At 39.5% G+C, this 60948-nt stretch overlaps 1 protein-coding gene and 1 pseudogene across 1 annotated transcript; both read right to left on the reverse strand.

The window, feature by feature from the left end:
* Nucleotides 1-23174: 23174 nt before the first annotated feature.
* Nucleotides 23175-29310, reverse strand: LOC122144663 (annotated as a pseudogene).
* A 4963-nt stretch (nucleotides 29311-34273) lies between these two features.
* LOC109111952 (histone-lysine N-methyltransferase ASH1L-like) lies at nucleotides 34274-60738 on the reverse strand. Its single transcript, XM_042755793.1, has 26 exons — nucleotides 60698-60738; nucleotides 60271-60367; nucleotides 56086-56883; nucleotides 51037-55366; nucleotides 48679-49402; nucleotides 47021-47194; nucleotides 46835-46929; nucleotides 46390-46463; nucleotides 45908-45953; nucleotides 45590-45698; nucleotides 45304-45510; nucleotides 44255-44401; nucleotides 43099-43207; nucleotides 42519-42680; nucleotides 42343-42413; nucleotides 41963-42135; nucleotides 41699-41851; nucleotides 41161-41215; nucleotides 40795-40927; nucleotides 39935-40204; nucleotides 38677-38763; nucleotides 38385-38475; nucleotides 37743-37881; nucleotides 35306-35481; nucleotides 34992-35164; nucleotides 34274-34690 (listed from the first exon to the last, which is right to left on the reverse strand). The coding sequence occupies exons 3-26, from the start codon at nucleotides 56668-56670 to the stop codon at nucleotides 34274-34276; spliced, it is 8700 nt and encodes a 2899-aa protein (XP_042611727.1). The 5' UTR covers nucleotides 56671-56883; nucleotides 60271-60367; nucleotides 60698-60738.
* Nucleotides 60739-60948: the final 210 nt, after the last annotated feature.

The following is a 60948-nucleotide window of genomic DNA, read 5'->3' on the forward strand; positions in this document are numbered from 1 at the left end:
TGTGTGTTGTTTTAGCTTCTCTGTTTTTCCTCCTTGACAGTTAGGTCTTGAACTGACTAAATGACTGTATATAGATTACGTCTGCTAGGCGTTGATGCTTTGCTGAATGACAAGCTGTGTGTTTGCATGGTTTCAGAGAAAATGTGCTTGTAGAATAGCTTGACTGTGTTGTCTGCTACAGCACTAAGCTGTGCTCGTTAAATCTATTTGGCCATGACTAATAAAAAGAAGGCCAAAAACAAAAACTTCTCTGGATTTTTCTTTCATTCGGTTCACTGTTCATAATATCTATCTTAGCCTTGACATGTTTATGTTGTTATAATCATTGCACGATCTTTTTAGTATCCCTCCCCAATCAGGGTGTACTGTTAGTTTTAAGGAATGATGAACGTTGCTGAAGATTTACCCTCAGGGCTAATCTGAGATGTAGATGATTTACCAGTAGGTTATGTCATAGGAACAGATTTTGGAGAATTTTAGCATTGCAGCACTTGGCTCCCCATTGGATCCTCTGCATTGATTGGGTGCCGTCAGAATGATCTTGAAAAAAAACTGCTACAAGAAACATCAGGATACTCCACAACGCCCTTCATTGTGTGAAGGCAAAACAATCCTTAGGTGTTTTAAAACTTTTTGAACAACATACGAAACCTTTAATCTGCAACGAAGTGACAAAGTGAATTTCCTGTTGTCCTCATCCATACTTCACATCAAAGTCCACCAACATATTTGTACAGAATGTTTTACTGCTTTGTTTAAAATTTTGTAAACAGTTCTTGATCTGTTCAGGTTTATCGCCCTAATTCAGAGAGAATTAGGCTGATGAAACTGTGGCTGTTTCAAACACAGATTCTGATTTCAGTAGACATTAACTTGATGGACTGCAGTCACATGGATTACTGTGATGTTTGGTCAATATCAGCCATTTGGACTCTCATTCTACGGCAACACCATTCAAGTGACGTCTGCTACATTTTTCCCTTAATCTGTTTTCCTCCATGAAAAATAAATAAATCTTTATGTTGGATTGGCTTGAGTAGATTGAAATGCACATTTTCTTTTTGGATAAGACTATTTCCTTTAAATGCATGCCTCATATCCCTCTGAGATATTCAGTACTGTCATGTGAAAACAGTAAGATTAACAATACTCGGCAGGATTCAAACCGATTTCCTGAGGATGTGCTTTTTTCAAAGAACAACAGATGTTTTCTTCTATCATGTCTGAGTTGTAATAACCAAAGTCATATACTCACAGTGCAGAAAGAGTTTCATAGTATTCCAACTCTAGTTAAAGCACTGCACTACATCCAATGAAGTGCCACAAAATTTGAATTTCATTGCAGCAAAGTATAATCATCTTCACTACGTACAGTCCAATAATAGAAACAACCTTACAAGACGATGTGAACTGGTAAAAACATTTGGCCTGGAGAGCTGATGTGAAACCTTCCACAGCAAGCAAACAGACAGCCCTTTATTTCTATCGTCACAACAGATTTCTAATTCGTAGTTTACAAATTTAGACAATCCAATCCAGATCAAGACCCAAAATATGACGTCCCGTTTTCACTAAATCAATACTGTACACTGGTAGTCTGAGGGACAGCATCACCAAGAAACACTGCTGCTGCTCTGTAACTTGGTTTTGAATTGGAACTGAATACAACCAGTGTGTGTGTTGCGATGCTCTTCTGCGATTACCGACTAGGGCTCAAATGCACAAAACAGATTTGCCCCGATGAATACCTATAATGTGAGAGTTGATTCCTGTTTTTGTCCGGTTACTTTCTCAAATGGATTGTTTACGTTAATGCTTTTTTTTCCCCACCCCTCAATAACATTTTCCTCCTGCCTTATGACGGTCCAAAAATATCATTTAGCCACAATTGGCTGGAAGAAACTGAACGTGAAGGGAGTATTTATTCTCTCAAAACCCTGTCAAATGTCCAATCCATCCACACAAGCATGACACTTACTGCTATCTTCATAGGATGTCCCAAGTCCGCACATTCCAGTTAATCGCCCGCTTTGCGCACACGGAGCGGTTTCTCACATTATGGGACGATGATTGAGAAATCATATACTTCATCTTTATTTAACTTCTCGTTGCAATTAGAAAACTTTTTTGCAAAGTCAGTTCAGCCCCTGGTTAATCTCTCTTGGCATGGCGAAGTCCTCAGGGTTGTTTGGCGTAAAGACAGAGATTGCTGGTTTGAAGACCGACATGTCGACTGTCCCACCGACGGAGTCCGCTGAATTGCCCTCCCATGCGCTTGCCGGAGCTCTGGTCATCGCTGCAGATTGTTCTCTTAACGAAAGGATGTCCTCAGGGCCTGCAGCCAGATTGAGACGCTCAATCGTCGGCTCGTACTCGCAGCATGGCCTCGATCAGATCGAACAGCTGTGTGATGCTCTTCAACTTAAGAAAGAAGATAAATCTCTATTTTCGAATAAAAGAAGACGGTTATGAGAACACTGACATCTGAACCACGCCAGATTTATATACACATTAAAGAAACTAATTTTTGGTATTACCTCTGTCAGAAAACTTAAATATGAAGTCCCGAAACTGTCCCTGTTACTGACCCCGTAAAGGTTTGCAGTTTCTCTCTGACGTATCTTGCCTGCTGAAGAGTTTCCTCGTCCCAGTCCAGACGTCCAACGATAAAAAGTATTTCTGTTTCCTATGGGGTGGAGAGATAAATTTAATAAGCTGCGTAATGTACAGCAAGCAAGACAATAGAAGCTAGCCTTTAAAGACAGGCTTTAGAAATTCCAGTCAGTGTCAAAAAGTTACCCTATTCTTAGCGAATCAATACGGAAGGACACAGGGCCCGACATTCTCGCCATCATGGCCTAAATTCTCCCGATGTTTCAAATCATGAGTCTGATAAGCACCAAAAACCAAATTAACATTGAAAGAACAGTACATAGTTTGATGACTCTTCTGACTTGTTTTGTGTCCTTATCCGTTTCACAATACATGTGCCCCACATCTACTGTACAATTGTTCCTATCCATGATATTCGGGTGTGTGCGTGAGAAAGAGAGAGCATTAGTGAGAGACATCTTAGGTCAAAGTTTTGATTTCAGTGGTTTGTGGCTTCAGGTGTGCTTATGTGGGACACCTCTAAGCCTGCGGTCATAATCCTATCTGATCTTAAGCTGCTTAGTGAGGACCATAAACAAGAGTTGTGGTGACTGTGTAGATCTTCTTTCCATGAGGGCATGAAAAACCAGGTAGTAGGAGTTGATTTTGTACCTGGAAGAGAGTGAAACCGAGGTAGTTACTCCAAGAGTAATGCAGCCCTAGACTCCACACGTTCACACGGCTGACGTCCATCCCATTCTGCAAGACAAAACAACTGGTTTAATATGGAGTTATGGAGTCATCTAATGGGGACATCATGTTTACTGCATCATAACCGTATAACCCGGACACTGGACAGTATATGTAGTCCAGGCAGCAAGTGTGCAACCTGTGAAGGGTCGAAAGTTTAAAAAACAAGTGATAAATCAACAATGATGAATCTCTGCAGCTCTGCAGCATTTTTTATTTTTTTTACAAATGCAAATACTTATGGTTCAGCAAAGACCATTAAATGTAAAGTGACTGCAAATAAGATATGTTTTATACAAGAGTTCAAATAAATACAAATAAAAACTTTCTATTCACACACAAAGAATTCTGAAAAAAAAAAGTTGTTTTCCAATAAGAAAAACAATGTTTCTTTCTTATAGCAATGACTCAGCATATTCATACTGCTTTCTGAAGGATCATGTGACACAAGAGACTGAACAATGAGGCGGAAAATTCAGTTTTTCTTTTATTTTTACAATATGAATAAGTAACATCCACCTTGGCAAGCATAAGAGACTTTACAGAAACATTTTAATATCTTCCTGACCGCAACATTTTTATAGGTATGTGACCTTACAAGTATAGTGCCCACTAACTCATTTATATTTATATCAAATCAACATATTTTTTATAAGATAAGATTTTCCGAACCAAGATAAGGTTGGTAATAAGCTTTCATGGCAACCAGTCTTACGTTGGACAATTTTTTGTTTTCCCCTGCAGTCCTGTTGATGAAGTACTACTGCTACCTCTGGCTAGCTCTAATTAAATTCTTTTGGCTGGAAAGGAAGAAGGCTAATCTGTGTTTGCTGCAGCGATTAACTCATTCTTGTCCTGTGTGACTTCAATAGTCAGTTTCATGCTACGACCAGTTCTTTCATATTCAAAGTTACATTCATAGCTTGTGTGCTGCTTAAACATAGTCCTTTTGGTCATGTCCTTACCTAGAATAACTTCAGGTGCTCTATAGTGCGCGGTAGAAACATGGTGCTGGTGGTGCTCGTGGTCAAATGTTGCGCTTGTGCCAAATCCAACCCCCCTCACCGCCGTGTTCTTCACATTACGCTCATCTCGCTTCTACCACAGTAGAGAAAGATGGGGAGCATCAATTATCATGAATTCCCCTCATTTTTTTCTTTGTAATCTAGTTTAGTGGTCAACTAGAGATTTTTTTCAAGCACGCGCATGCTAGAATGATTAACATACACAACAAAATAATGACAAACTCTTTCATTACCTTCTTGCTCCAGTTTGTATGTGATTGTGAATTCAGAGTTGACAAATAAAATGTTTTCCTGGTTTTCAAGGTCTGTGCGGGGTCAATTGTGTTTTCATGCAAAACCTGCAAATAGGAGAAACAGTCACAAATCAGGCATATTTGCATAAATACCAGAAGTAGGACTGGCCGCTTAAATACATAGCAAATGGGAGTCTAACTTCTATTAGCTTTTTTAAAAATATGTTTTACACTTCACTTGACAGCTAGGGCAGATCTGGTAGGCCATTATGACCGCCACTTGACTGGGGGGATGGAGTAGGGCAGGTAATTGTGTTTTCCTTTGAGGAAATCAAAAGTGCTGCGAGCCACAGCTCAAAACTGATACACATAGAATATGGCCATGATAGTCGAGAAGACCAGTCCAAACATCTGGACACACAGACTAAGAGCGAGAAATAGTGGAGAAATCTACAACATTTAGTACGCAAGTTTATCCAACCAATACTGTGGTCTTCGGTATAACCTCAAGGTAAGTTTGCAACCTATATGCTCTAGACTTTAAAGTAACTGCATGTGATTGCCCTCAAAACAGGCAATGTATTTGAATCAAAACTCACTTCGCTTAGTCCTAGGATCTTTCTCATTGATTCGTTCCAGTACGTTGATCTCTAGCCGGGCTGCCGCTTTGTACTTCTCCACATTTTTTATGATCTTTCAGAGCGATGTGGTGCTCCACCCCTTAACCAAGCAGAAGTAGCATTAATTCAAACCTGCGTTTCACTTCTGTCGTTGCTTTCTAAATCTTACAGACCTCAAAATCATGTATAGCGTGAAGCACTGAACCACATTGATGGGACTAGGGTGTAATTATTTTCTTTTTGTGTTGGGGGTGGACACATAAAATCTTATATGGCAATAAAATCCTGCACAAGTTGGAATGGTTCTTATGTTTTCTGAACATTTTGTTAAGAGGAATCAAAGCCTATAAGCCCTTGTTTTTTTTTGCTGTGCCTGTAATAATCACACACTGCATTTCTGGCCCTCAAGAGTCAATATTTCCCACCTAACAACTAGACAGACATTTTTTTAAAACGCCAAGCACACACTTTTTCGTTGAAGTCACACCATGCTGGTTTTGTAATAAAGCAGCTGATTGTTGCCAGTGATGACGCGCACGACTGCGATGATCAATACATTGCATCACCCTCCCGAGGTGCCCTCGCCCAAAGCTGCGGACAATCTAGCTAAGAGACAATAGAGGGAAAAAGATGTAGAGAAAGGGGTAGGGGAGATGTAAAGAGAAACAATTACGACTGGCGTTATTTAAAGAGCCATCTAAACAAGCTTCCCCCCTACTAAAATCCACATTTATAGCCCAAAACTGTGACTATCTATAACGGGTTAGCACAAAAAAAAAAAAAAGTAAAAAATCTGACAAGTGGCAATATGCAACAAACGTGATGAGAAAGGAATAATGTCAACATGGTCAGAAAAAAAACGTGCGTTTTTCCAACAACAAAATAGTCTATACAGTTCTGTTTTTTAAAAAATATTAGATCACAAAAAAAAAAAAAAAAAAAAAAAAAAAAAAAAAAAAAAAAAAATCACTAAACGATTTTTAAACTATGGGACTGCTTTAAGCTAATTCAAAAACGAAACATTATTTTACATTCTATGAAAAATGGAACTTACGCACAGCAACTATGGCAATATTGTGAATGTCCCAGTGCAAATCGTATCCTTAAATCGACATGACTGACAGCATAGGCTCAATGTGAATCTTGACCGGAGTAAGGCGTGCATTACGGTGACGTGCGAAAAGCTAAATCTCTGGGATTTCAGCCGGCACTAATTAAAAAGGATCATAATTCTTCTACACAGCACCACAAACAGCCCAACCCCACTGAGAAGAATAAATAGAAGACTATTAAAGACATGTTGGACATGCCTTCCCCCCTTGCCTGTTCCGGCAAAAGGGGAGAACATTCTACGACAGCATCATCATCACCACCAACATCATGATCATGACCTCCTGCCCTACCCTGTGTGTGTCTGCTGTGTTCTGGTACTGATAGGGAGAAAGGTTACGATATAGGAGTAGAGGAGTAGTAGTAGTGGCAGTGTGTACATCTCTCTTGCAGGACGTCGCCACTCCGACAGATCAGGTGACCCTCCTCGTCGTCCCTCACACACAGTGCCCTCGTCCCGCTGTCACTCCGCTGCTTCGGCCCCGGCCAGGGTCACAGGTCAGAGGTCACGCCACGACCGCAGAAGGGAGGAGGGGAGGTGGGCGGAGCGGGGAAGTGGAGGGGGCAGCCGTAGCCACGGCTGTCGCAGTGAGCCGGTGTTGATTTGTTGTAGGTAGGTTTGGTGTCATTGGGCGATTCTTATGACCCAACTGAGAATATAGTTAACGATAGGGATTAGCAAGGATCAAGTCCAAGATAACATTTTTACAACCCTCCCGTCTTCTTTTCAAACTCCCCTATCCCATCTGGCCTAGCACCCTGACAAAAGTCCCAAAAAGCACCTGCATCAACATTTACCTCATAGAGAGCACATGAGTCAGGCATTGCTAAAATTCACAACTATTACATCCATAACATCTCCAAAAAATGTGCCTAATGGGAGCTGGACATAAGAATGAAAAAGAGCGAAATTATGAACAGCTTAGATGCTTGTTCAGTTTTGACTCCTAAACTGTGTTGAGAAAAAGAGAGTTATATATAAGGACCATTTTGAATACATGAAGACAAGAGGCTGGATGAAAGAAGAGGTTGTGAGGATATTAGAGTACAGAGGCTCTCCCAGCAAAAGCCTATTTACTTGTGAGGGTGTGACTACCAGTCCATTGTTACACTGGATTTGAGGCACCTCTTTATTTAAATAATGTTACGAGATGGGGCTGCTTTGCACTTTGAAAGCCAAGACTTGGACTATCACTACGAAAAAAGACAAAAGTCAACAAAAAGACGAACATAACACAAGAGTTTTCATACTTAAACAACCTGGGGCTGTGGAAAAGAGCAAGCATTAGTAGAAGCAAAACATGAGTGTGTAAATAGTTAGAGAGAGGATAAAGGATTTGGGGAGGAAGAGCAGGCTCGGTAGAGTACTCACCGAGGACGATGGGCTATAGGAACCTGGTTCTATCTACCCCGCCTCGTTTGTGCTTACGCCTGCTGCCTTCCTCCGGTAACGAGTCCATCGCGCTCCGGTCGTTGGCCCCCTGCGGTAGTCGTAGCTGGGCCGAGGCCCTCTCGCCAGAGATGATAGTAAGTTTCCTCGGCTGTCCGTGTTTTTCCCTGTCCCTCCGATCACCGATCCCGGCTGTGGTCCCGGGACTCCATTAGCTCTCGCCGTATGGTCTGTCGAAGCCTGGCGGTCTGAAGAGCGGTTTCGTAGCTGGAGAGCATATGAGCGATTTAACACGAAGGTCTCCAAGTAACACTGCATATTACCTGGTTTTGAAAATTATATTCATAAAAAAGGATAATCAAATATATTGGCCTTACACTCCAGAATGAACCTCTGATTGTCAGATGATCAGAAGTTTAAAAAACATTTAACATTTTATTGTTAAATAAAGTCGAAGTATATTAAAATTGTGGAAATTTATTGTCTTTGCAATTTCAAATGTTATATTTATTTATGTATATATAAATACAACCTTACCATAGTATATTATTGAAAATATTTACATACATTTACATGTATATATTTATATTCATATAATTTAGATGTAAATATTTGATATATAAATGGATTTTTCACATACATACATACATACATACATACATACATATATATAAAGAAAAACATATACACACATTGCATGCATGCATGTGTATTTGTATACACATAATAAATACACAGTACACAGACATTATCTAAAAAACTTATTTTGGATGCGATTAATCGTTTGACAGCACTAAATATTAATAATAATAATAATAATATAATAATAATAATAATAATAATAATGTTACGAATTTATTTTAATTTTATATACATTTTTTGAATGTCTTATGATCAAAACTACAGTTCAAACAAGAATATTTGAAATATTACTACAATGCAATACAACATTTCTATTTGAATATATTTTACAAACTAATTTATTCCTGTGACAAAGCTGAACTTTCAGCAGCCATTACTATAGTCTCTTCAGTGTCACATGATCCTTCAGAAATCATTCTAATATGCTGTTTTGGTGCTAGAAATTTTATTTTTAATTTTCATTTTTTAAATTTTATTAAAAAAAAATTAGTTTATAAAATGCTGAAAACTTTTTTTGCCTTTTAGCACTTTAAAAAAAGATTTTTTAATATTAATACTCGATAAAAAAAAGGAAAGTTTTATTAAGTTATATTTTCGAAAAAAAAAAAAAAAAACAAGAAAAATTAAAATCTTAATTTGCACAACTAAACAAAAAAGTGTAAATTTAAAATTTCCGTGGAAAGGGTTGACAACACCTATTATCCTTGAGGAAGCTCCCCTCATTGCTGCCCTTTTTCTTTTGAGCTGTGAAGGCTCGCACGGTAACTCTGCAATTTGATCTTTTTGGGTCAATGCTTCCATACAAACATACCCCTGGATCTGGCAAACCCGGGCATCCTGTCTGTGTCCCCCCCCCTCTCCCTCACTTTTCACTGCTGGGGAAAAACGCCGGTGAGGGGCGATGTCGGGGTTTTTCCCCCCCTGTCTCTGTCCCGCCACGATAACATCTTGGTATTTGCGGGGCCCCTCCGGGGACGGGTACCGCTGGAGTGGGGGCATCTGCCAAGGTAAAACAAATAATTTAAAATAAAAAAGAAAAAAAAATAAAATCATTTTTTAAAGGGAAATTGGAATCTTTTAAAATATTTTAATATATAACATTAACATACTTTTTTAATATTTTAAGCAAAACGAGAACCCACATACATCTTGAAGATTAAAATCTCTCTGTTTACATTCTAGGGTAGACGGTTAATATCTGCAAAAATAGGGGGAAGTGAGAGCAAACCGTGATTTTTAAAATTTTTTATAGAAAAAGGGATAAAAAAATAAAACTACTAAAAAAACACTTCTAGTAACTTTTCATATGCGGAAAAGGTCTATAAACAGGTTTTAATATAAACAAAAACCAAATCAAAAAAAGTAAAACCAACTGTCTAGTTTTAAAAGCCAAAATTTTCTTTTTATAGAGGCGGGTCAAAACAGATCAAAAACATTTAAAGGGACAAAGAACGTTAACAAAAAAATTAGATTTTTAAATTAAAAATTTGCTCTTTTTTTTATTGTGGGGTTAACACACGTGTTGTTATGTTATCAAACTGGGAAAAGGGCCCACCGGGACCCCGGAAAACCCTTTTTAATTATACTCAAGAAATTAAAAGATTTGTATGCATATCATTATGCATAAACATATTAAGGGAAGTTATACGGGGTAACGGTAAAAAAATAAATGAAAATTAAAGATACTATTTGAAATAAACATGCTTTTAAAACCCCGAGAGAACATCAAAGATCGGGAAAGGGAAAAAAACAAACAGAAAGGAGGGGTTTAATGCATTAAGTCTGCCTCAAACTACATCAAGCCCCATTACCGAAAACCATATTTAGGGGAAAAACCCCAGAACAAGCTCAAGTAACGAAAGGGAAACACCGATAACTTAGCTCAAAATTAAGGGTCGTTAAGTAAACGTAAGAAATGAACAGATGTTTATTATTAAATAAAAAAACGACTTTTTCGCTAAAACAAATGGACGGGCTAGCCCCCTAACGTTAGTCAATTGTTTTTGGTTTAATCGGTTTTTTCTTTACACTTGAAATAACAGGAACCCGTATATTAGTCGTTCTATTTTTTTAAAAAAATTTTGGCGGCAGTGTCGATAAGGCAGGGCCCCCAAAGTTTAAAAACAGCATTAAATACTATATTTTTCGGCAAACTGCTGCTGTGCGCGTCGACGGCCATTTCGAATCTTCCCCTTTTCAAGGGGGCCTTTTCCTCAAACCTCGTTCGTGGGGTCCGCTGGAGGGGGGCAAAAGTGACGACAGTAAAATTATGTTTTAACACCGTTTTAGCGCCACCCGTGCGTTTTCCCAAAGAAAACCGTTTGACCTTCGGCTCCAAAAATTTTTTACTCAACCCAATTAAACATGAAAAAAAAACAACTTCCCGGCCCCTCCTCCAACTTTTCCTTTTATACCGCGCGTCACATCCGCGAAAACGCGCCCTTTTTATTCCAGATGATAATCCGCAAAATGCCTACCAAATGCATATTTTACTACCTCCCCCAAAAGCAAAACTGAAATGAAAAAAAAAGCTAATATATCTGAAACGTTCTTTTTTTTATAATGTAAAAATTGTATTAATTTAGTTTTGTCTGATACTACGAAAGATCACGTACGACATTTTTATATATTATAAAACCCTACTGTCATATAAAACAAGTTTTTTTTTCCCCTCCCCAACTTTGATTTTTACACAAATATTACACAAAACTTTGATTTTTGAAAAATTTTTATTTACTTTTATTAAGTGATTATAACATTTTTGAAGGTAAAAACGTAAAACAAAAAAAAAAAATAAAAGCAAGACCAACCTTTAATATATTTTATATTTTTTTCTATTCAGTGGGTCTGACGGGAACCCTTTCCAGAACATGCCTGTAGCTTCTATGGCTTGGTCAAACTGTTTACAATGTAACCCCCAAGGAGATTTTTGTGTTTTTTCTTGAAACAGTACATAAAGCACCTCCTGTACCGCAGAGACCCACAGCAGCAGAGCAAACCTTCCCCTCCACACTGCCAACCTCATAGTTATAATCCCCCCTCCGCCCCCCTGATGCCCTTGAAGACAGACGAGAGGAAAACAAGTAAACAACTTTCGGGAAAAAACATTAATACATTCAAATTAACTTTAAAAAATAGAAAGAGTTAAAATTTTAACCACTTATTTTTAAGTAAAACTTCCTTTATTAGAAAACCGCTGGATGAATCGAGGCACTGACTTGCGGCAAAAATGCCACCCATGGAAAAACCAAGTTTGTGTGTGTCCCAAAGACGTTTTGAACAAACAAATTTGGCTGCAGCTAGCGTTAGAAAAGCGGGGTTAAAAGTAAAAAAGTAGATAGAAGTGAAAAATATTTTTAGACTTTCATATTACACATCTTTAGTGAGAGGCTAGTCTGGGTTACGTTTTATGAAGCGGGCCCAGGTTGCCCCTTGTCTCGCGCTATAGTAAATCCCCCCGTTGAAAAAGTCTGCGGGTGTTTCGCCTGTTAAGCTGTCCTTGTTTTTTCATTCTTTGCGCCAAGGTTTTTGGAGGTTTTTTTCCCCCAATACTTTTTGGCAAAGCACGCGGACCTGAGGTTTCTTCACCTACAACACAAATTACAACTGAGCAAAATTAAGAAACACTAAAACAGACAACGTTAACAAAAATTAGAATCGAGAGAATAGAAAATACCGCCCCCTCTCATTTGTTTATCCCTTTTTTCTGAGCATCTTTATTTGTTTATTGGCTTATGGGATAGTTTTCTCTCACTAAACATGTGATCACTAAACGGTAAAAAAAAAACAAATCAGGCAAGTTTTCACATGATAGAGCCCTGGATAAAGCAAAAAAAATTCCAATCTCGCCTAGTGCCTCTTTTTCTCTCTTACTCAAAATATTTGTTTATATATAAAATATATTTTATAAATATTAAAAAGTATATAAAATGAATGTTTTTCAAAATATATATTAATAATAAAAAGTAGTACCATTCATATCATTGCAAAAATTTGGGGAAACCCCTTGCAGAAACTTGAAAAGAAATAAATTTTTCAAAATAAGACAGATAATACAAAATGCATGCCATTTTTTATTTTTACTGTCCTAGTAAATATTTTTCTAAAAAATTTACTTTAGTCCACAAGGCAAAAAATGGGGTGAAATTATTAAAATTAAACCCCCTTTTTTTTTAATCTGTATGATTTTGAATCCATCTTTTTTACAAAGAGGACAAAATTTAGGAACTCAAAAACAACTATTAAAAAAGGTTCAAAAATTCCTGAAGCCCGAAGAGAAAAACATTCTTTAAAAGCTTTTAATATTTAGTGCTTTTTAATTTGAAAATCAAGGGAAATTGTACTAATTTGTCTTTCGGGAAAAATCAATTCTTCTGTTCTTTCCCAAAAGGGGAGTACTAAATTTGGACCTTCTCCTTTCAAAAATTTTCACCCCTGGCTCTTTTCTTTTGGGTTTTTGTTCTGAGCATCAGTGAATGTTTGAACCTTTTTTTTAAAAGTTTGTTTGAGTGCCCCAACTGTCCTCATGTGAAAAAATGGTCTCAAAATCATACATCACTGCTGGGAAAGGGGTTTAAAATGCAAAAATGCGAAAACTGAAAAATCTGCAGGACCTGCAGGAATTTTTTTAAAACAGTTCTCAGTTTAACTGTTCAAACAAAAAGAGACTCCTAACAACCATCACAAAACAAAAAAAATCATGGGTCATCCAGGTAAACCCCACACTATTAAGAACCAAGGGTTCACAAACTTTTTAATGGGGTTATTTTTAATTTTCCTTTTTTTTTTTTCTTGTGGACTAAAGTAAACAAAAAAAAAAAAAACTTTTTTGTATGCGAGTAAACATTTTACAAAATAAATGAAAATTAGAAATGGGACCTTTTGCAACTAACAAATAAATTTTGTTGAAACACTAAATTCTAAAAGGGAAACGGGGAAAAAAAAAATCAAAAAATTTTAAAAAACTAAATTGAAAAAAAATTAAACCCAAAAAGTAATGGTTAAATTTTAAAAAAAAAAATAAAAATGACAAAAGCACAAAAAAAATGACAAAAAAATAAAAAAAAAATAAAGACGATTCCAAAAAAGTAATGAAAAAAATAGCAGCAAGAATTACTACATAACGGGGGCATCTTACCTTCTTCCCTCTCGTTTCCGGTCCAGTTCCATAAGTTCTTTTTCTATGGGTAAAGAAAAAGAAAGATTTCATAGTTACAATAGAAATGGCAAACTGCAAAGGGTTTTGGCCCCATGTCTTTATATGGTCGTAAGTTGAATATTTTAACACCCTTTACCACCGCTGGGGTTTCTCGGGGGAGAGTGTTTTTCCAAATGGCCCTGTTTTCATTGTTATGGCTCTTTTTGGTTTTTCCCCCTCTGTGTCCGGCAGTAGCCCCGCTTTCATAACCCCTCTTTCGCCCACACCCTCAAAGAAGTCAAGGTTGGCCAAATTCTTGCCGACACTGTTGTCTTCATTCCTGGCCCTTCGTTTTAAATTTTACCTTTAGTGATAGATGGAGGTGATGAGGGGGGAATTTTTTTGGGGAAAGATTTAAAAAGCTGTTTTACTTACCATGAAACACAACAAAACCCTGGCCACATCTTCTGCGCGGGTGCCCCATCCCTTGTGCTGTGCATGAAGCTCCCCGCACTGCGACCATGCTGAACCAGCCGTTGCGCACATTCTCGGGTCACAAGCAAGAGGGGTTCACTCATACACCCTACAGAGAGAAAACAGAATTCAATCACTTGTTCTGAAATATAAGGGTAACTTGTTTTTGAGGTGAGAAGGCTATACGCTGCTGTTTAAAAGTTTAGGGTAAATGAGATTACTTTTTTGAATAAATGTCATACTTTTATTCAGCAAAGATACATTCAATTCATCAAAACTGACAGTAAAAACCAAAATTATTTACAAATAAATGTTGTTCTTTTGAACACATCCATCAAAAGAACCCTGGGGAAAATCATCCACGGTTGCCATAAAAATATTAAAACGCTTGCTCAGTTTGGCTTATACTACTAATAAATGTTTTCTTGAGCACAAATCAGCATATTGAGAATGATTTCTGGAGGATCATGTGACGCAGATACTGAAATACTTGAGTTAGAAATTGACTTTTGCATCACAGGAATAAATTAGATTTTAAAATATCCACATAAAAACTGTTATTTTAAATAATAATAACATTTCACAAGTCTCATGTTTACTCTATTTTGGATGGATCAAATAAATGCAGCCTTGGTGAGCATAAGAGACTTTTAAAAACATTTTAGCCACAAACCTTTGACCGGCAGCATATCTAGCTATGTGCCCTGATCTGGAGCATATCAAGATTACTATATGTTGACAATAAAATAAACACCTGATGTGTCAACGTCTGATATTAGAGGTGCTCCTACTGTAACAAATTACTCAGACATACAGAAAAACCAGACAGAGTTTTGTTTCTAAATCCTGTGTGGCAGGTGTTGCAATGCTCTTATGTGTGTAGCCAGCATTACTAACATCACCTGGACCTCCACTGGCATAGGACTTAGCCTCACTGGTCCAGCTGGTGGCATGCACACTTGATTGACCTGTCACACATAACAAATACATAATATTTAATAGCATTTCCATCATTTAAACGGAATGTTCCAAGTTCAATCCATATCATGTCAATCAAACTAATGACACTTTTTTGGCCAGTCTAAAACAGATGTATATTCATCTCCCTCTTCATTATTTCCCAGCCAAAAACGCCTTTTCTGGGAAGGCACATATTTCGGTATGCTCTCAAGAATTATGACTTGCAAAGTATACATTAGTTGGTCAATTATGGGTAAAACATGGTTCTGTGAAATGTTAGAATCTTCATAAAACCATCTATCCTACAAACCTTTTAAAGGCCACCTACAACAAATGAACTGAATGATGACTCACAAAGTCTAAAGTATCTTCTGAAGTAAAAGACAACATGCCCACAGATAAACAGCTGTAAATAAACATTGACCTGGACAAAACCCCGAAAATATCCTTTCATTTCACCATTTTCGCCTACAACCACGATCACTCAAAACTGTACCTGTCCTGACAGCCATCCTGTGCATCTCACAGCCGATCAAGAACTCTGTGGTTTGTATTGATTGAAAAACCCCGGAGCCTGGAACCCTGTCTTTGGTTGTGTAACTTATGTAGGAGCAAGCGGTATTGTCCACTTCATGAATCACGGGGCACCTCGGGCACACTCTCTCTGCCCTCTGATAGGTCCGGCAGGTAGCGGTGAGGCTTTGCCGGTTGATGTGGAAGGAGGTTCCGGAAGGCGGCCGCGCGACTTCACAAGAACAAACGGGTCCATACAGAACATTTCCAGGAAAAGGAAAAGGAAGTCACAACGTGTTTCTAACAAGTATTCCTGTCACCTTCCTGCATGGCGCACGCAGGCTTCCGCCCGACACTGAAGAACGATCGAAAATGTGGGAAAAACACCTAAAGACGAGCCAATCATAAGAACATGTTCCTTGAGCAGCAATACAGCTGATTAGAATTATTGCGAAAATCACACCTGAAGGAGCCAAGGTTCAGCTTGGCATCACACAAAATTATAACTTTTTTAAAATAACCTAAATACAAAATGTCAATTCATCGTGTAATATATTGTAACATCTAGCCATTCTTTGTGTTTTTTTTTTTCTAAATATACATGGCAGCCTTGGGCGCTATAAAGACTTGCTTTCAAAAAACATTAAAGGGGTTCATCTGACGATGCTAAAAATAACATGATGATTGTGTGTAGTTGTTTAGCGGTTTATGGTCCAAAAAAACATTTTACATACAAGGTTGGTGTACATATTTTTGTGCTACTGTCTGAAACGCATCGATTTTACAAAGCTCACCACATGTTCCCCCCACAAAAAAAAAAAAAGTGTAGTGGTATGATTTTTTTCGGCAAGCTATCCCGCGTATTGGGATTTGCCAAAAAATGTCTACGCCCCTACCCTATTTGGGAAAACACACAGCTGGGCAACAAATAATACAGCGAGAATAAAGTTACTGCCTGCTTTCTTTGGCGTAAACATTTGGGTGGTGTTATGCAAATCATCCAACACAGTGAACGTAGACATGTGGGGGGACGTTTTAAACGAGGCGTTTTTTTTCGGAGGGTAGGACGATTCTAAACTTTAATAAATAATATTTCTTTGGGTTTGAGACTTTAGTCCTTTATGGATCATATTATATGCATGAACAACCTTGTAACATTCTAAAGACAAAGCAAAAACTTGATATCACATTCATATGACCCCTTTTAAAAATCCTTAGTGACGCCAAGTTTTCACCAGTAGTATACGTACATTGGAGTAGATGAACACTAATTGAAGCAACTTCCTCAAACGCCACCCACCTTTCCATCGATGCTCCTTCTAGCCGTCATTCGCCGAAACTTAAAACGCAGTGGTATAAGAAGTGGATTTTGACCACGATGCATGTCGCCTTTAGACGGTCTCACCCCCATCCAGACAGCTGGACAACAAGCGATGAATGCAGTAAATGGACTTGTTCTGGTGTTGCATTTAAAAAACACTCTTTCTTCCTCTCAGGGGCAGGTCGTTTTGCACTTCTAGAATATCTAGAGCCCAATCATGGACGTGGTTGTGTGCTTAGTATTCCAAATCATTCTGTATTTAAAGAAAATAGTTCACCCAAAAATGAAAATTAGCTGAAATGAGATTCACCCCCAAGCCATCCAAGTGTAAGAGATTTGGAGAAATTTAGCATTACATCGCTTGCTCACCAGAGGATGGCTGCACTGAATGGGTTGCCGTCATAAGAGTCCAGACCAGCTGAGAAAAAACACATCACAATAATTCACAAAGCAATCACACGACTCCAGTCCATTACTTACTTACCGTCTTGTGAATGTGAAAAGCTGTTTGAACCTAAAACCTAACTTCATTCACTTGTTCTGGCCAAAATATGTCTACAATCGATAATAACGCCTCCTCCAGTGACAAAGCCAATCCCCTGTTGTGTCCGCTTCACATCAAAATCCACCAGACATGTTTATTTAGAACTGTTTTTTTAAACAGCACTTTTGTGGTGATGTTTTTTATAAGCTGTTTGGACTCTCAGTCTGACGGCACCAATTCACTGCAGAGGATCCACTGGTGAGCAAGCAATGTAATACTAAATGTTTCCAAATATTGTTCCCATGAAAGAGAAACAAAATCAATCTACATCTTGGGTGGCCTGAGGGCGAGTAAATTTCCAGCAAATTTAAAATTTTTTGGGTGAACGGCCTTTAACTAGGACAAGCCAGTACTCACCTTAAATTGAGGGAAAAGTTCGTAGACAGGTGCCGGTTGAAAGCATGTAACTCCAAGCATGCCTTTTGGTGGAAAGCTAGCAGACATAATCTTTTGAGGGGCTAATAGATGAAGCTCTGGTGGACTGTTTGTGACCTGACAGGAGATACGGCTTTTGAGGTGACAGTCGCAGAAGATAACAGTCTGAGGGAACTGCTGTCGAGAGGGAGCTGTGTGTGACGCTGAGGCGTGGCTATTTCCTGCTAAACAACAGAGTGTGCATGAATTTAATTACGTTACATTTAAAGAGTATCATAAATAAAAAAATTGACTGTTCTCATAAAATTATTCACTTTTTCAAAAAAGAAACCGAACATTTAAATTAAAATTGCAAAAGAACCACGACAAATTTTTTTTTTTTTTGATCAAATATTGATTTTTTTCATACTGATAATGAACATGTTTCTATAATCCCAATATACTGTATTACTGAATACATGAAATGTCCGCTTTGGGACGTGCATAAAAGAGACAGGATGTGCAAAAACAAACACAAAACCTCTACCTCTTATATCAGGGCTGTTTGCGGTTTCTGTTGAGGTCTGTTGTTACTGTGTTTTTCTGTTGAGTGGGCTGTTGTGGTTTATGTGAGGTGTGTTGTTTGACTGGTTTTGTTTGAGGACGGTTGGTTGTGGCTTATGTTGTGTTTTCTGTGGAGGTTTTTGCTGCGGTTTATCTTTAGCCAGACGTTGTTTGATATTTACAATGTGTTCCAACTTGTCTGAGCCTTTATAATAGCCACATCTTTCTGCAGTGGTCTTTCTGGGGGAAAGACAACAACACCACATTTATCCGCATCCAAAATGATAGAAGAAAGCTGTGTTGGGCCCATTAAGTACACCCCCACTGCTCATTTCATTTTCCTTAGTATACAGACATTAAATCGTAACGTTCACAAAATTCACAAAAAAATCTAGAATCCCACCATGGATTCACTTTCACCTTAAAGCAGATCTGGATCAGGAGGCTGCCATCCAGTGGAAGCAACAGTGCAGGACGCAAACTCGCCATCCCGGATCGCCCTAGTGTCTTGCACCAACACGAGAACGCACTAACAGGCATGGGGTTTGGGATAGACACGAAGATCTTCAGTCACCTGTAACGGAAATTTCTCCATCCTCAATGTCCTCCACACCTTTTTTCACTGCAAAAGAAAAAAAAGTTAACAAAATTCTCTTTGTAGCAGTCCAGTGATTATATGTGTGTCTTAAAGGGATTAATCCACCCCAAAATGACAAATTTTATCATTAATCCACTTAAACCTGGAGGCTTGTGGACGCGTACCATAGACCGCCAATTAATAAACAGTGTCAAAGTCTATAAAAGGTATGGAAAGTCGTCGTCTGAATACGCCATCTGCCATCAGATGCAATCTGGGTGATTATGAAGCGACAAGAAAACTTTTTGTAAGCGTTCTGTATCATCCACGCCACAAGGAATGCGCTGTTGTCTACATTTATTTAGCTTGGATTTGAAATAAAAAACAAGTGCATCCCTTGTGCGCGTGGATGATACAGCAGAGCATACACAGCATTACGGTGATATGGACGAGACACAGAAGGAGACCACTGACCAAAGGAATTGTTGAATAAAGTCGTTATTTTGTGTTTTTTCGCTTACAAAAGTCTTCTCGTCGCTTCATATACCCCAGATTGCACATCGGATGGCAGATGGAGTATTCTGACGACGACTTCATAAACTTTTCTGGGACCTTGTCACTGTTATTTACTTGAGCAGTCAATGGGACAGTGCACAGGCCTCCCCCGTTTTTCATCCAAAATATTTTAAATTGTCTTCCGAAGACAAACGAAGCTTTTACGGGTTTGGAACGTCATGGGGGGTTAAGTGATTAATGACAAATTTTCATTTGGGGGGGGAAATATCCCTTTAAAATAACTGATTGAAACTGAGTAAGAAAGAATTAAGAACGAGAGTTATCTCACATTGTTTGCAGACAAATGAAGTTCGGAAGTGCCAGGAAGCTGCATGACCATCATCAAAAACACCAAGATACCTAATAGAAACATTTAACAAAATAGATATTAAGAATTTAGATATTTTATTAAAAGTCATATACAGTACAAGACTAAAATAGAGACACAGAATAAATACTAATGTTGAAAATAGAAAACAAAATAACCTGGACATTATGCTAAATATTTCCTGTTACGTTCTATGAAAGAAAGAAAAAAAAATGAACCAATGATTAAAGCAATGGCCTTAATCCTTAAACATAAATTCACACTCATGCGATTCTTGCGCTCAGGAAGCTCAACCCAATACTCCTGCATTTTAAACGAGGCCTTTCCTTCATCATCTTTGCTGCTCCGCCACAACACGACAGCCAACATAAACAACTCCAAAAAGTAGGGAGGCTGAAGAAGGAGGCCACATGATAAGCAGGCAGCAACCATCTCTTTACACTTTTAAACTCCACCTTATATCTGCGGCCACCCTCTAAAAGGAAAGAAAGATGAGACGGTAACAAATGACAACCAAATCTATTAGATTTCCGCCTTTCATTTTTAAGGTTTTATGAATTTACAGAAAGGTCAGTCTTACCTTCTGTTTGGACGTCTTGTACTGTTCCTTTACTCCACAAGTTATGTGCCCTTTTCCCCCAAAACCGCATTGCCAACTTTAAGTGTTTATCTCTTTTTGTCCTTGCTGCTTGGAGGACTCACTGGATGACTTGGAACCTTAAGAAGATCAGTGACAGGAGACAAATAATGCTACGTAATGTAATCAGTAATGTACAATCACAATACACTTATTTGTAGCAGACATTCAGCTGCACAATGTTCCAAATATTAATCAAATATTTCATTATATACACACAACAGTTTTAAAGTTTGGGTTTGGTAATATTTTTTTAATGTTACTGAAAGCTTTTGTGAGTCTCTTATGCTCACCCAAACCTGCATTTAAGTAGAGTAAGAACAGTAATGTTGTGAAATAGTATTACTTATCTATTATAACTTATTATTGGACTATATATTAAAAGTAATTTATTAATGTAAATAATGTCCTTTTTTCAGTAAAACTCATCAGTTCACATAATCCTGCAGAAATCATTCTAATATGCTGATTTGCTTCCTCAAGAAACGCTTGTTATTATTAGCAATGTTGAAAAAGAGGTGTGGTGCTTCATATTTTATGTAAAACTTTTCACAGGATCACTTAATGAATAGCAAAAAAAAAAAAAAGCATTTATTTGAAATTCTAATCATTTTAATGCATCCTTGCTAAATGAATGCACTTATTTCTTAATAAAAAATGTACTGACCCCCCAAAATTGTAACAGTTTGTATTTTTTAATTAAAATGTCTTGACAGAAACCATAATGCAAGAATATTCTTAACAGATTAGTTCTGATACATCTGTTAACATTATGTAAAGCATGAGGTTGAATATACTGTGAGATGAACTGTACAAATAAAAAATAAAGCTTACTTCCGGCAGGACTGGAGGGTTCTGCCGAAGCACATCACTGCTGCTCTCATCATCAGTATTATCGACAAATGACTCTGAATTGTGATGCAGGGGGGGTTCAAAAATCACTTATCTCTCGCGGACTCTGATTCCCGATTTAGGGGGTTCAAAATCACGGTCTCTCGATGACTCTGATTTTTGATTTATGGGGTTCAAAAATCACGGTCTCTCTCAAAGATTCGATGATTTTGAATGAATTGAGTTTACGGGGTTCATAATCACTGTCTGACGATGACTCCGACTCAGGGGGTTCATAATCGCTGTCAGCAGGACTAGCAGAGAAGTAATCTCTGTGCAGAGGGATCATCATTACTATCTGCAAGCGATTTGCGCTCTCGTTGTTTCCCGTTTGCGGGCTGAAAGTGCTGCTGACAGGCGTAGATATTGTTGAAGATCTCAGCCTAGTCGTTGGACTTGATTGTGCTTCTTGTTTTTTGGCTGTTCGGTTCTCATCTGTGGAATCCGAATCATGGCTGGCATGAGGTTCAGGTTTCTTCAGGATTGTTCTAGCAAATGGTGCAATATTCAGGAGGAATCTCTGTAGTCGACTCCGGCTCAATCATGGTTTTGTTGTTTCTATGTTGCTGTTTGTTCACATCTAGGCAGCAATTTCCATTTGTTCTAAACTGCTTGAAGGTGAAGACATTTCTGAAGGATCAGTCTCCTTTGATTGCTACAGCGGCTGAATTTAGGACAGGCAACTAGTTTTCAGGATTTTCGAGGAGAAGTCATTGCCAGCAACGTAAGTTTAGTGTTACTTGTGTGCTTGTTGACTCTGAACAAAGGCTGCTTGACTTTTCTGACTCCCTTTCAGCAAAGACATTTCAGAGGTTATGCTCTCAGCTGAGGTTCAGTCTTAATTGATGGAATGGATGCAAATGTGAAGGTCTTTGAAGTGCTTGGGAGGCGAAGCCATTTCCGACTTTATTACCGTCAACTGAGACTCAGTCTTTATTTCTGCTATGGATCCTAAACGAGGACTGGAAAAGGTTTCTGGTGTTTCTGAAGGACTCACTGCTGTCAGCTGAGGTTCAGCCTTAATTAATTTTAAGAATGGAGAGTTAAGAGTAGCAGAAGTTTTTCCATGTTGTTTAGAAACCGCTCATTCCCAAGGGGTTATTTGCTGTCTAGTTGTGGCTCAGTCTTTAATTGTTGAGTTTAAAATCTGACTTATAACCGGCAATAGGTTTGTCTTGTTCTGAACTGCTGGAGAAGCGAGGACATTTCACATACTTTCGGTAGAGATTCGGTCTTAAACTATTGCAATAGGGTTTTCAGGTATTTCCAGCTTTGGCGTGACAGATTCAGAACGCCTGTCTCAGGGGTGTCGAGGCTGACGAGGGTCTGTTAGAGACGTCAGAAGATGATGAAGGTGTTCATGCACACTCCTGGGGGGGGGAGGAAGTTTTGTTTTACCCTCTGGACCTAAATCCCTGAACGAGTCTGGATGACTTCTGAATGGCCACACAGTCACTTTTTCAAGCGTAAAAAGAAAAGAATGAATCAAGACAAAACAGAAAGAATGACAAACAGGCCGAAACCCAGAAAAGAAAGACACAAAGAAAATTTTGTAAATAATACAAAATAATTAAATGTATTACAATCAAAGAAAAATGGATTTGAAAACAATAAAAAATATTATAAAAAATTAAAAGGGGAAAAAAAAAATACAGAATCAAAATACAAAGTAAACTATCAGCATGTGTGCACCAATTTTTTAGTTAACATCCCTCACAAATTGGTTCCAAGGTTTCTTTGGTGGCTGCAAGAAAACAAAAACAAAGTGGTGTCAGATTTTTATTACAACCGCCATAATTTACAATATTTATAATTTCCAAGCACTTCCATGAAAATGTATGTCACTTACCTGCCAGATTCAATGACAACGATTTATCATCATCATCTCCATTTAACACACTATTTTCCCTGCTTATATCCTCCTCGTCATCTGTAATATGATGATGTCCTGCGGTTCTCAAACCACCTTCTCCTTCCTCCTCCGAATCTTCATCTCCGGTATTCCTGTCCCAGCATCTCCATAAAGACCCTTCATCACTGACTCGCACTCAAGGACTCGACCTGATACAGGACAACAAAACACAGTCAAATGGCCAATTGTGATTGGGAGATACTGTTTTAAGGCATGAAAAAACACAACAACTCACTCGCAGGCAGTGCTGTAATTCAGAAGGAGGCGGGTGTAAGTGGCTTCCCTTCTCCTTCTGCTTCACCCAGTCCTCCCACCCGGCGCAAGCGTTCGCGTCTCTGCATCAGATGAGGGTTTCGGTCCCCTCTGCCTGGATCCAGCGCTGCAGGTCAATCCTTTGGTCATTCTCAGGTAGGTATATCAATCATCTTTTCTGCTACTCATGGCTTTACCTGTTGGAGCAAACATATTGAAAAAAAGGTCAATCGTTAATACCCGCACAAGATTTGCTCATGAGCATCATACACTACAAACCTATTTTTTTTTAGTTTTGATATTTTGCATTATTTTCAGTTTTAAAGGAATAGTTGACCCCAAAACTGTACCTTCACGGGCATTCAAGACAGATTTACGTCACTTTCTCACAAATGGATCCTTTGCAGTGAATGGGTGTGCCGTCCAGAATGATGTGCGCAAAACAGCTGATAAAAACATCATAATAATCCACACGACTCCAGTCCCATAAATTAACATGTTTTAAATGGAAAAAAGCTACTGCGTGAAATATAGTGTGTTCTGTGATGAAAATAAACGCATCTAACATCTCACATTTTTCATTTATTGGGTTGAACTATTCCTTTAAGTTTGGATTTGACTTCATATTGGAATCTAAGAAATGAAGCTCTTTTTTTGTTTTTTGTTGTTTTAAGTAAAAAAAATCTGTAATGTGCATAATGTCAAGAAAGTTAAACAACTTTTTGAACAGGCACTTAGTGTGAATCAGAGGATCAATGCGTTGCTAATGCACTCAACACATGGCCAATACTCTTGATTGGCCCTTTGATTGAACTGTAAAGAGGCGTTGTGACAAATGTGAGGAAATAAAATATAACATAGTAACGTGTATAACCTCCCTCCCTTTAAACTAAAACAAAATTAAGGCCTACTAGAACACACGTGGCTACTCTTTTTACAATGGCAAATACAAAGCAACCGCGTTAAATCAAAAATTTAATAACACAAAGTGGACATAACGTTACATACTGTCTAGTTTTCCCCAAGTTGCTGCTGTAACGTAGGATACTTGAATCCTGAAGACAATCACATATGAAAAAGCGCGCAGCTGCACGGATTGTATTGGGCGGACACTATCCCGCTCGTTTAACTTCCTAAATCGGCAAAGCACAAAGTCTACCAGCACTGCAGGGAAGACTCTTTTATGGATAGCCTACAACCATACCAACATCCGACGACGAAAAACACTAAAAAGGAGGTGCGTAATAAAACAACTAAAAACGCACTGAGGTAAAACCAATGTCCAGTCTGTTACTGTATCTGTGCGCTGGCGGATGCAGTCTACAAGAGGCCACTTACACCTCTGATTAGTCCAGTAGCCCGTTTGACGCGGGCGGCGTTAACCACGCCCACCTCACACGTTACAAATAGCGGCGTACTTTACGGCATTGTTAGACGTAATTTAAGTATGTTGTTAAGGTCTAATGTTGCTTAACGCGTAGTTAAACATGTGCGTTCTATCTAATGACTATTAAAGATTCAATTAGTATTTTTTTTTTTTCAAGTGTACCATGTTACAACCGTCACCGCTTTCCCTTGAGGAAAGCCATTGCACCGCGGCGCTCTCTGTTAGTTTTCTCAGCGCAGGCAAGGATGGACCAATCACAGTACGAGTTTAGTTAGACCACATCTGGTGTTTAATTTTTAAGATTTTTTAAATGAAAAATAAAAGGAGCTCTGCGGATGAAACTTGCCGCCAAACACCGACTAAACATACCACAAAAAACCTGTTTGAACATTGATTGACACATATGATCCATTATTTTAATAAACACGTAAGCGTGATACCGGTACAACTATCTTTTTTAAGATTTAACTAATAACAAATTTAATAAATTAACCAATTAGGATGGTAAAAACACCACTGAATTATTTCAGCGCATTAGTCCAATGTACGCAGGAAATACAAAGAAAACAAAAAATTACATATGAAACAGGGGTAGCTCAGCAATCCTTTGCCCTAAAAAGCCCAGACCAACTAAATTAAATTGCAGAGGAAGCTTACTAGAAAAATGATCAAACAGTGAAATAATGTAGTGATATTACATCCTTTGTCTAGAAGTCTCCATGTGTATAATGTCACTGAATATGTAAAAATATAATTACAGCAAAGATAAATAAGTGAGTTACACCATAATTATGAACAGCATGAATTATTGATATCTGGTTGAATTCTGAGGGCCTAGCAACTTTCATATATTTTTCATATTTGAAACCCTTCTTGTCATTTACACTGTTAGGCGTCACTGGTGGTAACTCCGTGGGTTCACCGTGTTCATCCTCCACACTGCCCAACACCAGGCACCGGTTTTTCTTCAGAGGGTCCCCTGAGAGACATAATCTCCTGTATCTTCAGGATGATCGGTTACTTGTGCTGCACAATCCTGAGTTGAAAAGGATTCCTCTGAAAAACACAGTTGCCGAATGGATATAAAACAAGCTCTTTAAAAGAGATTAGAAAAAGAACGATGATACTCACGTTGAGAGACAGACGACAGAAGCCCACCTTCACCCTGGCCTTCAAGAGATGAGAGGAACACCTTGGAGGGACTGCTCAGTCAATTTTTATTTCCTGCGTTATCAGAAAAAGAAAACGTTTACAGCAGCCCTAACAAGTATGTTTCACTCTAATACAGAAATGAAATCAATTCTGAAATGAAAATCACCTGAGAGAGATTCATAGAAGTAAGGCATTTGTTTCCCGGATGAATGACTTTCCCTCCACGGTATGTTGCACCACTGCTTCCAGGTATCCAATAAAGGAATCACTCGTCCTCAACCACCTCCACTCTCTGACAAACAAATTGCTTCTATGTTTATGGGAAATACTGTGGTGTTTGAACGGTCGATACACACACACACACACACGACACATAGATTTTTTTTTATATAGAGGAGTAGAGAAGATTGGACTCAACAAGAGAGAGAGATGAGAGGACTGAGCGAGAGAGAGAGAGACCGAGGAGAGAGAAAACAGTTTAGCATATTCCTTCTGTTGTTTGTCTGTTGTTTGTCTTATTCTTACCTCTTGTTCAGATACTAGTAGATTATTGTCTTTTTGCACTGCCAGATTTTCCAGCCTGACTTCGGGGAACTTTATTATCTGAGTGAAAAGCATATAAAATGTACACAATAAAATATACCATTAAAAATATAAAGTCCACTTCTGAATCTCAAACAAACACAGTTTTCAAAGGAAGTTACATTACCCTTTTCTTGGCCACCTTTGACTCCTCTTTCTTTGCTTGCTGCCTGACCTGCGCGGTACTAGGTTTTCTCGTCTTTCTTAGGGTTGCTCCCATACACACAATAAAAAGAGACCCCCAGTAAAAGTCATGCAACCAAACCATCATGAAACAACCTGACAAACCATTGTGTTATAGCGGCTCCAATAAAAAGAGACAGACACTTTTCAATGTCATAAGTGAAAAGTGACTTGACATAAACGCCAAAGTATGGTGTCCCATACTCACAGAATTCGTGCTCTGCATTTAACCCATCCAAACCCCCCAGTGCACCACACACAGCAGTGGAACACACACACAACCACCAAAAATGTATAGAGAACAACACTGCTCTACCTTCTTTTTGGTGGAAATTCTTTTGTGTAGCCTTGTTGAGACGATCTAGTGAAGAGCTAACTGCTGCGGACGGGAGAGTGGTTAGAACCGCTCATGTGAGTCTGCAAGGACTAACCAGAAGATGGCTGCCCTCCCCTTGGACCATTGTTGATTCTTCACCTTTAATTAACAGCTTCCTCCTCTCAACTATCTCCTCATGTGTCAGAGCAAAGTGGCCAAGCACCTAAATAAGGAAATGAGAAAAAGATATGAATGGAAATATGCATGTTTATTGTGTCAAGTAGGGCAAATAGAATGTAGTTGTTAATAGGAGTATATAAGTATACACCTCAGCCAGATGAGCTGCTCCATTATCCCCTATCTGATTGTAGGATAACGACAGACACAGCAGGGACGGTTGAGACGCAGACCCTTTAAAAAGAGGGGCCATAGGTGATATTAAAAACTCAGTTTTAAGTATAATGCAGTCTTGACCATCATTAGAAAACCCTGTCTGAACCACCTTCAGAGATGCACCAGACTTCAATACACACAGCCTGAGCAATGTGAATTGCACCTGCATCACCGATACTATTATTAAGGCTAGTTGAGTGACAGGAGGTTTTTGTTGGAAGAGTAGTGTACAGTGGACAATGCCAAACCAATCAGACGAGCTCCTCCTTCCTCTCCTATATGATTATTACGTAGTGATAAGTCCGTCAACCCTAGCTATAAAATTGGACATTATTTGAAAAGAGCTGAGTTTTGAAAAAAAAATATTCAAGAACAACTACAAATAATAACAACTGCATTTTTGTCATTATGAGCGAGAGATGCAAGCAGCAAATGTATGTGTGTGATGTGTGTGTAGTGTGTGTGTGTGTGTGTGTGTGTGTGTGGTGTGTGTGTGTGTGTGTACCTACCTAAATTTAATTAATAGAAAGTTAATTGCTAAATGATGAGAAATCTATTTTATGACATTATTTGTGACAGCATCCTCATTTTACAGCATTTTTACACAAAGTGCCCTAAAATTGTATTGCCGATTTGCCGCTCAAGAAATATTTTGTTATTATAACCAATGCTGAAAACATTTTTAACTGTTGTTGTTGTTGATCAAATGAAAATGCATCCTTGCAAACTTTTGAATGGTACAATAGATATCTGTAAGCATCAAGTGTATGTATGTTTAAAAATGAAAAACGACTCACACATGCTGTCTTCCCCTATGAGTAAGTGGTAAACTCTGCTCAGCGGAAAGTCGATTACCCTCTAAAACCACCTTCCTATCAAGATAATAAATTGGGTAGATAAGCACAAACTTATAGGATTATAGCACACCAGTGGATGGATATTCATTAAAGACTATCATTTAAGCCTTTAATAACTTTGTGAGATTTAATTAATGTGGAAATGAATTAATGAAAAGTTATTTCTAACACAAACCACGATCAATTGTGTGTCTTAATAACACTGGCAAGACATAATTACAAGTCATGCTCGCCTTCGAAAAACAGTTCGACTGTCCTTACCTGAGATTTGAGCACAAAGACACTGTGTTTCTAATGGAGGTGAAAGTGGAATCCGTCAGGCCTGCAGACGCCACATGCTGCAAAGCATCACCATTCATGGGAAATTGGCATAACATGATGTTTATTTGCAACAGGGACACTCATAAACATACATACAATACACACACACACACACACACACACACACTCAAAGGCTTACTGTAAGCACTGTAGGTTAACTGAGGGATCAGGAAATATCCTGCTCAACCGGGCCTGAAGCACCACCACCTCATCCACCTTCCATCCTAAAATTAACATCAATAGTAAACAAAGGCATTTTGATATTAAACATTTCTTAGGTGTGGCAGTGTGAAACGGCTACAACTCTTACTGTTACAAAGAAGCAACAGCCTTACCAGATATTTTGACTTCCTTGACACTGCCGGGGTCTTTCATTCTCCAGCTCTAATTATGGAGACAAGGCTTAGAGGACCAGGTTGTCATTTTGACTTTCTAAAGATGTCTGAAATTGAACTCTCCTCTTCAGTCCGGGCTGGGGTTTTTATTATGAAAACATTACGATTTTTTTTTCATAATATGGAAGACAAATATAAATAGCATTACGTTTTAACATATCATCCTTTAGTAGAGTCGACATTACAATGTATGTTTTACGTACAACAGTATTTACCCATTAAACTACCTCTATTTGTAAAACGTTGACTGCTTTATCTTCACAGAAGGGATCTGTTTCAGACCCATGAGTGTGCCCAGCTCTGTGAAGTCCAGCTCAAGATTTCCTGAACACTGGTAAATCATCTTTTGAGCGACACAAAAACACACCGACATTGACTTAATGTGGCATCTTACAGACAGCATTTAACTCCTACAAACAGCATATCTTCGGACACGGCACATTATCTATTTCGGTTATTTAAATCTAGTCTCCGGCTATCGCGTCTTTCACAGTCCACACACACACTGCAGTTTTAGAGTTTTAGCTGGCTCTTCGTCAGTCACAGAATCCCACCTTGCTCCACTTTCTCGTTCCGTTGAGGATTTCTCAAACTCGTTTTTTTTTTTTTCGTTATTTTTTCATCTTTTAAAGCCCGCGAAAACTAACCAGCAGGTCGGTTAAACCTAAAACAAAACTAAATTATTAATATATATATATATGATTAATAATTATAATAAAGTTTCACCACTAAGCAACCCAATTTTATTCAGCTCTGTCGCTCGCTCAGGTTGTAGTGTTCCGTTGCCATGCCCAACAGCTGGCGCCTCACTTACTTAAACTATTAGTGGATTGGCTGGCGGTCACCTAGACGGATGGCGGATAGGAGATCGGGAAAAAAAGGTAAAATACCGAAAAAAAAAAAAAAAAAAAAATAAAAACACGTTCTGGTAGATAAAACCTTACAAAAATGACACCATATAGCAATTTTTCTTGCACCTATTTATTAAATACAATAAAAAAATAATGTATTCAGGTATGTGTAACTAATAAAAAAGGAAAATTTACTTAAATTCATACATTAATAAACTGAGAAGGCAGGGTAGTTTAAAAACGATTCTTATTTTTTAGCTCCAGACGGGCGGGGAAAAACCAAAAATATACCTTTCGCCTATAACATGTGTTAATTGCAGGAACTGTTTTTCTGGAGGTGTTGGTTATGACCCCAAGTAAGAAGATTAGAATTAGAGTAACTTGCTTTAATAATTGCTTTCAGTAAAATATCTAAGGTGCTGATGTTGAAATTGGGAAAATAGATTTAATTTTTTTCAAATTAATATAATTCTTCCGTCAGGACATGGTAATATTTCTTAAATGTAATATACTAGAATCTTTATTGAAGTTAGAGTTTAAAGTTTTGATAAATTATAAAATTTTAGATGGGAAGAGGCACATAACATACATTCTTGGTCATTAATTTTGAAGCAAACATGTTGTTGCAATTTTAATAACGAAATAGGCAGACAAATGCCTCAAGAATTAATATTGATGCATCATCAGTATATGTGAAAAAGACATCAGTTAGCATTAATTGGAGTTCAAATGATGGGTACACATTGTCAATGTGCTACGCAATAGTTAAAATTCACTTTATTTGAAGATGTAATGACTGTCCATACAGTAAAGTTAAAATACGCTTTCGTATGTATACCTGGAGTAATAATGGTTTTTATGACCTAATAAAGAACCGTATCACAGATTCTCTGCTAAATGTATGACCAACAGGCAAGTATATTCACAATAATGTAGTGCTTTTTATTAAAAAACAAACAAACAAACAAAACAAATAGAATATAAAACAAAAAAAAAGTAAAAACCAACAGCATTTTCATGACTTTATAATTACAAACTTTGAACCAGAGTGGAAGAAGTTTCGACAAACTGTACACAACATCACAAAACCCCTGCCAGTCTGTCCATATACAATGCTTGCATCTTATTTTGTGATTGTCTAAAAAAAGAACTAAACAAATCGCACAAAAAAACACACAAATACAAGAAATACAAGCATTATATTTATGACCGCTATCACAAAAAACAGAACAATCTTTTCTCAGTTGAAGAACAAAAAAACAAAACAAAAAAAAATTTCAAAAGGAGATTAAGAACATGTTATTGGGTTGACAGCTTCTTTTTTCTGCCAAAATATCATTTTACATTTTTATTTTGGTTTGTTTTTTAGTGTTCAACACTTTGCAGCAAAAAAACGAGGAACAATTATATCTTTTTTCTCCTCAAAAAGTAATAATAATAATAATAATAATTAGAATAATGTTAATATTAATTATTACAGTGACGGGTGCCAGGTGTGGGGTCTCTGCGGCGTCCCCTTCCACAAAGTCCATCAGACGATCCTCCCTCTCGCACCGAGCTCAAATCTTGGTTTCGCGGGTAACAAAGTTTCAGACGGTTCGTCACTTACGCCGGAAATTTGTATGCGATTATTAATCATATAGTCTGCCGCTTTCTCATCAAGTTACATGTGACAGTTCAGTCGATACAAATCGCATAATAATAATAATAATAATAATAATAATAATACATATAGGGCTGAATCCTGTACAATACAATACACAAAATCCATTATCAAGATATTGCTTTTGGAGACATTTCTCACATTTTCCTGTCTGTTTATATACATAGCTTGGCACTATACAGCGTTCTTTCCTTTCGTTTGTCAGTTTTCATCGTTTTGTTTCTTTCCTCGTCGGTCCATCTAAGGGGTTTGAAATACTTATCTGTCATAGCTGATGCATTAAGGGCAAAAATCTCATCATGATTTCCTTTATAAACATTCTCCATGGCAACCTGAAAGGCCATTAAAACCGATAAAAGAAAAGCAAAAGAAAACAGCAACAAGAAAACCTGAACCCGACCCCGTCCCACCCGCCCTACAAGCCACTCACAAATAATATGACATTACATGATACAATAAGTTCTTGTGAATTCATGAATTTAACGGTTTATTATCTGCTGTCAAGCCCTTAGTTGTTTCCTCTTTCGTATTTATATTATTAGAATGGGCTCACTCACACACCACACACACCGCGCTACGCGCTCACACAACACCGTAAAGAATCTCACACACTACCATAAACACAAAACGCTCAAGATAACGGCATTCTAAGGCGTTATATAAAGCCAGCGTGCCTCCACTGCTAGATTTTGTTTGTTTGTTTGTTTGTTTTTGTATTTATTTTGAGCTGGTGAATTAAATACTTTTTTAAAAAAGGGGGCGGGGCTGGCAGCCATTCTAACCAATCGCAAGGTATCCCCCACGATAACAGGAGCTAAACATTCCAGCCCAGTCCCTAAGTCCCGAGCTCACAAATATGGATATTTAATTACAGTATAACAAATAAAAAACGAACAGAAGAAGAAGTTAACATACTTATGTTTTGCTTTATCATACAGCATTGATCAATACTGCGTGAGTGTTAGTGTGTCTTATCCGTACATCTCCGGGAGCGAATGATGTCCTTGTTGTTAAAAGTGCAGTTAGCCAACGTTCTTTCTCAGCTCTCTCTCTTTTTCTCAGTCTGTGGGCAGTGTGTGTGCGCTACACTGCACCTCCTATGATGCTCCTATTTATTTATTTTTCGCCTCGTTTTCTTTCTTGGTTGCACTCAAGTCATTCCCATTGTCGACCACAAAGTGGCGCCGGACTCCCCTGTTTCCATTTGCACCCGAAACGAAGGCCAAATATAGTACCACTTAGTCATAGGAGACATTTGACCAGTAGTTCATCTGCAGTAATTAGAATTTCAAAGCGTTCTTCAGTTTAAAACTTTCCTATGTCTGACACTTGCTCTTTTTAAATGCATCGAGGTTGAGGACTTGCAGCAAAATGCATGTCCTCAGTGCACGAAACTCGGGCTGGTCTCTCTTGTAGCTCCTTTAGAAAAAGAAACCGCAAGATATAAATATGAACTTGTCGCCTTTCACCTCTGTTCATTATTCTCTTGCTGCTCTGCAAGCGTGCTCTGCAGAGAGTGTAGTCAGCATTACTTCCTGCAAATAAATTCGCTCAGTCCAAGCGTCCGTCTGCGGAGGCGGCGACCAGAGCCTTCCCTCCAGAAGATACGGTTTCACATCTATCGCTGTAAGAGACACTATAACATTAGTTTGCATCACAGAAGAGGTTACAGTAGTTTTGAAGCAAAATTGGGGCAAAATTAGCAGATTTGAATACACATGGGTGTTTAAAAAGTGTTTAAACGTAGGGTTATGTATATAAAACCAGGCTTCTGTGAATCAGTTTTTAAGATTTTTTTTTCCAATTATTCAGAATAAAATAGGCCATATTAAATAATGGACAATAAGCAATAACATTATATAATAATAATAAAAAAAATATTATTACTATTTCCCAACTAAAACTGTATAAATATGAATAAAATAATACATTATTTACTTATATTAACATTCATGGCTGAATCTCAGAATAAGGTCAAAGATAAACAAAATTCTAAAGACAAAATATATTTTGAAAGTATAATGTAACGTTATATTATATTATTTATTAGAACACAATATGAATAGTATTAATTATTAATAAAAATAAACTAATTTACAATCTAAAAACTGCAAATATAAATAATGTAAATTATTGACAATTAATGATCATTTATAAAGTGAATCTAACAGAAAATGTCTAGGTCAAATTTCACTAAATAAAATAAACAAACAAACAACATTTTTTATGAAATATCCAGATCAAATCTAAGCAAAAACTACAACAATATATATTTTGTTGTATAGTATAATGTAGTTTAACTTTAAAACACAAAATAATATTATCAATTTTAATATGAATAATATTAGTTTAAATATCTATGTAATGTCATTTATATAATTAGTCATCTAAAACAGCAAAATATGAATAAAATAACAAATGATTGACCAAATTCACACTTATAATAAAAAAATAAAAAAATAATAATCTGTGATATAAATGTAATATAGTTTGCATAATTAGCTAATTATTTGAACACCATTCAGTAAACTTCTTTTCAAATAAATCCTCTCTCCTTTCAAAAGAGCATTTAGCATTTGTGTTTGGAGCAACAAAGAATGAGACTCAATGAGAAAAATGAAGCCATACAATAAAGAGGATTTTACAACATCATCAAAAATGCAACTAAGGAATGCAATGTAACTAAAGCCTTTTGGTTAAATAAATATTTGGTCTCTTACCATTCTTGCTGGGCGCCCGGTGCAGCAGGTCGAGCAGAATTTGTTCAATCTCTCTCTCTGTGCTTCCCTTCTTCAGGATGGCAATAGATGAAGAGGTGAAGAGGAGAGTGAGGAAGAGCAAGGGGCATCCAATGCATCCCGCGCTCCTCCACCTCCTCCTTTCTCTCGGGAGGCCTCGTCCGTCTCTCTCCTCTCTTCACCCTCCTCTTCTTCATCTATGTCTTCCTCCTCCCCACCTGTCCTCCTTTCCTGTGACGTGGAGAGCTGGGGAACAGGGGCGCTGGAGTCCTCCTGAGTGGTCTCCATCTCTCCCTCCGCTCCTCTCCCCTCCATCCCCTCGTCCCCATCTCTCGAGAAGCCAGCAGGCAGCCGGTCACATGACGCGCTGGGGGAGGGCTCTTCATCACAGGTTGATGCACCTTTGGGCCGCTCGCTCTTCCAGGCAGAGCGGCCGCCGTTCCTCTTGTAGTTATCCGGCACATAGTGAGGCTATAGAGAGAGAGAAAAAAAGAAAAGAAAAAGTGTGAGTGTGAGTGGAAGAAAACTGGCATACTTTACCATACTGACCCGAATATAAGAATGTTTTTTTTCTTGGAAATACATCTGAAAAATTGTCCTCATTTGTAAGTTGGTAAAAAGCGTCTGCTAAATGACTAAATGTACATGTAATTGTAGATATTACGTTATATGTTGTCATGCAAAAAATATATCTTCTTGGGTTCTAAAAATCCTTATTTTTTCACGTCTTTTACTCAGTTTTGTGAGATTCCTAGCTTATACAACTACTCACTGAGAAGTCCCTCTTCGGTGTCAGTCTTTTGGGGAAGTGGTTGAACGCATAGGGCTTGGTGCACACTGGGTACCGGTTTGCGGTTGGATCTTGTAGAAACAGGTGTGCTGATTTATCCAGCCGGTAGTCGCAGATGTAAACGTCCTGTTCCTTTACCCCCTTTCGGAACGACCCTGAATCCATTAGCGAGAGCATCAGGCATTAGCATGCAAAGCGTATGGTGGTTTTCAGCATGTAACACCTGGTTCAGTGCATTTCTTGGATCTCACTGTTGATTTGTTTATGTAAAACTTTTGTATGTGTGAATGTCTCACCCTTGCAGTACGTATACAGGTCCAACACACAGCATGTTCCCACCACCGCCTCCAGCGGTATGATCTCATACAGAGGCACTCGGAACAACTCGTTATGATAGAAGCGGCGGCGGGAAGGAGAGTGGTGCGTCTCATGGGGACGGAAGTAGTGATGACCAAAGGCAAACCTCTCACCTCTAAAGAGAGAGAAAGTGAGCCGAGATCAAATCTAACGTCCATGCATTTTTTATTAAAGAAACAAGCATTGGCAAGGATTTAGTGAAGACATATTCCTTTCAAACAATCCCACATCTACAACCAGAAGCTTTTGACAGGAGAGGAAAGACCTTTGTTTAAGCTTGAGCCTAACCTTTACACTGAACATTAGGATGATAGCAATGTTGTTCCATGGTCAACAGGAATGTCGATGCTTAATTCTGAATCAAGAGTGTAAATAAGTACTGAATACGAACGAGATATGTAATGGAGGGCAAGGGCATTTTAACAATTTAACAAACTTCATTATCCAAAATGAGTCGACATAAGTAAAGTTGAAGTTGTATTCTACTTTAATTCAATTCAATTCCATTCAACTTTATTCTGTTTAAGTTTATTTAACTTTGGAACATTCATTTCATGGATTTGTGCTACTGTCTTCACACACAGACGAAACTTACTAGAGAAGTATGAAGTGTTTGCATAATATACCTCTGTAAATAAAATACAATATAAAATTCACGTCTCGCCCACTTTAACGCCCTTTTGAATGTAACGTGTACGTTCCCTTGGAACTGGAAATCATGGCGGAATTACATGTAAATTCCACTTCGCAGGGCACTTTATGCAGCACTTTTGAATTCTGCCTGAACGAGAGATCTCCTTACTGAAGTGAAAGTGTTGACTGGTTGTCACTATCTCTCGAACAAATCACGCTGGTGGTCTCCACTAAATTCGGGGAAACCCTTCAGCTCGAGGAGCCCTCTCGAACGCCATTCTCCGTGCATTGGTAGCCCCACGGGATCGCTATATCTTTTGGCGCCGGGCTGCAAATTTAACCACCTGTAACTCCCGAACCCCGGGGGCTATCGACGTTGGGGGTGGTCTCATTTGAAAGAGGGCCTTTAGATGTACAATCAATTCGCATTCGAGAGGGTTCCTTGAGCTGAAGGGATCCCCCGAATTTGGTGCAGATTTGCTTTGCCATTACGGCGATATGGCCGTTCAAATTTTCAATGGCTTTCCCTAGACTTAAGCTTTAAAGCGTTTCATCCAGGTCCAGTAGCAAACAATGGAGCGCGCTCTGCTGGACAAACTAATTACACCATTTCAAAGCATTTTATCTGCGTTATATATTGTTGCATAAAAAAAAAAAAATTATATATACCAATCAGCGACAGCCTCATATCGGCCGATAATATTGGCCGATAATATTGGCAAATGATATATCGATCGGGCTCTAGATAGTCCATGTGACATCAGTGGCTCAACCTTAATATTACGAAGCTAGAAGAAAAATAATGACTTTATTCAACAATTCCTTCTCTTCCTCCTTCTCTTCCTGTCCTGTTAGCGTTAGCAAGCACCAAACCACCAAACTTTGCAGTCGTGGTACTCTATTCAACAATTCCTTCTTTGCCACATGTTCATGAGGGTACCACGATGCAAGCGTTTGGTGCTGCTGACGCAGGAAATTGTTGAATAAAGTCATTATTTTTGTTTTCTTTGCGGACAAAAAGTATTCTTGTAGATTCATAATATGAGGCTTGAACCAATGATGTCACATGGACTTTTTTAACGATGTGCTTACTACCTTTCTGTGCCTTGAACTTGGTAGTTGCGTTGCTGTCTATGGGGGGTCAGAAAGCTCTTGGAATTCATAAAAAATATCGTAATCTTAGGGGGCAGCTGTGGCCTAATGGTTAGAGAATCGGACTTGTAACCTGAAGGCCGCAGGTTCGAGTCTCAGTGCCGGCAGGAGTTGTAGGTGGGGGAGTGAATGAACAGTGCTCTTTCTCCCTCAATAACCATGGCTGAAGTGCCCTTGAGCACGGTACTGAACCCCCAATTGCTCCCCAGGTGCTGGATATATAGCTGCCCACTGTTCCGGGTGTGTGTTCACAAGTGTGTGTGTGTGTGTGTGTGTGTGTGTGTGTGTGTGTGTTCCTTACTGCTGTGTGTGTGCACACTTGGATTGGTTAAATGCAGAGCAATTTCGAGTATGGGTTACCATACTTGCCAAAAGTCACAACTTTCACTTTCTTTTTTGAATTTGTGTTCCAAAGATGAACAAAGGTCTTACAGGGCTTGTAACGACAATGAGAGTAATTAATTACAGAATATTCATTTTTGGGTGAACTAGCTGTTAATCCTATCAATACCTTAATTTTAACACCTTACTAAGTATTAATAAGCAGCAAATTTAGAATTTATTGAGTGTAATAAGTGTAGTGAATCTCACTTTTCATTTTTCCAGAGTTTCTCAATACGGAAGATGTCCAGTTTGTCTCTGTTGATATGAGACAGGAGACGGTATGACTGACGCACCGGCTGGCCTTCTGTAGTGCGTCTGCTGTCTCTCATGAGGTACACACAGTCACCTGCAAGAGCCACACACAAACATAAATAAACCTAAACATATTAGAGCCAAAATAAAAGTTTTTAAAAATATGTTTGAAAATTGTCTCATGCTCACCAAGACTGCATATATTTGATCAAAAGCACAGTAATATTGTGAAATATTATTACAATTTTAAATAACTGTTTTTTATTTAAATTTAATATTATAATATTTAAATATTACAAATTGCCACTCAAGAAACATTTCTTCTGATCAATAGTTGTACTGCTTAATATCAATAGTTGTAAACAGTTGTACTGCTTATTACTTTTTGGGGATTCATTGATAAACAGAAAGTTCAAAATCAGAAATATAAATTGAAATATAAATATCTTTGTCTTTTATCTATATAATGTGTCAATGCTGAACAAAAGTATTAATTTATTTAAAAAAAATAAATAAATACTGACCCTAAACTTTAGAACAGTAGTGCAGATTTCATTTCACAAACACACACACACACACACACACACACACACGTACCCTGATGCAATAGTAAGTCATCACGAAGCAGGCATATATAATAGATGGATCCTGACTGGGCATAACTGGGTTGGGGCACCATTGGGACCTCCTGTTGAAACATGACAAGAAATGCATAAAAGACAAACACCCAAACAAAGCTTTCAAAAGTTCCAAACTTCCTGAATGACGAAGTAGATCTTATCCTGGGCTGACCTTTAAAATGTTGTGATAAGAGACCATATGTCCGTGCTAAACATAGTCAGAGAGGAAGAAAGAATTGTAAAGTTACACAGACTGAAAGGTCACATACCCTGTCCACTGGACGAGGGTCACACTGCTCACAGAGATAATGCTCCACGTCGGCCTCCAATCGCATACAATCACAGTGCTGCCACACCTGGACAGGACAGGAACAGAGAGATAGATACGATTACCTTTACTTCCCCCCCAATTACACATGGTTTCAAATCAATACACAACACATTACACAAACAACATGAATAATGATAGAATAATGAATAATTCAATTAATATATTAGCCTGTGGTTTTTATTGGTACCCAAAACTAAAAGTACGGAATATATTTTTTTGGTAACTGAAATGAAGTAGAAATAAAAGAAACTATAAATAATAAAAAAAAAACAAAAATGGAAATAAAAAATAAATCTTTACAAACAAACCTAAATAAAAATAAATTTAGACTTACTAAAAAAAATAAAACTAAAAATAAAAAAAAAAAAAAAAAAAAAAAGCTAAGTCGAAATATTAAATAAAAAATAAAAAAAATAAAAAAATCACATAGCAAATTTAGACATGGTTAACTGGTAGAGATTTTGGACTATTGTCTCTATCGTGGTTACACGCTTATGTAACGTTGTGGTTGCTGTGTCGCTGAATGTTAGCGAAAAATTAATGTTTGCATGCGTTTTTAAGCATTGCATTTTTAAATTTCACAAACAAGTTATTTTAAGCCCTTGAATTGCAATCAGCAGCAAAAAAGAACTAATTTCACTTCATGCACACGCTGTCTGAGAGACTGTTTCTGAGTGCTGCGTCAGAGAGGGGCGCGCGCACATGAATACAGCGCTCATAGAGCACAGGTGTACTGAACAAGTGTTTTTTTTTTTGAATAAACACACTTATATATGACAAAATGCCCATCTTTGCAAGTATCTTCATAAACACAATAGGTCTTAAGTGAAGCGAACAGCTGTGAAAGAAAACATGTAAAAGTATATTGGATTCAGGCAGCTCTTAAAATGACAGCAGTCTAATATTCCTGCTGCCTGTCATTCACGTTAATCAAACAAAAGAGAAAATCTCTCTCACTGCTCTTGACTTATCACTTCTGTAACTAATAAAAAGAGATATATATAGTCAAAAGACTGTATTCCCAAGCCTCTTTAATATTCATTTACCTAGATATGAAATCTGATCACTCCTTGCCAATTTTACAGTCTACCGGGTAAAAATCTTTAGTTTGGTCACTCTGAAGAGAAATGCCATAGAGCTCTCCTAAACAGGGGGATTAGGGATTCAAATCCCTAATCTTAAGTATGAGCACATACCATGCACTTCTCACACTGGATCATGAGCCCCTCATCCTTGTACATGCCACAGATGCAGCGGATCACATCATCGTCTTTGTCATGGTTGCCTCCTCCATCATGGTGATGGTGGGTGTGGTCTCTCTCCAGCGAATCAGAGCTGTCGGCCTCACTGGCCGTCTCGCCCACAATCTCATCAATCTGAACAGCAGCCTCATGACGTGCACCGTAGTACGCCTTCCTCAGCCGGCACACATCACGACCCACAGCAGACTTACGGCCGTAATATTTCTGTTGAGAATAAGAAAAAGTACAAGACAAATTAAGGAATGTAATGCAGAATATGCCAGAGAAGATACTTTGAAGTGATTTCGAAATGTCCAATTAACTGTAAAAATATAAGATAGTCATCTTTGTCCTTATTCTTTAATATTTCTTAATAATTTTTATAATCTCTCACTGCTCTTGACAAAATCACTTTTGTAACTTTAATAAAAAAATAAATTAATTTACACAGTGAAGAATATGCAGTGTTTTTATACATTTGATTTCTTTATACAATGTGATATTTCTTATTTATTTGTTCTACTGTAGTTTTTTTTTTTGTTCTATTGCTTGTAATTAGTTTCTTATTCTTATTTTAAATCGCTGACTGTTTACTTCAGTAAGCTTTTTGTTTTAGAATAGGCTAATATTAGTTTTTTTTTGTGATACTGAAACTGGTCACAAGAATTGTGAAATTTCCATAGCATCAAACTTTTTGATACCGTAAAGACCTTATTTAAAGCAAAAATAACTATATTTTGATATATTGTTACAATGAAATAAAATTACTCATATCCCTATTTAAGAGCAATGAGTATAAGAGAAGTGGGACTAACCTCAGCATTACGAAACACTTTCAGCATGTCCGAATCAAACGCCTCGACGGTTTTTAGTGTCCCAGTGAGGATCTGCTTCTCTATAGTACTGAGATCTAGCGGATCGGTGACCTTCTCATAGTACTGTACGTTCCTGTTGTTGCATATGGACAAATCACAAAAAGTAAGTATTGCCATGAAGGATGAAGATGTTACAGTGACCATAAGACACATCTTTGATTGTTCTCACTGCACTTATTATTACCTCATAATGTTATAATAACCATATCTGCAGGTCACTGACAACCTTTGTAGATCCTTAAACTTCACCAAATATTATATTTATATAGTAAAAAATCTGTACTAAGAACATTATATTGTTCTCACCTCTTCCTAGAAGGCAGGTTAAGCAGCGGAGCAGCAAGAGTCTGACCAGATGAATCTAAAGAACAAGAAAGCAACTGATTATGTGAGAATGCATGTCATATACAGTGTGTTTAATTTAAAGTAAGTCTCATGACACTCAGTAAAACAAAAATGCACTACAATAAGACAGAAACTAGAATCAACATTCTAGATGAAATCAAAATCAAAGCTTTTGCAGGATCACATAACAAACTAATTGAATTTTGCATAACTAAATCATTTAAAATGAGATTTCCATCAAAACAAGTAATGAGTGTCAGCACTTGGTAATACGTTCACAACCGATTGCAGTCTAGACAACCGACTGTCTCACAAACTACAAATGTCAAAATCAATGTCTACACCATGATTACAACCTTTGCTTCTTGCTTTGCATAATAAATATTAATTATTATGCAGTCATTAAAGTGACTGCCAACAATAAGATCAATAGCAAATACTGCTGTTTGTTTTTTTTAAGTATGATAGTGTTTGTGTGAATGAATTAGTGTCTGTTTACCCTTGTAGCTTGTGATCATGTCACATATCTCCTTGAAGATGTGTGCCAGGCGTGCAGTGCGTGTAACTTCCGTGTTCTCCTCGGCTGCCGCAAGTCTGCGTGTGCGCACAGAGCGTGACGTCTGCAGCGCTGAGAACTGAGTCAGAAATACATCTGGAAAAAAGCAACACTCAATGCTAATCGTCCAACATTTACCTGAAGACTCAAAGCAGAATAATGCCAAACTTGAGATCAAGTTGATGAATTGTGCACGTCCACACACACCTGACTTGATGTTGCCATCATCGCGGATGACTCCTCCCCAGCGTGTGTAAAGAGACAGACCACTGTTCTCCCTCTCTCGCTCTCTCTCGCCCTCTCGCTTCAGAAGTTCCTGTTTCTCCCGCATCTTCTCCCAATTCCGCAGCAGGAACACTCGATGTTTCAGCACAAAGTTCCTAAATTAAACAAGAAACCAGCTGAGGATGTCTGAGTGTGAGAGATCGGTCTATTATTTCAGAGGTCGTTTCTTATAAAGTCACTCCGTTTATTTCAATGTGCCAAATGTAAAATTAAATTATGACTGTTTTTGTTACAAAAACATCCTTGACTGGTAAAGAGTGTAAAATATGACCCTTTAAAACCAGTGTGTGATGGCATCCTACCTCTCTCTGTTTGACATAGGCTTCATTAAAAGGTGCTGGTAAAACTTGCTACTGTCACTGGACTCTTCCTCCTTAAAGGTCCGATAAAAAATAATGGTTTTGCATTAGGAAAATGTTGTACTTGCAGCTAGTGTAGCCAATAGTAGTGCATCATTACTGAATGAACTGTGTCATACCCGTTTCTTCAGTGAGTGCTTGGACTTGCGTTTCTCTTTCAGTCTTCCCAGCCTCCGGGCTCCGCCCCCTGATCCGCCCCCTTTCCCAGGCAGCCCATTGATTCGCTGGCTTTTGCCGCCAATGATGCCACGGCAACCCTCTGAGCCACACTTGCAGACTTGCTGCATAGCAACAAGAGCAGAGAAAAACATTATCATTTGGCAAGCAAGAGGAAAATGTTAAACATCTACTACAGGTCCAATCCACCAGCATATCAAAAACCTGATGTTAAAGTGTTAAAAAAAAAACTATCAGAGGTAATCATCCTTGTTAATGTGAAATATTAAATAAACAAATAAAAATAAAAGCTTACAAAAAAAAAAAAAAAAAAAAAAAATCTCAAGTCTTCTAAACTCTGGCTGAAATTATTAAGTGGCTATGAGTGACTGAATCAACACCACCGATCTGGACGAATGAAGTACAAGCATCCGCTACAAAACACAGCTGCATACATACACACTGTGCACATGTATGTACATGCTTCAGACAGGCACGTTCCTGACATGAAGGATACGGGTGGCTGCAACTCTTCCAGCGTACCTGTTCTTCTGTGTTGAAGGAGTGGAAGTTGTAGTCATATGTCAGCTCTGTTCCGCTGTTGATGTCTTTCAAAGCAAACAGACCAACACGGTACACTCCATTCACCGACCTGAAAGAAAGACAGACAGACAGGCTGATGATTTAAACTCAACTCAACCTTAGTCAAGTTTCTAAAGCAATAATACAGATTGCTGCGGAGCACCACTACTCCAGTCTCCAGTGTCACATGATCCTTCAGGAATCATTCTAATATCCTGTTTTCTTGCTCAGGAAACACTGAAAACAGTTGTGCTGCTTAATATTTCTGTGGAAACCGTGATGCATTTTTTCAGGACTCCTCAATGAATACAAAACCCAATAGAACAGGATTTATTTGAAATGTAATTTTTTGCAACAGTGTAAACATCTACTGTCACTTTTGATCAATTTCCTTGTCTGTCTTACTGTTTTAATATATTGTAGCTACGATGCATATAAATGTTGAGCCTTGAAAGCAAATGAACTCAAGCGACAAAGCATTCTGGACTTAATATTGAACAACTAGGCTGAGTTGTACATTATGCAATAAGGTAGAATGAGGCCATTTTGCCACAGATGTGGGGTGTGTGGGTGTGCTCTAACAGCTAACCACTGGGCAGCACAGCTGTGTCCCCCACCCTAAAACACAAGCTACAGATAATCGCTCTTCTGTGACAAGATGGATGATCTGCCACCATCCAGCCTACAAGCTCAGTTTTTAATGTGTGTATGTGTGTGTGAAAGAGAAAAACGTAGACAAGAGCCAGAGATGGAAGAGATTAAATTTTTCTGTGGACTATGTGTGAACACCAACGCCTAATGTGTGTGTAATTGTGTTACGGTACCAAGCAGATGTTGGTCACTGCCCTGGATCTTGAGTTCACAATCTTGTTGTTAATATATAATCCTTCAGACAGCAGTGACCTCTTCCTCTTTAATTTGTTCAACATGACTATGGTTTGCTCATAATACAGCAATTTCTAAAGGATAAAGTCATTGCTCACTCAGTACTTGTGGTCGTCCACGTCCCCAGTGACTCATCGTTAAAAATGACCTTTCTGATTCAGAACATCAGAAGCTGATGGAATTTTATTACCGTACTCCTTCAGTGACTCATCAACGGTTTTATTTCACTCACCATTTCTGCATCTCACAGTTGGGCTCGCAGCTGTGGTTGACAAAGCGAGCCTCGTTGCCCATGCGGTAGCTGTCGATGACCATGCCGCTGTCCAGGTTCAGACAGTAGTGGCCGCTGTGGGAGAAGTACTGCTCCATCATGCGACTCCTAAACACAAAACAGACTTGCTGAATATATGATAATATTCTTCAGAATAGCAGATCAAACATTCAATCAAGTATAACTAAACTAAAAGCCTTTCCCGATCTTGCCCTCCTCTCTCGCTCTACCACTTCGCTTCCTGTCAACTCTAAACTGTGCTATCATCATGAAGTCAAAAACGCAAAAAAAAATTAAAAATTTATTTAAAAAAATAACAATGCTATAAATAAGTTCAGTTTCTTGCACAGACCAATCGTTTTGCTTCATAAGACCTGACAACAACTGGATCTTAAATGTTGTTTATTTTGCTCAAATAGAGTTATAAAAAGTGTATTATCCAGGCTAGATCAGCCGGTGCGCATGCACTGTCCTAAGCGCACGTCTCAGAATGCTGACTTGTTTCTATAGCAACCGCGACTTCTAATGGCAGCTGCAGTGATGCGGTGACTTTTAAATGTTTTAAATGCTTATATCTTTGTGCAATTTTGTGCTTAGTTTTAAATCAACACTAATAATTAAATTTAATTAAATTTTTTATTTTTTTAAGATATTGTATTTCTAGCTGAATTAAACATCAGATATGTTCCAATGGTTTGCGATTCTGTAGATGTGATTTTGCTCTGAATTTGTGGCAGTATTCTGCTTAAAAAAAAAAAAGAGAAAAAAAAAAAATGTATATATATATATATATATATATATATATATATATATATATATATATATATATATATACTCAGTGCAACATAAAACTGAAAAAAAAAAAAAATACAACAAACAAATTTAATTCCTGAAAAGGTTTATACATTGCATTTTGAGCTTCACATTAAATTGGAATTAACCAAACTGTTGCATGTTAAAACTAATTGAAGTATCTCTCTCTTCATGTTTAAAGCCAAAATGAGGCTAACCTGAATTCCTGTTCGCTGACCACCTCTCCCAAGTACTCGATGATGAATTGGCCGGAACGTAGGGGTTGCTTGGTTCGAATCCCCCAGCCCTTCCCTTCAGCCCGGAAGCGCTCGAGGCACTGCACCCACTCATGCCTTTGGATACGCTGGTTATCACACTGGTCATCACATGGACATGTGCTTGGAGAACACTCAGCAAAGATCATCCTGAGGCAGACGGAGATAAGAAAACCATGGGATCCACAGCTGCACTAATGGGTAAGCTGGGAAGAAGTACGCCTCTTACCTGTTTAGACAGTCATCCTGACAGCCCTTCTCACTGTGGTCTTCAGGCAGCCTGCAGTTACAGGTAGTGGCTTCGTAGCCAGAAAGAGGCTTCACATCCACATAGACATCTAAGAGGGAAAATATGAATGCATTCGTTTCAAACATTTGCAAACATGCAAAACACAAAGTGTACAAAAATGAGAGCAGGATAGTCAGGAAGTAATCTGCAACTCCCAGTCCTGTCAAATCAGTATATTTATGGAAAGACAAGCATGTTCTGCTCTACAGAGTTGTTGAGCTTATGGGTAGTGACAAAAACTAATGAAAATCTCCTTACTGGATCTGATCTTCTTGTAGAGAGGCACATCAGGTCTCTTGTAGAGCTACAAAGAACAAAGATGTATCCTTAGGTACATGGATTAAACTACTTCAAATCAGTTTAGATATTAAAACTTGTTTTCAGAAAATACATCCTGTAGTAAATTTATTGATATTACCCCTTTGGCAAAATATTTTTCATAAAGTAGCATAAACCTTACTACATTTTGTTAGATTTATGCTTATACCAGGGGGAAAAGCATTTGCCAATGGAGGGAAGAAAAATGAACTTAATAAAATATATATACTTTGAAAACTTAATAATAAACTTAATAATAAAGATGATAATATTATTATCCTACAAATAAATGTATCTTGTTTAAATTATGTTTATTGGAAACCAAGACCAAAATACTGATTAATAAAACGATTTTGTAGCAAAAAACATAAATGACAAATGCAGCTGTCAACTCAGAGAAAGATGTGGTTTTAAGGAGTTACCTGATCATGTTTCCAAAGCCACAGGATGTCATAAGGCAGCTGGAAATCAACGCGTTTCTGTCTCAAGTATTTCCCTGGACAAACACCGAAGACAAATAGCAGTTATTAATTCAATCTCTTTGTCCTTTCACTTGAGGCTGCGCCATTCCAATATTGAATCAACTAATCACCTCATAACTCATAAACCATAATTAATCAGCCTGATTGCCCATGGGGCCATACATAATGAACTGGTTAGAAATGACAATAAAAACTGTATACCAGCAAGTCCACAAGCTTACTCGTTGAAATAATAGTTCTTTAAAACCGTTATGTTGAAAAATTAATCCTAAATCAAACTGTCTACCAAACTGCAATTAGATACAGAGCTAAATTAAGTGATGCATGTCAAAATCTGCAGATTATTACAACACAACTGCAAGCTAAGGTTAAATGAAAAACTCACCAACATGAATGGGGGCAGGAAAAAGGCCATACTCATGTTCACCTGGAGTGTATTCTAACTTCTCCTTCTTTAGCTGTAGTAGCTGACTGCGAGGACTGATAGGGAAATGGAGACAGGTTAAGTTTATTTTCCGGGTATGTGAATGTTAGATAATAAGACGGGCTTGATGAATCTGTTCATCCTTACTCATCAGTCTTGTACACATCAGAGTAAAGCCCAGCCTTTTGAAACTTCTTTTTGGGTGGTCTAGCAACTCTCTTCTCCCGCTGACTGGTCACTGTTGGGTTTGGGGCTTGCTCCACCGAAGTAGGGCCTGTGCGCTCTGGGGAGGATTGGCCATCAGGTTTTCCCTCCAGAGCGCTGCAAAGAAAAGCAGTAATTTATTATGAGATTAACCCCCGGTTTCACCGACAAGGCTTAAGGCTGATTTATACTTCTGCATCGTAGCTACATCGTAGGTAGTGCGTAGCACACATAGTCTATGCCGTAGGCTGACGTGCAAAAATCTAACAGCGCGTCAATTCTACGCGGACAGCAAGCGCTGTGATTGGTCTGCTACAATCCCTCCCTCCGTATGTGCTTGAGTTTTGTGTGTGTTTATGTGCACTTTAATACATTTTAATGTTACACCTTCTTATATAAAATAAAACAAAGCAAAGAACAAGCGTTTTTTCATTTATTATACTACGTAGCATTATACATCAGTAGTTGTCTGCGACAAACAATGTTGATCTACCGTGGTACAAGTCCTTGTGGAGACTGAAAGAATGCCATATCTTCTCCTGTTCCGTTTTTGTCTCCTTTTGTAGGTTTAAATAATGATTTAATGATTTGATATTTATTTGCCGCCGTCACGGCTATAATGATTCTCCGACGAGCCGCTTCTTCTTCGTCTTTTGTCGTGGTACTGCGGGTTACACCAGCAACATTCCCGTGGACATTGCATACTAGTGGTTTGCACGTGTACTGCACGTCGATGCAGACAACAATGCAGAAATATAAATGAAAACTGACGCATAGCCTACGGCGTAAAGACTACGGCGTAGGTCCGATGCAGAAATATAAATCAGCCTCTAATGCTAGTCCCAGAAGAAAATGTAATTCTGAGCTGTTACAACTGAAAGAAATTTGCACTGACTGATCTTAAAATGTATCAGTGCCTTTGTTTTGACTTAAGATGCATACCAGTAATGTTTTTTTCAAAGGCATGTCAAAAAAATTTAACTCAAATGTCCTAATTAAACTATGGCCTAATCCTGGCTTAGTCTAAGCCCTGTCTGTGAAACTGGGCCTAAGACTTTTGTGGTGTTTAAGTCAACATTAAATTGATTTGACCATTACAGCAGCATTAAAGGTGTGGAGGAATGTAAAAAGGAATGTAAAATTTGATTTTACAGAAGCTTATGGAGGCAGAGATGTTTTAAGGGACAAAAACTGGTTGATTTTGATTTCATGTTGATTTTAAACAGGTTTTGGAGATGTCACGCGATGTATAATATTTATGCTGATCCCTGTTCATTCAAAGCCATTACTCCAGTCTTCAGTGTAAATTAATACTTGAGAAACCATTCTAATATGGTGATATGGTTCTCAATTACGTATTATCAATATTGAAAACAGTTGTACAACTTGTGGAAACCGAAATAATCTTAATACAAAAATTCTATAAATAAAAAGTTCAAAAGAATGGAATTTATTTGAAATCTTTTTATAACATAAATGTCTTTACTGTCACTTTTGATCAATTTAATGCATCCTTGCTGAATAAAAGTATTAATTTCTTCCAAAAAAAAAAAAAAAAAAAACCATACATTTTGAACAGTTGCATATTTTGCACCACATACCTGCGAAAACAATGCATTTCCTCTTGCGTCAACCATCCCCTCCCTCCTTCTGTTCTAGCTCTTGCCATCACATCTTCCTCTCTAGCAGCTGGTCGTTCTTCTTCTTCCTCTCCCTCTCTTTCCTCCGCCGGTTCCTCTTCTTCTTCATCGCCTCCTTCTGTCTCCCTTTCCCAGCGTTTTCTCTTGCCTCCCTTTCTGCGCTGACTCTGTATTACAGACTCAATGACGTCAACCACGGTGTCTCCCTCCCAAAGCCCACTTCCTCTGTGCCTTTCAGGTAAAGGGTGGTTCTCTTGTTCAGAAGTCTGTGGTGGGGGCGACGGGGAAGGCGAGGGTAGCGGGTGCTTGCGGGGACGGCCCGGACCTCGTTTTTTCACCATGTTGTTTCCTGTGCGTGCTTGCCTCTGGAGCTTCTTTGCACGAAGGATCTTGTTGACATGATGCAGGTTGTTTTTGGGAGGGGGCCGATGGGAGTGATGCGAAGGTGGGGAGTCACGACAGCATGCAGGCTGGGAGGAGCACGTGGAGGGACTAGCCTGGCGGCTGGAGGGCCGGAGAGCTGAGCCGCTTCCAGGCTGGTCAAGAGTGCAGTGAGAAAGGCAAGAGGCAGAGTGTGAGAGGGATAGGGGAGGGTGGTGGTGATGGTGGTGCCGATGATGGGGACCCTCAGAAACCTCAGGAACAATGGATTGGCCAACTCGGTTATGTGTGCCAGACACATTTCCTGTGATATTAAAACAAGAGGTGGGTTGAGTAGCTGAAAAACTAAGCAAATTAGAACAACAATTAACAGAAGTCTCCCCATTGCCCAACATCCCACGTGTAATGTGTGTAACACAATGTAAAACCTTTAAAAAATAAAATTAAAAAAGGCAAAAAGACTGAAAAAAAAAAAAAAAAAAAATCAAATCAAATAAAACTTGGTGTTTACCAAAGAACTGTTAGCAGCATGTATTACTGACTGGACATTTTTTTATTAGCAGGTGAATAACAGAAAGGGGAGTTGAGGAGATAAATTGGATTATAGATTGTGTAGAAAAGATACTCATCTCCTAATAGCCAAATTCTGATGTGGCTGAAAATAGCTGCCTCACAGATTCAGCAAAAAACCAGCTACATGTGTTCATGTGTGCAGGGGCTCATTAAATGTGTTCCCCTTTATCCTCCATTATCCCTTTAATTAACTTACTCTCAGTCTAACTCACTTTTCAACACAGTCTAGTCTATTATGTTCTCTTCATCTTATCTTTCCATCAGTCAAAACCATCCTTCCATATCTTTCTATTTCATTGTATTTTTTTTCCACAATTTCTCCATGTAAGACGTATTACAAGTTGGGGTTTAATACTTATGGTTAGCGCTTTGCTGAAATCACATCATAATGACTGCCTTAGCAAGCACCACTACATATGTGCACCAATTCATCAATCAACACTTCCTTCCAATCATAATCACATCTATATTCACAGTCTTAGTCTTATTCTTGTTTTTTATCAGCCCCATTTTTCTCCAGCACTTAATCCTCCTCTTTTACTCTCTCATCAGTTTCTTGCTCTCGCTGCTACAGTGAATTAATGGTGCAGTCAATGACCGTTGGATGACCTCATGTCCTGAGCTCTAATCCTGGATTACATACTACACTTTGCCATCTCACTAGGGACCCTCTATGCATGGGCACATATACACAAACACACTGTCCACCCATCCCAGCATGACTGAGAGCCTGCTCTATTATGAAAACTGCTCCGTTTCACCTTGTTCAGCACTGTAACATTTGAGCAGGTGTGTGTATGTGTGAAGAAATTTTGCCTATTTGGAATCCCACAGCTGTTGGAGTGCAGAAGAAATAATGCTGGAACTAGCCATTAGTAGATTAGGTAGTATAATGTAGGACCTTTAACGACAAGCTGCAACTTCAACCAGTCTCATATCAATCGCTTTAAACAAACCATGCAAAATGTTTTTGATTTGATGAGCTGGCCCTGAAATCAATTCCGAACACTGACAGGAAGTACTGGAAAAGAATCATAAATTTGTGGCATGCACTGAAGCAAGTGGCCTCCAATAAAATTTTAGCACAGTATTATGGAGGACGCTGAGGTAAAACTATATTTGGAGAGTGACTACATTTCACTGCATTAATTCTGCAACCTTCACAATGTCAAACTAAATTTGGGTCACCTCAGGAAGCTCAAGCCCAGATTTGCATTCCGCTGTTTGACAACAACATGTAAAAAAATGTAAGGACATTACTGAACAGAGCATGGTTGTAATGTAAACCGTTACCGTTGCACATACGTACTGCATGTCCAGTAACCTTCACAATATCAGCATTAGTTTGTAAGATTTCTCACTTACCCATCTCTCTTCGTTCTGCAGATGTGGAACGATCCCTTCTCACTGTCCGATCCAACCGTGACCGACTAGGGCTCTCTGATGTTCCACCTTTTTTGCTGCGACTCCCTTTGAGGGAGGTTCGAGATAGTGCAGATGTGAACAAGTTGGTGTGGTGGCTGGTATCTGCCTCCTCAATAGGGGAGGCAGCATCTTCTTCATCACTCTCTGAGCACTCGACTGTATTTTGCACAAGTCCTTCACAGAATGCACCAGACCCAGAAAGGGATTGGTTTCTAGAGAGTTTGGAGTAATCTGTTTCAGAACTTCCCATCCTGAACCAAGAGTCAACTGGATGATGCCCCCGACTCACGCTGCCCAAAGACAGTCGCGAAGGCCCCAGACAAGACATAGAAGCTTCTTTTCGCTTGTACCGTTCTGCTGAAGATGAGGAGGAAGAGGAAGGGGAGTTGGCAGAAGCTGCCTGTTTGTTAGCACTGGAGTCAGCAGAGCCATCTCGGCCAAACCTGCAACGCTGCAGGGACTCTACACTCCCTCGCTCACCTCTTCCGACCCCCAACCCCTCACCTCCTCCACTTCTGCCTCCAATGCTACCTACAACTCCACCAACATCATCACCCTCTTCTTCCCCACAGCGATCACGGTGCTTGTGCCTATGCTTGTGTTTGTGGTGCCAGCCAAATGACAGCTCGGACGACATTGCAGGATAGAGTACTGATGAACGACCACCACCTAGATACTTATGTTTCTTCTTGTGAAATTTTGAAGGGTTGAGAAGCAAGTGAGAGGGGTGATGATGATGGACATAAGAAGGGGGCGGAGGTGGAGGAAAAGAAGGGGAATGAACGTGGTGGGATGGGCCAGAGTGGGGAGCCTGGTGATGGGGGTGGGGGTACAGGGCACTTGCTGGGGTATAACCACGATAGTAGCCAAGTCCCAATGGGGCAGAAGAGTATGGTACACCGTAAGAAGGGTGATAGAAACCTCCGCTGGAGAGGGGAAAACCTAAACCAGGTACAAAAGGTACTTCTGATATAGATTCTCTGAGCTTAGGTGGTCGCCCTCTTTTTTTTTTAAGATCTGGCTTACGGACATAATGAAGTGAATCACATGGGTAGGCTGGGTGGGGTGAATAATATCCACTAAAATTGATCCTGAAGATTGTGGGCAAGAGGTCTCTATGTAGATAGTGATGTGGTGGGGGATTGGTTCCACCTCCAAGGCTGCTGCTGGCTCTGGCACTTCCCAAGGCAGACCCACGGCCTGGGCCTGCTGCCCCAGCACCCAGACCCAAACTGCTACCCAAACGAAGTGTAGGTGTGCGATGACCAATTCGTATTTCACTGAGCTGCACACAGATCTCATCCAAATCAGCCAAAAAGTCTGGGTCTTGCCGACGTGACCGCAGCTGCAGATACTTCTTCTTGCGTTTGCGCTTTTGCCTTTTCAGTTTGTCATAGCTAGGGCAGCCATGTCCACGTCGTTTGCACTTATGCTTGTGCTTCTCTTTATGTCCAACCAAAGCAGGAGATGGGGCAGCTGGGTGCGGTCTTCTTGTATCAGGTGATGCCCTTGCTCCAAGTGGGGAGGGTGTAGGTGAGGGATGTTCCAAGTGAACTGAAGATGAGTGCCTCCTTCTACCTCTCGAAGAAAGCCCCATTCCAGCTCCCATGGCTGGACCTATGACACCAGGCATTAAGAGTCCACTTGCCATACCCTGCGAGACCCCTACACCAGCTAAGCCACTTGCACTACCAGCCTTTTCCCCACGGTCTGAGGTGCTGTTGTTGTCTGTCCCAATGCCACTGTCACTGGGTACCGTCTCTTCGCTGTGGGATTCACTGACTGGGGAAGGTGTGGCCTCCTTCAGCTCACTAAGAGGAGCAGGAGACGTGGGCAATAGTGGCCTTGGAGGAGAAAACTTTTGATAATGGTAGTTCTGCCGGTAGTGGTGGTGGTGATGGTGGTAACCCCGGCAAGAAGATTTCTTTTGAGATGGGTTTGCTGTGGATGATGAGGAGCTTGCTACAGTGCGAGCAGAGGGGGCTGAAAAAGTAGGTGGGGGAAAGGAGAATGAGTGGTGGCCCTGATGGGAATGGCTGCAGTGTGGGTGGGATGAGAAATGCACTGAGCCAGGCTCAACAAAACTAGCATCACTAATGGGACTCTGGCCCCCACTTGACTGCGAGAGTGATGGGGAAGGGAACACCTCAGATGGAGGCAACTGGTGTTGCAAGGTCTGTGACTGGTGATGATGGTGTGGGGAAGAAGTGTTTGGTGATAAGAAAGGTTCAGGAGGGGGAGTTGGGGCACCTGGGGAGGGATTAGCTGATGTTTTTGGCTTACGACCCCTCCTTTTACCCATATATATTGTCCCCTTTTTGCTAACATTGATCTGGGGTCCTGATTTGCCCCCAAATGTAGCAGCAAGTGATGATAAAGACCGTGGTTTTGTAGCAGCCCCAGCCCCCGGCGCTCCGCTGTTTCTGGAGCTTTCCTGCTCAGTCCCTGGTTTCGGCCCAAGCAGTATCTGGCTCAGAAGCCTCTTCCGTTTTACTGTCTTCATTTTATTAATCTTGCCTATAATCGTCTTCATAATGAGCTGCCCATTGCCCTTATTACGAAAAGGTTTTTCACCTACTGAAGTATCCCCTGACTCAGGAGCAAGTGTTGGGGGCTGGGTTTCTTGTGGAAGGTTTGGTGGCGAACGCTTGGGTCGCCCTCGCTTTCTTTGCATGGGTTTAGGTGGATTAAAGTCCACTTCAGGGTGCAAAACAGGGGGATCCTGCTCTTCCTTAGATTTGAACAGACTGGAGTAGACTTTTGAGGGTACCAGTTTGTTTGGGGTGTGGCCACGTGCTGGTGCATCTAACCGAGGCATTTTGGACTTAGGCCGTCCCCTCTTCTTGGGTGAAGAATCAAAAAATTCTGAAGCAACAGGGGACATGGAATTACCAGTGGGAGTCCATTCCACAGTTTGCCGAGTAGGGGATGAGGAGGAAAACACTGATGGCATTGGTTTCTGATGGTTAGAAGTAGCCTCATGTAATGTCTTGTGGGTGCGACTCACTGCCTTCGTCCAGCGAGGCCGTCGTCCTCGCCGCTTCTTAAGAGGCTTTGAATCCTGCTCAGTTGGTGATGCAGGAGATAGAGCCCCAGTGTCGTCGCACAGTGGTGGTGGGCTCCTGCTGGCACCAGAAGGGTATGAAGGTGAATTAGTGCATTTGGTGGACTCAGCAGGACTTGGTACCCCACTAACACGACTTTCCTGATTGGGACTACGTTTGACTGGGCTTGAGCTCTTACCCCGCTCACTTCGAGGAGCTGGCAAAGAACACCTTTCTTTAGCATCTTGCTTCCCTGGCATTGCTGGTGTGGAGCCCTTACTTAAATCTCTGGGACTGTCCGTATCTTTGTCTCGGTCACGCTCTTTGTCTTTCTCAGTAAAGTCCTCTATTTGGGAGGGGCTTGCTCTAGGCCGTGAGGCTAGTGAGCCTGGCAAACCCATGTGACAGCCTGTACTTCCTATTCTTTCTAAGGAAGAGGATGGTGATGAAAGAGAAGCCGTGGAGGAAGAATGAGATGGGCAATGCCCAAGACGAGACTGAGATTTCATTCCATTGGTGGTACTGTTGTCAGTGCTATTACTTGTGGATGTTGTCGTCAAGCGACTACTATTTTGAGACAGTGCAGTACTAGTGGTGGTGGTTGTGCTGCTGTTGCTACTGGTGACCCCTTTTGAAATTCCATCTGATTCGTCTTTTCCAGAGGTGCCAGAAAATTTCTCCAGGATACTGTCCTTATTTTTGGACCCATAAGGGCGACCTGGAGGCCGTGAAACCGGGGGTGGTGGGGCAAGGTGAACCGCCCTGGAATAGGTGTTCCTATTAGCCATAGCCCGTTCAGGTCGCTGCAGATTAGAAATTAAGGGAGGCGAGCTACTGTGTGCTGGAGCTGGTGACACCTTCCGGACTTTTGGCTTAGGGCACTTTGAAGGCGGGCATGTAGCTATGAGCTGAGCAAGCTTCTCAGTTACTGTAGGAGTACCCCAGGCAGAAATTCCCCTTTCTTGTTCTTTCTGCCCCTCAGGAAAATTGTACTGAGGAGTTAAGATACCATCTGTTTTGGGGTCCTGTTGTGGTGTGGCAGCTGGGGGCATTGTTGGTGGCGATGGGGCAGGAGCAGAGTTGGTTTGTGGAACATGGTTTTTCTTTCCAGAGGAGGGTGATTTGCTTTCTGTCATGGGGCGATGAAGATTAAGGGGTCTCTCTGAAGACGCAACAGATTTTGCATCAGCCTTTCCCTCAGACTTACAGGCAAGTTTTGGAGGAGCCTATGCATATAAATAGAAGAAAACAATGAAAATAATTTTACATACCTCTAATTCAATGTAATATGAAAAATCATGGAACACAAAAAAATAATGATATATTGAAATAATGACAAAAGTGTGACAAAAATCCTTTTCACCTAGTTATTACCAAAATAGGCTTATCTAATTTTATGTTTATGCCACTGTTTATGGATTGAATTTTGGAACATTACTTGTTTTTTCCCTCCAAATCAATAAAACAGCATAATGATTTTATAGGGAGATGGGAGGAGAAAGGAAAGATGTGTGTGAAACAGAGGAGGGGAAAAGTTACAGCGAAATAGGGTTACAAGATATTATGGCATAAAATCAAGGCAAAGAAATTTGAAGAAACAAAAAAAGACTGAACAGCAGAGTGCCCTGGATCAGACAGAAAAGTATAGTTACAATACAGAGAAATGTGGAACAAACAAAAAATGCCAGAAAATTTATGTTTACATGACCGAAAGAGAGAAGAGTGAGAAAGAAAACATGGCAAGATTTGCAAAGCTTGTTTATCTGATGAAACCGCATTAGCTAAGTGAAAGGAAAGTAGAATAAGAGGGTCATTTGAGTTTGTCTAGACCTTTCAGTCGTGTCACTGTTGGGTTGCATGTTGTGTAATTTCATCTAATCTCTTTCTTTATTTACAATGTCTTAGACATCTAAGAAATGCTTTGTGAGAAGTTAAACAACCTTACCCTTTTTGCTGGAGCACTTCCATTCACAGGAGTGACTGGGCTGGTGGAAACGGGAGGAGGAAGAGAAGGTGAGGGAGATGCAGCAGCAGGAGCGCTAGATGATAGAGGTGCTCCTCGGCTGACAGAGGGGCTTTTCTCTCCTTCTTTTCCACGACCTGGGCTAGAAGTGTGGCTGCTCCCATCATTGACTCCGGCCCCACGATTAACACGCGCTCCACCTCGTCCTCCACTATGTCTTATAGTGGCTCGGAAGGCTGGGCGACACACATAGTTCTCCAGTATTTTAGGAGGCTTCTTCATGCGCTTGGCCTGTAGGCCTATCTTGAGCTTGACATTGCCCTCAGAGTAACTGGTTTCTTTGACCGAGAACTGAGTGGGTTGCTGCTGTTGCTGCTGCTGGTCACTTGTCCCACTTTCAGCACCGCAAGTTTCACTTTGTGCCCCATCTCTTGGTTTCTCTCGCTTTTTCTTTTCCTCTTCATCGTCCTTCTTTCCTCCTACTCCCTCTTTCTCGCGTTCTGCTGGAGGGGCGTTGGCAGGGAGCGGGGGTGGCGTAGAGGGTCCCCCCTGTGTCCTCTGATCCATTGGTGATTTTGGGAACAAGGGGGGCTTGAGTGGGACAGTATGTTCTCACTTGCAGGTATAGGCAGGTACTGGACAACTGTGCAGATGGCAGGTAGGAAAAAGGAAGTGGAATGGAGGGGAAGGGGAAGGGGGGAAAGCAGAGGTTGGAAAAAATCCTTGTTTGGTAGACGCAATGTCGTCCCTTCCCAAGTGCCCAGCCCTCTCACCTTCAAGCTGAGGAGATAAAGACAAGAGAGGGGGTGTTACGACCAAAAGACAAATTAGCCACACTTCTGAGACAGCCTTAACCTTTAATTTAATTATTAACACAGAATGGCTTTGCAAACATGGATCACCACCACAAATACGACTTTGAATGATCCAACTAAGGACACAGAAAGGCTAGTCACTAATATCCAAACGATCACATGCACAATTTTACAAGAATAATACTTTAAAAACAACAACAACAACAACAACAACAACATGTAAGATCGTGTAAACACATTTTACCAGATAAAATTCATAAACAATTTGACAAAAAGCATTTTTGTCCATCTGTTTTATTGGGCTCAGCACTTTAACCAGTAGACTAATTCAACGTTCCAATGCATCTGTTTACCTTTTCATCAAAACTGGAGATAAGGATTTCTAGTGTTAGCTATGTATGATAACACTGATTTTTGATAGTTATCAGCATTTTGTTGTACATGTAAACACTCAATGTTTCATTTCAAGGTGGCGTATCAACCACTTTTACACTACTTTTTTGAAGTCCAGCCCCAGTCCCATAATGACCAAGACCTTTTTGCAAAACATCACCTTGTATGCCACAGAAAGAAATTAGTCACAAGGACTTGAAATTATTTTGGAATATGAATTTTATGTGAACCAGCCTTTCAATATTCTTACAGCAATAAAGTTAACAAACAATTTTTTATTTTTTTTTTACAATCGCCTTTCTAATAAATTGACCTGGTTTATAAAAGGAATGCACAAAAAAAGTACTGGGGGCTTGACAAAAGTAACCTTATGCCCCTTACACACGTCCAAAACAAAGGGCCACTGAGTAATTTAGTACTGCACCGACCACAGGTGCTTTCTGAGGGTCAAGTCATTGAGAGGCGAGTCCGAGCAGTGACCTCAGCATAAAGGGCCCTCTGGGAGACAGAGGATCCAGTCACCTTACCGAGCCCTTTTATGACTGCCAATCAGAAAAGCGCAGAGTGAATGAAAGACCAGGAAAGAAAAGAAAAAACAGAGGGTAGAGCAACATAAGCGGACAGTTTCTTTACGCCCCGCTGAGAGCCAAGGTTTAAAGATTACACAAGTCTATTAAGAACGCCTAGGTCATTGGAACGCTACACGGCCGTTTAGCGCTCGGCACGAGAAAAAGCTCCAAGAGCCATTTTACGGAGTGTTGTTTCATTAGTGGTGGTCTTTTATATTGAGAAAGTCGTTTTCTGTGAAATCACCACAACTATAAACCACGCTCCAGAACTTGGAGTCCTGCCTTCCTTCTCTCTACTCCCACTTCTCACTGTTTACTATAATTACTCACCCCATTTCACTTAAACACGCCCTGTCTCTGCCATTCGCCCTTTCACGTTTCACACACGGCCATCCAAAAAATCACACCTCTCTTGTTCTCTGCACGACCTACCCTTTCACCCCCGTTCTGTCACTCTCTTCGTCCTCTCACTCATTCAGTCTCCCTCTAACACTCACTTGGAAATCCTAACAGTACAGCGGTCAAACTAGAGTCGTGGTGCTCCTGCTAATCGAAAACACATTACCCCAGCGCTCCCTCCCTCCATCTTTTTTCCCTGGTCCGTCCCTCCCTTAGTGACAATCATTCCCCTATTTCCTCAGTGCTCTGGGTTGTACTCCGCTTCTCTTTTCTGTGTTATTCGCTCTCTCTTCCCTCCTCTCTTTGCGGAAAAGATGCCAAATATAAATGCTACCTCGTATTGTAAAATGGCTGAGAGAAAAGTCTTGAGGGGAAAGCTGGACAAAGAATTGCAGCATGCTTTCGTTTGCAACAATCCAACACTTTAAGTTTGCATTTATGCATCTGAAGCAATGGGAATCGAACCCATGCTCTTGGCGTTGCAAGCATCATACGTCATACATACAAGTGTGTCCAGATATAGCAAATGTTTTCTTTGTGTAACATCAAAGTAAATTTATCAGCAAACAAAAAGGAAACGCTCAAGTCAGTGATTCTTCTGCTTCCTCCTCCATCCACGCTCCTTCAGCACCTGTCATTCACGACTCTTTAATCTATGCTTGTTTTGGCAGCACAGATACATACTATACTATCTCTGTGTATTTACACAGTCTTTCTTCTTCTATGAAATTACGTGCCCGCGTTTATTCTACGAGCACTGAAAGCCACAACCTCCAGCCAGCCAAAACACACTGCAGGACAAATTGGGAGGCAGTGAGAGTTGAGTTATAGTTTAGATTTAGTGAGCCTGAGGGTAACTAGATGGCAAGAAGAAAAAGCATTGGCAAACTACATCTAAAAACTATTAAAAATATGGTGTAGAGCCCTTACAGCAGACAAATAGCATCTCCTCTTTTTTTTTTTTTTTCACTCTTCCTTTTGGATGAAGTTATAGTTCGTCTATGCTTCTTCAAAACCAGCATTTAAGCTACAAGATCACATCATATTAAAGTTGCAATGAAACACAAGTAGCGATTCTTTTCTTCCATATTTTTTTTTTTAGAAAGTGAACTACTATTTTTTTTAGACATTTTTGTGATTACTTTTAACCAGCTGGTCTCAAAGTGATTTTTAGTGTAATTCATCATTTTAGTCTTTATTTTGAACGGTATACTTAAATATGGTGCATGTTCTCTCGGTCACAAAAAAATAAATAAATGCAACTTTAATTTATTCTCTCACCTAAAAATGCCATTCATATATTAAATGTCCCACTGTAAGCCAGGCAACGAGTGCATACATCTCCCAACGATTCATTTATCTACTAAGTTACAACATCCAGCTCGCAACTTCGCATCAGAAAGGACCACAAAACGAAACTAAACGCTCTAACACAAGATAAGCATTGTGATCTGCTATTAATCTGCACTCATATTTCAAACACAATGCGTCTTGGCTGGATCCTTTCCTACCACAAACTAAACGCCTCAAATCACGCCTTTCCACTCAAACAGCGGGAAGTTTAGTTCTGGTTTCCTTGACAGCGGTGTCAGAGGTCAAAGGTGGCTCAAAGGCTCCAGACACCACTTTCTACACTTCCCAAGACCTCTGCTCCAATGGGAAAAATATAACCGAGCAAAGGCGCGCGCAATTTGCACGTGCAACGAACCCTATTGTAAGCGAGGTTAACTGATGATGATGATGATCTACTCGCAGGTGCTACTAATGGTTAGTTTCTGTCAAATGAACACGTAACACTCAGTGCTCAAAACCGCAACATTTCCGAAACAGCATTATGTAAGTTACTATCGACAACCAACAAAGCTCTCGCGCTACATTTCATGCATCAAAACACTGCATTTTCCTCACTTGTTTTGACAGATGTCTTAGTAAACCAAGCACCTCGTTTAAAACAGCAGTTTAAATATGGAATTAATTAACAAGTTGCTCACCTTAACAGCGGTCCAGAACGGCGTTCACATACTTTGCGATCAAAGCCCTCCCTTCGTACGCAACAGCATGGTCGCTCGGATATTTATCCTGAATTCGCTGATGTCCCCACAAAAATAAAGCAAAAGGAAAACCGGTCACATTTCTCGAAAGAACATTCCAACCAATGCATGGCATAACAAAATATGAATCTAGTGTGTATATCCAGTCATCCCGCAAAAACAGAAAAAAGAGCTGTAACGATATTTTATCTCCGTGAGGCGCACTGGTCACGTTTTATGATCCCTAATATAGCTAGCATCGCTCGTTAGCAAAGAGCGTATCTTGAGCGTAACCTTAATTTGAACGGTGTGTCAAAACTAGACTGTATGAAACAATAACAGCAAGTTGTTAAACTGAGACTGTTACTAGAAAGGGATGTCAAAATACCTTGCAGCCTTTGCAATTTTGAAAGACATGTCTGTGAGCAAAGGTAAGGTTGTCTTTGCCCAGCATCGCGGCGGCTATAACCCCACGTACACAACGTCAACGGTCACTCAATTCACGTCTGTGTGTTGTTTATCTACCGTTACCTCCAAAAAAAAAAAACCACAACGAGTGAATTCACGGCAGGTAGATCGTACCATTAAACCCGCACTCTAGTGATATGTCCTGTCAGGCACATTTGCTGGAATGGCTAC

The sequence above is a fragment of the Cyprinus carpio genome, unplaced genomic scaffold (assembly GCF_018340385.1).
Source record: "Cyprinus carpio isolate SPL01 unplaced genomic scaffold, ASM1834038v1 S000006749, whole genome shotgun sequence".
In the NCBI taxonomy this organism is placed as follows: domain Eukaryota; kingdom Metazoa; phylum Chordata; class Actinopteri; order Cypriniformes; family Cyprinidae; genus Cyprinus; species Cyprinus carpio.

Bases quoted from the DNA above. Each gene is read 5' to 3' on its own strand.
- LOC109111952 (XM_042755793.1), bottom strand. From the start codon at position 56,670: ATGGATCAGAGGACACAGGGGGGACCCTCTACGCCACCCCCGCTCCCT. The intron at 49,403-51,036 runs GTAAGTGAGAAA...TTAATATCACAG, and splicing joins TGCAGAACGAAGAGAGATGG to GAAATGTGTCTGGCACACAT. The intron at 42,414-42,518 runs GTATGACACAGT...CGGACCTTTAAG, and splicing joins AGCACTCACTGAAGAAACGG to GAGGAAGAGTCCAGTGACAG.